Source organism: Trichosurus vulpecula, chromosome 2, assembly GCF_011100635.1.
Source record: "Trichosurus vulpecula isolate mTriVul1 chromosome 2, mTriVul1.pri, whole genome shotgun sequence".
Classification (NCBI taxonomy): domain Eukaryota; kingdom Metazoa; phylum Chordata; class Mammalia; order Diprotodontia; family Phalangeridae; genus Trichosurus; species Trichosurus vulpecula.
The window spans coordinates 57,694,024-57,766,112 of NC_050574.1; the positions used below are offsets into that span (position 1 = coordinate 57,694,024).

Here is a 72,089-nt window from a genome sequence, read left to right on the forward strand (position 1 = left end):
CTTCTTTCCTCCCCATTTTCCAGCTATAATTTTCACAAGCCTATCTGAAATGAAAATCTTTTCCTTTTCATGTTTGTCTTTTTTTTTTTCTTTCTCTAAATCAACTGGTAATAATCGAAGCCTTAGGAAAATGTTGTCTGTTACTCAGGGGCCATTTAGGGTCTTAAGTCTTCTCTGAGCATCTTAAAAATCTAAGTTTCAAATGTTTCTGAAGGTTGATAGCTGTGATTGGCAGCAATACCTATCAACGAATCATTGGACATTTCCATAACAAATCTCATGTATGAGGAATCTCAATCCAGGTTGGCTGGAATGGAAAGAGGCATTGTGAAATAAAACTGGAAAGATAGATAGGAGCCAGACTATGGAGGACTTTAAATGTCCTTGTTCCTTGGGCAATGATTTCTTCTTCCTTTTCTATTTTAGCTACTGTTTCCTGTGGGAATACCATATCTAATAGTGTTTCAAATATAAGCTCATTGGAGTCCAGAGACTGTTCTATTTCTCTCTTTGAATTCCCTGCACCTAGTGGAATGCCCACAACCTCCTAGACCCCTTATTGAATTGGATTGCTGAGTGGTCCTCCCATCTTTTCCCATTATGCTCATCCATTTGGTGGTGGGAACAAGACAGTGCATTCTCTGCAGCTCACTGCAACATTCCTCTTGATTTCCTTATTTGCTGGGATGAAGGTCATTCCAAGGTAGGTTTTTTTGGGGGGGTGGGGTACCTCCAGTTTTCCTGAAACATTTTTCTTTCTGACCTGTGCTTCTTGGTGGATAGAACACATTAAATGGCTGTACATTCTGCATGAGATGTATTTGTTTTAACATATCTTATCATATACATGCCCGTGCCAAATTGATTAGTAATGTGGAGGTGTAACTATGTCACCACCCCTCTCCCATTCAGTTAACACCAGAGGTGTGCCTTGAGGATCAAATATAAAATCTTGTTTAGGTTTTAAATTCCTCTATAGTGTGGCTGCTTCCTACCTTTCCAGTCTTCTTACACCTTACTCCCCTCCATGTACTCTGTGATCCAATGACAATAGTTTCCCTGCTCTTTCTCACACAGGACCCTATCTTTAACTGAGGGTATTTTCATTGGCTATTCTCCATGCCTGAAACTCTCTCTTTTCTTTTCTGTCTCTGGGCTTCCCTCAAGTTTCAACTGAAGTCCCCTCCTTTTGCAAGAAGCTTTTGACAATCTTTCTTAATCTTAGTGTCTTGGCTCTGAGATTTTCTTCAATTTATATTGACTATGTAGCTTGTACAGAGTAGTTTGCAGGCTGTGTCCCCCCATTAGACTGGGAGCCCCTTAAGACCAAGGACTGTCTTTTATTTTTGCCTTTCTGTATTCCCAGAGTTTAGCCCAGAGTCTGGTGAATAGTAGGTTCTTAATAAATGCTTTTGATTTGACTTGTTAATGAAGATCAGGTGCTACAGTCAAGAGTCCTGAGCTGTAGTGTCCTTTAATATGACCCTGTAAGTCCTCAAGTGTGGCTCTTTGATTGAATCCAAACTTCACAGGACAAATCTGCTTAATAAAAGGATTTGTTCTATAAAACTTGGACTCAGTCAAAAGGTGGCACCCAAGGACCTAGAAGGCCACATGTGGCCTTGAAGCTGCAGGTTCCCCACCCCTGCTCTAAATTCTCTTCTAGCTCTAGACTTCAGTCACTCTTCTGGACACAGTTGTGTACTTCTAAGACAGAGCTGCCAACCAATTCCATTTCTAACTGTTGTTTAGAATTATACTTGGGGCTCTCTATTGCAGTCATGGTAGGTGTTAGTATAGTTTAAGGAGTGTGAAGCTAGGGATAGCCAGGGATGCCATTCTTCTCTTGTCCCCCTGGAGAGGTGCTGCTGAATTTGCACACCCCTGGAGTGTTCAGCATTGCCCTCTAGTTGGATCCCTGCCCCTTGCTTGTTAAACGTTGGCTCCTGCTCCTCCTTGAGGAAGTTTCTTCGACTAACAGCTGACCCTAAACTAACAAACTTGGCATTACCTGGGTAAATTTGTCCTACTTCCTTCTATCTCCATGTACTTGACCATTACTTACAGGATTGAGTTGTCACATCTATCCCAGTGGAGAGACTAAGGGGGGCAAAGGAAAAAGAAGAGGAAACATCCATCCTAAATAATTTTTTAGGTCAACCACATGGATACAATCAAGGATACACTGAGATGTCCCTCCTGAGGCACCTTCCCTTCCTGGAGGGGGGTGCTGGCTTACAAATTGGGGGTACTCATTGAGGTCAAACAGAGTGCACTGTCTTTTGATTAAGATGGGCCAGAAAATATCTCCTCAGGTTAAGTAAGAGTAGAATAACTTTATTGCAATGTTCACATGTGAGAAGAAGGAAAAATCAAAATAGCAAACAGTCCCAGACATTGGTGTGGTGCTTCTTGCCCATGAGACAACATGCCTCATTCCACATCTTCTAATTTGAGGGTCCAAACTTTATTATTTGAAAAATCTGTAGATAGTTGGGGCAAGGAAATGATGAGGTTCCGATTTTTTGATATTTCAGTATAATTCAGGAACTCTGGGAATCCTAACATTGTCACCTACAAAAGAAGAAAGAAAGAAAGGAGGAAAGAGAGGAAGAAAGAAAGCGGTCATGACAATTATAGGTAACCAACTCAAAGACCAGGAAATAGGGTGAGGAAGGATATTAAAAATTATCTGGTCCATTTTTCCTGTCAGGACAAAAAAGGGGATTTGAAGCTCCGAGGTGAAGCAATTTGTCCAAGACTACACAGTAAGTTGATGGTTGATCCAAGAATGGAAACCATTGGCACATAAAAGACTGTGCTAATTAAAGAGAATTTACAGTGCTTTACTTACATTTTATCATTTGGTCCTTTGAGAAGGGGTTATTATCCTCATTTTACAGAGGAGAAAACTGAGGCTGAAAGAGGGCTAGTGACTTGCCCAGGGTCACGCAGCTAGCAAGTATCCAAAGCAGATTTTGAAATTCAGGTCTTTCTGACTTTCTTTCTAGGTCTCTATCTATTTCACCACCTATGGACCTTGACAGTGATATACTGGAAAGGGCAACAGATTTGTAGCCTAAGGACTTGGCTCCATTACTTTCTAGTTGGGTGATCTTGGCCAAGTGAGGAGGACTCCTCTTGATCTATAAAATGGGAGTAAAAATGCTTTTTCATAATTTGCAATGATGATTGTGGAATATCCCTCACTGGCTAAGCAAGAAGAAAGTTCTTTTATGGGACATCATTTATTTTGCATACATTTCATATATACATATTGCAGTATAGACGTTGTCTCCCCTACACAATGTAAATTCCTTGAAGGCAGGAATTCTTTTAAAAACTAGACTTTTATTTTGTTTTATATTGCCTACATTTCCCCTGTATCCCTTTTCCTCTCACAGAATCATTCCTTATAACTAATAAATTTTTTTAAAGGTGAGAAAGAGCAAGAACAATGCCACCAAACCACTCGGAATGTCAAAAAAAGAGCTCTGTAAAGAAGAGGGGTTGGGTGCTTTCTTGTTTCTAGAAAAAAAAGCTCTCAAAGAACAAAATTGTGAGCAATGCTGACAGCCCTCCAACTAAATGACTAAATGGCTCAGATAAAGTGGTAGAAGAGGCCCTTCCATCAGAGGAAGCTGAGACAATAAGGCAAACAGGAGAAACACCCAGGAAAGGGGCTCCGGAGCAGGAGTGTCACACTCAAATAAAAGAGTTCCTGCATGCTGCATATTAACTTAGGAAACCACAAATTAACATCATCCGTGTTGCACTGTATTTTAAAATTTATTTTGCTGCCCATCAATTGGGGAATGGCTGAACAAGCTGTGGTATATGAAGGTAATGGAATACTATTGTGCCATAAGAAATGGGGATGATACGGACTTTGTAATAACCTGGAAAAACTTACACGACATAATGCTGAGTGAGCGGAGCAGAGCCAGGAGAACACTGTACGCAGCCACAGATATATGGATTCCGTGAGGACCAACCCTGACAGACTTCACTCTTCTCAGCAACACAAGGTACAAAGACAACTCCAAGGGACTCACAATGGAGAATGCTATCTACATCTAGAGAAAGAACTGTGAAGTTTGAATGCAGATTGAGGCACACTACATGCTCGCCTTTTTTCTTCTCTTTTGTTTTTGTTTTTGGGGTTTTTTTTGGTTCTGTTTCTTCTTTCTTATGATTCATTCCGTTGGTCGTAATTCTTCTCCACAACTTGACTAGTGTATAAATTAATTCAATGTGAAGTTATACATGGTAGTTATATGAGATTCCATGCCGTCTTGGGGAGGAAGGGGGGAGGGAGGGGAGAAAATCTGGAACTCAAAATTATGTAGAACCGTGTGTTGTAAACTAAAAATAAAAAAAATATTTATTTTGTTAAACACCATCCAATTATATTTTAATCTGGTTTGGCCAGTACTTGGGAGTTTTCCTGGCAGCCCCATGACTTAGACATTTGTGCTCCGGAGGATTTTTGGACTTTATTAATGCTTTCATGGCAGGAAGTATCTTTCCACAAACCAGTGCAGAGTGAAAGATTCTTACCTTTGTGTCTTCTGTTGGCACAGGAGAGGTCAGCTCTAGCACTCCATCCTGTGGCCAGGAGTTGAAGAAGGCATACACAGCAGAATCCTTTGTGGTATACCTGCAGAAGACAAGTTGCCACACACTAAGATAGCTAGAAAGGGGCCTTAGAATCACATTAGAAAAGGGAGGCCCACAGAGTATAAGGGACTCCTCCAGATCACACGGGTCATAAATTTCAGGTGAGATCTCAACCCAGGGAGTCTTCTTACTCCAGAGGTACTGCTTTGTCATTTGTTCCATAGTGATGAAGAGGGGCACTATTTCACTAAACAACCCAAGCATTTGAGGAAGAAAAGCCTGCTGAAAGCATGGCACAAGATCTACTTGGAACAAAAACATTTGTAGATTAATTGAGAAGAATAAGTAGGTGTGAGGTGGAAAAAAAAGACTTGCAGTCAGAAGATGTGGGCTCAAACCCCAGCTCTGCCACTTCCTGGATGGCTTTTACTCCTCTGAGCCTCAGCTTCTTCATTTGAAAAATGGGGACAATTCTGTTTTTTACTACCCATCATATAGAAGGACAACATATCTAAAGTACTATGTAAATGTCAAAGATCATTGTCATCTTTCTAACTCTAGTCCCACTTCATCCTCCATGGCCTTTGACTTGAAGACCTATCTACTCATGGGAAAAGATTAGCTAAAAGTAAACAAGAGTCCTGGACCAAGAGCAGAAAACTAGTGCATATTATCTAGTCTAGTGGCCTCAATTATGAAATGAAGAGGAACCTCTGGCCCTGAGGTCCCATGGCAACCCTCAGAGAGGGCTGAGAAAAGCTCTGTAGAGAGCATCAAGGTTTCACAATTTCCCTCTGAGCCAAAGACCTGATGATGCTCTCCGATGGCTCAATGTGACTGGAAGCTATAAAGGCCATGGAACTTTTAGACTGGGGACCTTGGAGATTGTTTAATCCAGCTCTCCTCCTCCTTCTCTTTATAGAGTTAGTGGCAAAACTAAACACAAAAACTCACATATTTTGACTTCCAGTCCTGTGTACTCTCCCCCAATCATCCTGCTTTGAAGCCATTTTTTCCCCTGTCATCTCTAAGACTAGAGTCACTAGCTAAGGCTATCATTTACCTGGAACAAATTCTATCAAGGTTTGCATTAGATCAGGGGCTCTAAACCTGTGGTTCAGGATCTATTGCAAAAGGTGTGTGAACTTGGATAGGAACAAACTGCATGCTTATTACACTATAATTGGTATCTTACGTAATCTTTAATATTTTAATTTATACATTTAAAACTGTTATTTTTAGAAGGGGTCCATAGGGTTCACTGGTTGGCCAAAGGAGTCCATAGGAGAAAGAAGGCTAAGAAACCCTGAGGCAGACCAAGATGCCAGGATTTGCTGAATCCTTTATGAGTCTATGAAGAGAAGAGTTCAACCTGAGGGAAATCAGAAAGCTTCTGAAGATTGCTGGGCTCAGCATGGAGGGGAACTCAGGGAGGCTCAGCCTCAGTTTCCTCCTCTATGGGGTATATACTGAGCCACATTTAGATAGAAGAGAGATGCTCACCTGGAATGGGACAAGACCTAGTGACCCCCAAATGCAGAGGGAGACAACTTACCTTATGGTGGTAGTGATGTTCTCCATTTGCACCCTCCATGGCTTAGAAGCATAGATTCCCTCCCCATTGATTTTCAGCCAGCTCCCCACAGAACGGAGCCTTTCTTGGAAGATGATAGGAATGACCCCATCTTTGGATGGCGCAATGTTGAGCAGATAGTTGCCTCCAAAACTCACAACTTCGACTAATTCCTGAAAAGAAGAAAGAAAGAAAGAATGAAGTGCCCTCACCTATTAAACAGCAGTGATGGCTGTATTGCTCAGAAATTCACAAATGTTCAAAAAAAAAACCCCATCAAACAACCCTGGGCACATTCTCTGTTTCTTAGGCCCTTAGAAGTCATGGAGGTCAGAATCATAACCAAGAGGGCTGTTTAGAATAAAAAATTTCAGATCTGGAAGGGTCCTTAAAACCTACCACCCCAGATCTAGAAGGGTCTTTAGAACATAGGAATTCAGAACTACGAGTGACCTCAGAATTTCTGATTAGGACAAAACAGCAATCAGACCAATCATCAAGTATTTTTTTTCTTTCTTTTTTATTATTAAGTGTTACTTTTTAAAAAAATTAATATTTTTAGTTTTCAACATTGATTTCCACAAGATTTTGAGTTACAAATTTTCTCCCCATTTGTCCCCTCCCCTCCCCACCCTAAGATGGCAAAATTCTGATTGCCCTTTTCCCCAGTCTGACTTTCCTTCTGTCACCCAATCCCCCCCATCCCCTTTTCCCTTACTTTCTTGTAGGGCAAGATAGATTTCTATACCCCGTTGCTTGTATATCCTATTTCCCAGTTGCATGTAAAAACAACTTTTTAAAAAAAAATCTGTTTTTGGAACTTTGAGTTCCAAATTCTCTTCCTTCTTCCCTCCCCACCCATCCTCCTTGAGAAGGCAAGCAATTCAACGTAGGCCACACATGTATCATTATGCAAAACACTTCCATAATAGTCATGTTGTAAAAGACTAACTACATTTCCCTCCATCCTGTGTTGTCCTGCTTTATTCAATTTTCTTCCTTGACCCTGTCCCTTTTCAAAAGTGTTTGCTTTTGATTACCTCCTCCCCCAATCTGCCCTCCCTTCTATCATCCTCCCCACCTTATCCTCTTCTCCCTATTTTCCTGTAGGGTAAGATACCCAATTGAGTGTATATGTTATTCCCTCCTTAAGCCAAATCCAATGAGAGGAAGATTCATTCATTCCCTTTCACCTAGCCCCTCTTCCCTTCCATTACAACAGCTTTTTCTTGCCACTTTTATGTGAGATAATTTACCCCATTCTATCTCTCCCTTTTTACTTCTCCCAGTATATTCCTCTCTCACCTCTTAATTTTATTTTTTAGATATTGTCCTTTCATATTCAACTCTCCCTGTGCCCTCTGTCTTTATATACAGGGTGTCCATAAAGTCCATGTGCAATTTAAAGTTACAACTATTTTGTGTTGTCTTTTTTTTGGCAGGGCAATTGGGGTTAAGTGACTTGCTTAAGGTCACACAGCTAGTACATGTGCCAAATGTCTGAGGCTGGATTTGAACTCGGGTCCTCTTGACTCCAGGGCCAGTTCTGTACTCACTGCACCACCTAGCTGCCCCTGAGTTACAACTATTTTAAATTGCACACGGACTTTATGGACACCTTGTGTGTACACACACACATACACACATACACATATTCCCTTCAACTACCTTAATACTGAGAAAGGTCTCATGAATTCCAAAAAAATCATCTTTCCATGTAGGAATGTAAACAAAACAGTTCAACTTTAGTAAGTCCCTTATGATTTTTCTTTGCTTCACCAAGTATTTTTTTAAGCTTCTGTTATATGCTGAGTACTGTGATAGGCACTGGCAATAGAAGTAAATAAAAAGAGTGAAATAGTAGATTGATATATACATCATAACTACAAAGGAATGAATACAAATATCTGCAGAGTAGCTTGGAAGGGAGAGATCAGGAAAGGCTTCACGCAGAAAATGATGCCGGGTCTGGGAAGAAGATGCTTAGAGCCCCGAATGTCAGAGCTGGGAAGAAGATCCATAGCACAGTAACTGGGAGTTAGAAGGGACCTCAGACATGAGTTGGTCCAATCCCCTTAGAGTACAGATGGGAATATATGCTTTAGGAAGAGTTTGTATAGAAGCCCAGAACCCAAGTCTCTCAACTTCTTCCTTCTTTCCTCTTTGGTTCAAGAGACTAAAGCCAAAGCATCTCTTACTGAAATGATTTGTTCATGAGACATGATTGACATGTCTCACTGATATCCCCAGGAATATTTATAAATGGTGGTACACATCTCCCACTTGCGTTTCGGGAGAGTCTTTGGCTTATACTTGTCATGACAGGTGAAGTAGTCCCTGTGCTTACAAGGATTATCTTTGCCCCATCACTCATTGACCACAATCTGATCCTAAATAATGAAGAATAGAAGAGTTGAGTCACCATGAATGGAGCCCCATGGATTCCTGTGGCTATAGAATCTAGCTATAAAAGCAAATCTACTGGGTTTTCTTAGCTAACGTTGCGATTCAAGAATGTATGATGCTAAGTAAAGTTAAACAAGTCCTCTTCCTTCCCTGGTCCTTATGTGATAAGGATACATGGCCCTTTACCACCCTAGCTATGTTCCTATTCCTACATCTTATCTTTGTTCTTCTTAAGCTGTAGTGCCCAGAATTGAACATGATCCTGCAGGTAAGGTCTGAAGAGGACCATGCAGCAGGACTATCATCTCCCTATTCCTGGAAGCTCAGGCCCTCTTAATGCAGCCCAAGGTTCCAGGGGCTTTTTTGTTTTTTTCTTTTTGTTCTCCTCACATCACACATCTGACTTTGTGTGAAGCCTACAGTCCACTGAAATCCCCAAGTCCTTTTCATAACGATTATCTGTTCATCCCTCTTCTCTCCCACTCCCCATCTTACACCTGTGAAGAGGACATTTTGTACCTAACTGAAGATTTAATATTTATCCCTATTTATTTCATTTTGTAAGATTCAGCCCAGGGCTCTAGTCTTATCAAGATCCTTTTGGATCTAGTCATCTGGTCACATTAGCTATCCTTCCTAGCTTTCTTCTGGACCCATCTTGTATTATAGTTGTGTGCCTGTGATTTATTCCCCCTCCTAGGCTGTCTTGGTGAATATAGTAGGCATTGCATAAAACACCACTGGCTGAAATGAAATGAAATTTACATGACTAGGCACATTCAGTGATCTTGCCCCAGATCTAAAGGGCTGTTCTGGATGACTCCATGCTAGGGAATAATTCTTTTCAACATCTGCCAAGGACAATGTGAACGTGCAGGAACTTGAATTCCTTACTCTTCTCCCAGTCCCACCAAATATCCCCACAGCGCATACTTCATCCTCCATTCTTGGAAAACTTCTTTATTTCCCCTTCCAGAATTCTCTTCTCTCCTGACAAATCATGGAGGGAAAGGAAGGCTACAGTTGGTTCCAGGCCCTGGCTCACTCAACCTTCTACAGTCACAACTAGTCCGTCACCAGTCACCTACCTTTACAGGGCTGTCATTGTACAGCCAGGCGAGGAACTAGGTGGAATTCCAATATGTGTCAGGGGCTTCCCATTCTCCATCAGACCAGATCAGGTCAGGTTTGTACCTGAAAGACACATGGAAGTATAACATGCTGGAGAAATCTTTACAATCTAGAGCATCAGTGGGGTTTAGGGGACCTAGCAGTGGACCAGCAGTCAAGAGACCCAGGGTCCAGGCCCAGCTCAAGCACTTATGACTGTTTGAGCCTTACTACCCTCATCTGTAACACTGGGACTTGATTACTCTCCTTCCTTCACAGGGATGAAAGCATGGATGTAAAATTTGTAGAGGGGCAGCATGGAGCAGTGGTCGGAGAGGTACCTTGGAATCAGGAGGACCTAGGTTCAAGTCCTGCCCCTGGACCATAATGGCAATGTGGCCCTGGTAACCTGCTTCATTTGAGTGCCCTCAGACATTCTCTAAGATGCGGTCTGTCTTAAAAAAGTAAGCTCTTCACTGGGAGATCCCGACCCCAAAGAAATGACATACTTGGCAAGAAAAAAGGTGGTGGTAGTGGGGGAAGCTTTGAAACTGTAGAATGCTATTCCCTGAACCCATCCCCAGGGCAGTGTTAGCAGGCTTACTCTAGCCCTTCATTCCACAGAAATTATTGGTCCCTTGGAGGTATAGAAAGACCTTGACCTCACCCCTTAGTGAGGCTGCAGTCAGAGCTCAGTGGATTGACTATCCCCTAAGAGGATACTTTTGAAGCAGCAAAAACCAACTGCCTGCACCTTCTATTTCTCTAGTGCTTTAAGATTATAAAGCCCAATGAGATGGGAATTGTAATAGAAATGCACCAATCCAGTTTTGGAGAGGATGAAACCTGAACACCAGAGAGGTTCTTACCTGTCCGCAAGATCATGGAGTTCTGGCAGGACCTTGGCTTTGACAAAATTCTGGGTTGTGAAGTTGTTTTTCTGGTCAGTCAAATAGTAGGGATTAAACCACTCTATGAGTAAATGGTACAGTCCCATAACGGATATTCCTGAAAAGATTAAACAGGAAATAGAATCAGTTTGATGAGGGCACAGTCTCTGGGAACCCCTTGAACCCTTGAACTCTCCTTGAATCTTGCCACTCGACCTGGCCTTGGCCTGAGGCTATAACCATTAAGCCCAAATGCCTACCTTGCCCAGTCCTCTATTGTCCAGCTGTTTCCCACCCTTAATCCTGTTTCCCATCCTTAATCCTGATCAAAATATCTATACCCTAGCTCCACTACCCCAGCCCTTGATGGGTTGTCATTTCCATATAGCCTTCAGCTATTTCCCCCACCCTGGAGTCTGACCTCATCCTTAAGTCCCTCCCTTGACCCCTCTTCTGGTCACCCCAGACCACCCCTCAATCCCTCCCACAACCTTTGTGTATATAATCTCCATTTTGCCTCCATGAGGTGGGTCAGATCCAATCTAGCTCAGATGGGTCTGGCCCTTTTTCCTTACAGGTGTCGCAAGGGGTGGGATCTCTCGGGGCAGGCTTATTTGGCTAACTCTTAATAAACTTTATCCCTTCCCTTGGCTGAGAAGGCTTGAGTCGAATTCTTTCGGCAGGACCCGGCGTGTCGGTACTTTGGGGTGTCGAGCACCTCTCACCCCAAACCCTCATCATTTATGGTTCCCTGACCGGGAAGCACTGCTAATCTCAAGTTCTTCTCCAGCCAAGACTGAAGGTATGTGAGCCTCCCCCTCTCCCAATCCCCCTCCTCGCTCTCCAAACATTTTGGATGTGCTTCTCGGGCCTGACCTCAGCAGGTCCCAGTGGGTTGGACAGCTTGGTCCAGTGGTCTCAGTGAGTCGGACAGTCAAGCTGTCCTGGTCAACCTGACGTTATCAGATGGTTCTCGGTGGGTCGGACAGCTTGGTCCAGTGGTCTCAGTGAGTCGGACAGTCACGCTGTCCTGGTCAACCTGACGCTATCAGGTGGTTCTCAGTCCAGTCGGACAGCTCGGTCCAGTGGTCTCAGTGGGTTGGACAGCCACGTTGTCCTGGTCAACTCAACCTGACGCTGTCAGGTGGTTCTTGGTCCAGTGGTCATGTCGAAGGACATGGACGGATGCCCCATCCGGAAGCATGTGCCAGATCCTTTCAATTGTTTCGGCGCTGGGAATTTGGGAAAGTTTCAGGTACCTTCTGTATATTTTGTTTTCTTGTTTTATTTTGTTTGTCTCCCGACAATTACTCCTAACTTCTCCTTTACTAAGGAGGAAGGAATTTCCAGCCGAAGGGACCCCACGCCCTGCCTCTACTGCAGGCCCTGCAACATCTATCACCATGGGCCCTATCCCCAAGGCAATCCCTACTCAGGTTCCAGCCTCGGGCCCTGCCCCCACGGCAATATCTCCTCCCCTAGCCCCTCTCTCTGAGGTAGCACCCACTTGGGTCTCTGGGGTATCTTCCCCTCTGACCTCTACCCCTCCTCAGGTACTAGCTGATCTCCCTTGCCAGACAGATGCCCTGGCCTTGCAGTCTAATCTACCTCAGCCCCAAGCTCCAGGTCCCACAGCGCCTTCAAGGCTTTTTCCCCTGAGGGAAATGCCTGCCTCCCCTGCTGGGACAAGGAGATTGCATGTTCCATTCTCCATTTCAGATCTCATCCAAATTAAAGAAAAACTGGGGAGATACTCAGAAGATCCCACTAAGTTTACTGAGGGTTTTAGGGATCTGTCCCTGCAATTTGAACTTTCTTGGTGTGATTTGCATATCCTCTTCTCTACCTGTTGTACCACTGAGGAGAAGAGGAGAATATGGGAACACGCTCAAAAAAAAAGACAGTTTGGCTAGCAATAACCCCATAAACTATCCCCCAGGAACAGCTGCTGTTCCCACTAGTGACCCAGGATGGAATTATCAAAGGAGTGAGGATAGAGAAAAGAGAGACCATAGGGTAATTTGCCTGTTAGAAGGCCTAAGAACTGCATTTCAAAAGCAAATAAATTTTCAAAAAATTAGGAAGATTACTCAGGGAGAAAAAGAAAACCTTGCCTTTTTCCAAGCCCGGCTAGTAGAAGCTATTAAGAAGTATACAAATTTGGATCCTGGTTCTGCTGAAGGGGTGGCAATACTTAACATGTATTTCATTAATCAGTCTGCCCCAGATATTAGGAGGAAACTGCAGAAATTGGCAACGGGACCCCAAACACCTCAGGCCCAATTACTGGAGACAGCATTCGGAGTGTTCAATAATAGAGACTTAGTCCAGGCAGAGGAAAAAGCCAGAGACAGAGAACATGCCCAATTCTTGGCGGCTGCCATGACCAGGAGATTGCCGGAGGGTGCTTCTGGCAACTTTGGCAAAGGGGAAACCTGCTTTCGATGTCACAAGGAGGGTCACTGGTCTAAGGAGTGTCCCTCTAGGGCGCCCCCCTGGAAGAAGCCTCTAGGATCCACGCCTCCAGGACCATGCCCAGCATGTCCCCGAGGCTGGAAAAGTGGTAGAGCCTCCTCCCAGCACCCTGTCCTCCAGTCTTCTCAAGACTCGGAAGGAGGGGAAAGCCTGGGGCTTGGCTGTGCTCCCACTTTCTCCACCTCTCTCGAGGAGCCCTGGGCAAAATCGAGGCAGAAGGTAAGGTTACCCACTTTATCACGGCTATGTTCTCTTGTTTTAACTAATTGCTCTGGCCCCACATGCCCCTCGACCCATCAGGTCATGGGCATCAAGGATCTGTTGGATGAACACTCCTTCTCTGGCCCTGCCCCCATTTGGGGAAGGGATCTGATGGTGAAATTGGGAAGCCAATTTTCTATAGTTAAACCTCATAACTCCCTTTTCCCCCTGTTTCCCAGACCTCTCCATGTTCCCCCAGAGGCGTGGGAGAGGGTTGAGCCAATTGTTTGGGATCAGGGAATTCCTGGGCAAGCTACTTCTGCCACCCCAGCCATAGTTCCCCTCCATTGCCTTCATTATCCAATTAAGCCCAAGGCTTGGGAGGGACTGCAACCATTAATTGGCACTCAAGGCCCTGACTCACTCCCTCTAGAGTGGGGCCCCTACCCAGCACAAGCTTTGGGGACTTTGAAAACTAAACTGACCACCACTCCAGCATTAGCCTTACCTAATCTAGAAAAACCTTTCACTCACTCTGCTGAAGGAAGGAGAGGACAGGCTTTGGGAATTCTAATCCAGTCCTTAGGATCTGACCCCTGTTTTCCAAAACAATTAGATTCTCTGGCTGCTACAGCCATTCCAATTGAGGAAGCTTCTAAGCCTCTAGCAGACCAGCCCCTAGAAGCTCTGCCTTGCCAGAGCACCCTGGAAGCAGAGGGCCTCCAGTGCCTGGCTAACCACAGGCTCACCAAACATCAAACCTTGCTCTTATATATCCCCGACCTAATTTGGATGTGCTACACACTCCTGAACCCCGAAGCAGAACAAGTGGTTAGGGGAGCTAGGTATGAAATAGTCATCTTTAATTCCCACCAGGGATATTGTCCTTTCTCTGTACTCCTGTACTGTCTGTTTTGTTGTTTGCTTAACTTCCTTGCCAGGTTTGTCTCCTCCAGTCTCCAAGCCATCAACTTCCAGATGACTGTGCACCCCTTGAACTGGACCCATCAAGCCAGCTCTACGCCCCTTGTCAGCAGGAAGCAATTCCAGAAGCTGAGACCTTCGTCCCTGACCCCAAAAGAATTTGGGTCCCATTTGTTTGAGGGGGGAATGATGAGGGCACAGTCTCTGGGAACCCCTTGAACCCTTGAACTCTCCTTGAATCTTGCCACTCGACCTGGCCTTGGCCTGAGGCTATAACCATTAAGCCCAAATGCCTACCTTGCCCAGTCCTCTATTGTCCAGCTGTTTCCCACCCTTAATCCTGTTTCCCATCCTTAATCCTGATCAAAATATCTATACCCTAGCTCTGTTACCCTAGCCCTTTATAGTCTGTCATTTCCATATAGCCTTCAGCTATTTCCCCCACCCTGGAGTCTGACCTCATCCTTAAGTCCCTCCTAGACCCCTCTTCTGGTCACCCAGACCACCCCTCAATCCCTCCCACAACCTTTGTGTATATAATCTCCATCTTGCCTCCATGAAGGTGGTCAGATCCAATCTAGCTCGGATTGATCTGGCCCGCTTTCCTTACAGGCGTCGCAAGGGGTGGGATGTCTTGGGGGCAGGCCTATGTGGCTAACTCTTAATAAACTTTATCTTTTTCCTTGGCTGAGAAGGCTTGAGTCGAATTCTTTCGGCAGGACCTGGCGTGTCGGTACTTTGGGGTGTCGAGCACCTCTCACCCCAAACCCTCATCAAGTTCACATGGAATTTTTAAAATAGTTACTTTAAAAACACTAATAGCAACACCTTCACATATGCATTATGTAATATGAAGTTGACAAACTGAGAATTAGAATCCAAATTCATTTTTTTTGCAGTGCAGAGATATTTGCTTTAATGAGTTTCATAGGAGGGGTTCAATTCATCAGCAACAAATATTTATTATAGGATTTACTTCAAGGGCTGCCTTGAATTATGAAGAAATGGCTTAGAGGATATCATTGGAAAAATAGAGTTGAAAACTAGATTGGGTGACCATGTGTCAAGTCCCAGGAATAATCAGTTAACAGACCATATGCTCTACTGCTATCCTGTTAAAGGTCAAGAGGAAGTCCCCTAGCACATTGGGTAGATGCCCTATGACAAAGGTCAACTGCAGAGGATCATTGGAGGGATGCCATTCGAGAATACTGTGTACAGCAATATTTACCTGAGAGGTATAAGCACCTGCACTATGGAGATGCATAGTAAATTGGGATGGCAAATTGAACATATCACATGGTTTGTTTTTTTCCAGTTTGTACAACCATGTATAGTTTTTCCTTAAGGATTGTTAACTCCTCCCCTCATCCCAATGTTTCCTTCTTCCCAGTTGACTTCCTCACTTCAGTGTTTTCTAGGCTTTAAGAAAATGCTTCTATTTCTTCATTTACAAATGATTTCGAGGAAGGGAGATACTACCCTAGAGAATGTTATGTAACTGGTTCTTGCCCTTCAGAAGTTTACAGAGGTCAGGTGTTTAGAATCTCCCTTTCAGGGGAGGGTCTGGTCTGTGGAATGAAAACTATTTTCATAATGATTCTAAGGTGTTTTAATGTCTAATACAGTAGCCATAGATAGAAATAACCAACATAAACAAAAACTATTTGTGGGGGGGGCGGGTCTTCAAAAAATTTTAAGATTGTAAAGGAGTTCTGAGATCAAAACACTTGAGAACCACTGATGTATTGACCCAAATCTAAGTTGAGTCTCTAATGCTATGGGGGCTGGGCAGCGAGCTACTCAAACTCAGAAGGAAGCTCCAGTGTTTGCATTCACCTGCTCCACCCTCTTCAGCTCTAATTCCTGATCTTACTGACAGGAGCCACTCTCTACGGAGGATCATGTGCCCAAGGCTAATAGTGAGGCTGCCCTGCCTAGACTTGATTTATCTTCTTTCCCAGATCTCACCTCAGACTCTTACTAGCTGAGCCCTTAGGCAAGCCAGGGACTTTCTCAGTTTCACTTTCCCAACTTGTAAAATGAGGCTTCTATTAAATAGCTTCCATCCTTGGAGGATTGACGTCTGGAGAGCACTTTGCAACCCCTAAACTATAGAATAAATGGAAGGTACTGTCATTATCCTGTGTGACCCTGGGCAAACCATTAACCTCCCTAGGCCTTTGTTTTCTCTTCTGTAAAAGAGATAATAATAACACCTACCTCCCAAGGCTGCTGTTAGGATTACATAAAATTATATTTGTAAAGCTCTTTCAAACCTTAAAGCGCTATAAATACTAGCCATAATAATAACAACAACCAGTGTTGTTTTTCTAATGTTATTTACTAAGGGCTGCTATTTGGATTCCATACCTAATGAGTTCCCTTGCAACAAGAGCTGTTGATCTTTCAGGTCTATTGGGATTTTGTGTTGTCTATAAGTATGCACACATTCCATGTGCCAATGGTAAGTAGAGTCATCTTTGCAGACGTTTTTGCACATTTCTTTGTGTTTCCACCACAGAGTGGGATCCCCACCTGCCACAGTAATCAGGCCAGGGTTGGGTAAGCAGACAATTTTTAGGGCACCTTTTCTAGCCCCTTCCTCACACTAGGAGGTAAGCAATGCGATCCTTAAAAGGCTGCTCAGACACTGAGGGGGCTGCGGAATCCCACTGCTGCTTCCAGTGAGAAGCGACCCTATTGCCTGGGTCGTCTGTGTGCAGGATTATGACTACAGCTCCCAGTGTATCCGCACCTGCTGCTTAGTCACTTGCCTGTCGCCATAGGACTTTGAGATAGGTATAATGGTAAAATGGTGCGGGTGATATCTTTTGATTCGTGGGTAAATTGGATTTAAGTGAGGCAGAGTTGCATGAAGTTGTTGGTCTTACTCTCTCTTCCAGAGTCATCACAGTCCAGTGGCAGGACACAGTCAAGACAACTGGTGATTTACAGGGTAGGGGGTCCCTTGCTCATACAAAAGCTGACTGAAATGTTCCAGGTTGTATGGCAAGAGAAGGTTATCCCCCAGGAGTTCATGGATGCCTCCATTGTATATCTCTATAAAGGTAAAGGAAATAGATTGTCCTGTGACAATCACAGCGGGGTCTCTCTCTTAGTCATAGCTGGCAAGATTCTTGCCAGAGTCCTCCTTAATAGGCTGATCCTTCACCTGGAAGATGGTCATCTACCTGAGAGCCAGTATGGCTTCGGGAAAGACTGAAGAACAGTTAATATAGTGTTTCCTGCCCAACAACTCCAGGAGAAATGCCAGGAGCAGAACAAAGGTCTGTGTACAACTTTTGTAGATCTGACCAAGGCCTTTGATACTGTTAGTCATGAGGGCTTGTGGAAAACTATGTTAAAATTTGGTTGCCCAGAGAAGTTCATCAGCATTGTACATCAATTTCATGATGACATACTTGCCCAGGTTCTGGATAATGGGCAATGCTCTCGTGCCTTCCCAGTCACCAATGGAGTGAAACAAGGCTGTGTGCTTGCTCCCATGCTTTTTAGCATGATGTTATCAGCCAGGCTGTCAAATGCTTTCAACGAGGATAAACATGGCATCAAGGTCAGCTACCACACTGATGGTAAATTCTTCAACTTGAAAAGGCTAGGACCAAAGTAGAGGGAATGTTGGTGCATGATTTTCTATTTGCAGCTGATTGTGCACTCAATGTAGCCTCTGAAGCTGAGATGCAACGAAGTATGGATCAATTCTCTGCTGCTTGTGCTAATTTCGGCCCAACAATTAACACCAAGAAAACACAGGTGCTGCATCAGCCACCACCACACCATCCGTATGTGGAACCATCAGTTACAGCAAATGGAGAAGTTTTGAATGCTGTGGATAAGTTCACTTACCTTGCTAGTGTACTTTGCAGGGATGTACACATTGATAATGAGGTTGACGCACGAATTGCCAAAGCTAGCTCAGTGTTTGGGAGGCCCCGAAGGAAAGTATGAAAGAGAAAAGGTATTAGACTGACTACCAAGCTGAAGGTCTACAGAGCTGTGGTGCTGACCTCATTGTTGTATGTCTGTGAAACCTGGACATTCTACCAATGCCAGGCCAGGAAACAGAATTTCTTCCATTTGAATTGTCTTAGGAAGATTCTGAAAATCATCTGGCAGGATGAGGTACCAGACACTGGGGTCCTTACTCGAACTAAACTGCCAACCATTTAAACTCTGCTTCAGAGAGCACAACTCCAATGGGCTGTTCAAATGCAAAACTTAAGCTTGCCAAAAAGACTATTTTGTGGAGAACTCACACAGGGCAAACATTCACATGGTGGTCAGAAGAAGTGATACAAGGACACTCTCAAGGTCTCTCTTAAGAACTTTGGAATTGATTGTGTGACATGGGAGACATTGGTACAGGACTGCTCAGCATGGCATTCCCACATCAGAGGTGTTGTGCTCTATGAGCAAAGCAGAATTGAAACATCTCAAAGGAAATGCAGGATGTGCAAGTTTGGAGTATCTACTCCCCAAATGTTCACATGGACTATTTGTGCCCCACCTGTGGTAAAAAGCATTCCAAGCTCCAATTGGCCTGATCAGACACAGCCGGACACGTTGAATCTTGACTCAAGCATACTGATGTCATTTTGGTCCTCTTTGAGAACGAAGGACAAGAACCAACCAACTATTGTTATTATTGTATGGGAGTTGGAAGAGGGGGATGCCAGGAAGAATTCAGCCAAAGCTAAAAGCCTGAAAGGGAAAAAAGCAGAAACACTGAGATATAAAGGGGGGACCATGTGACTTATCTCCTGCCAGAGAGGTGGTGGACCCAGGGTGCACATTCAGACAGATTTTTTTTTTATGTAGCCAATGTGGGGGATTTACTTTTTCTTGATTGTATATTAATTACAAGGGTTTTGTTTTTCTTTTGTTTTGTTTTTCTTATTTTTTAACCAATGGGAGAGGAGGTAGGAGGGAGAAAAAACAGATGTTTGTTCACTAAAAAAAATTTTTAATTTAATTAAAAAAAAGAACATGAAAAGGGGGAAAGATTTCAAATGCAAAGGGCAAGTCAAGGCCACAAGTATCAATTAAATGAAAACTATATGGCAGACATTGTGTTGAGGGCTGATAATTCGAAGACAAGCAAAAATAAGGCCCCTGGTCTGAAGGAACTCTCAATCTACTAGAGGAGACAACACACAAACAATAATGTACAAACAAGATCTATTCAGAAGAAATTGGATGATCAACAAATGGAAGGTTTTGGAGAAGAGGAGGAGATTGAGGCACAGGTAGGCCTCTTGAAGATGGGATTTGAATGGAATCTTGTAGGAAGGCAGGAGGAAGAGGTGAGGAGGGAGAGCATTTTAGGCATGAGAGATAGCCAATGAAAAATCCTGCAATCAGGAGGAGCGTCATTTGTGAGGAGCATAAGGAAGGCCGTCGTTGGAACATACTTGGAGGGAAATCAAGTGTGAAGAGATTGGGAAATGCCAAACAGAAGATTTTATATTTGATCCCTGAATAAAGTAGGAAACCACCACATTATTATCAACTAGGGGGTGGTGACATGGTTAGATCTGTGTTTTAGAAATATCACTGTTAGTTGAGTGGAAGGTGGTTTGTAATGGGGAGAGACTTGAGGCAGGAAAACAGACCAGCAGGCTATTTCAAGGAGGAAAGAAGGAAGGAAATAAGGAATTATAGAGTGCCTATTATGTGCCAAGCATCACGCTAAGCACTTTTACAAATGTTATCTCATTTTTCTGCACCTATCCAGGGGAAGTATCCAGGGAAAGAGGGTGATTGACAGTATCTGGCTGCAGGGAGGTCAAGAAGGATGAGGAATAGATTCAGCAGTTAAGAGGTAGCTTTGGAAAGAGTAGTTGTACTCCGGTGAGGTTGGAAACCAGATTGTAGAGGGTTTGGAAGAGAGAGAGAAGAAAGGAAGTATAGATAATAAATGTAATGGCTTTCTCTAAGAGAACACAATAACATACAAGAACCCTGTAAAGTGGATGCTGTAAATATCCCCATTTTACAGTTAAGGAAATTGAGGAAAACAGACTGTAAGTGCTTTGTCCAAGGTCACATAACTAGTTTTTGAAGTAAACTTGAACTCGAGTTTTCCTGACTCAGGTAATAATCTAGGGGTAAGTTCCCTAACCTTTAGTGTTAAATTGAAGTCCTCTCCTTGGCCTTTACTACATAAAATGGCCCCCCTACCTTTCCAACTAATAACCTAATACCAGGAACACTGATCCAGTGACATTAGCCTCTTTGCACAAGACTAGATTTCTCAACTCCAACATTATGACTGGCTTTCTCTCAGGCATGGAAATCACTCCTTCTTTATTTCCTGGCTTCTTTCAAGACTCAGTTAAAATTCCATCTTCTAGAAGGAGCCTTTTCCAACCCTTCTTAATTCTAGTACCTTCCCTCTATTGATTATCTCCAATTTGTCCTGTGTATAGCTGGTCTGTATATGGCTGTTTGCATGTTGTCTTCCCACTAGACTGTGAGCTTCTTAAGAACAGGGATTATATTTTTGCCTTTTTTATATTCCCACCCTTTAGCACAATGCCAAGTATATAGTAGGCACTCAATATATGTGTAGCTAGGTGATGCATTAGATAGAGCACCAGGCCTAGAGTCAGGAAGACTCATCTTTCTGAGTTCAAATCTAGCCTCTGGCATTCACTATCTGTGTGACCCTGAGCAAGTGACTTATTCTATCTGCCTCATTTTCTTATTTGTTAATATAAGCTAGAGAAGGAAATGGCAAACCACTCCAGTGTCTCTGCCAAGAAAACCCCAAATGAGGTCAGGAAGAGGCAGACATAACTGAAATGACTGAACAACAACTCAATAAATGTTTATTGACTGAATGACATTTTAAGTTCGAAATATCTAATTCTAGAGGTTTCCCTCCATTGATTGTCTCCAATTTCTCCTTCATCTATGTTGTTTGCACTTAGTTGTTTCTGTGTTGTGCTCTCCATTTGGCTGTCCGCTCCTGGAGGGCAGGGATGGTCTTTTGCCTCTGTATGTATCCTCAGCTCTTAGCTTATTGCCTGGCACATAATAGGCACTTGATAAATGCACGCTAGTTTGACTTAACTTTACAAGACTGAAGGGTCTACACCAGGTGGTGGCTGTGTAAGTAGACATAAAGTGATTTATTCAGGAGATTTTGTGAAGGTAGAAATGATAAGTCTTTACCACAGATGGGATATATGGGGCCAGTGATACATTGAGGAAGATTGTCCTTAGAGACTGGGCAGGTGGTGGTGTCTTTCACAGTAGAAGAGAAGCTGGGTGGGTTTTTGGAGATAGATAAGGAGATCTCTTTGGGACATTTTGAGTTAGAAATGTCTTTGGGGCATTCAGCTGAGATGTCTAATCAGCAGCTGTTCATGTCAACATGGAGGTCAGGAGAGTGGTTTGGCTTGGATAAATTCTTCTGAATCATTTACATAGAGACGATATCTACAAAGAGACCAAGAGACCTGACAGGGTCACCAAGAGAGACAGAATAGGAAGAGAAGAGAAGGGGACCAAGGGCAGAACTTGGGACATAGCCACACTTAAAGGGGATAAGCTGGACAACTGTCCAGCAAAGGAGACTGAGAAGAACTTTTAGATAGTTAAGAGGAGAAGCAGGAGGGTGCAGTGTCATGAGAACTAGAGAGAGGAGAGGATTTCCAGGAGGTGATTGACAATGTCCAAGATTGCAGAGATGTCAAGAAGGATAAGGAATGAGAACAGGCCACTAGATTTGTCATTTAAGAGATCATTGGTAACTTTGGAGAGAGCAGTTTCATTTTACTCATGTGGTTGCTTTAAAAGAGAATGAAGGGAAAGGAAGTGGAGACAGTGATTGTAGACGGCTTTCTGTAGAAGTGTGGTCATGAAAAGGAGGAGAGGTAGAGGAAGGTTGGCAACATCAAGAGAATTTTTTTGTCCGTCTATTGGTTTCTTAAGGATCCAGCAGACCTGGATGTTCTTGTAGGCAGCAGGAAGCAACCAGGAGGGGGGTGAGAAAAGAGATTTTTAGTTATAAAACATTAGATAAAACAATAGAAAGTGGTCAGATGCTCCCTCCCTCTCACAAACAATTATTAAATGATTATCATGATCCAGGAATTGTGGAAAGACTACGGATATGAAGAAAGTAAAAAGCAGACCTTTCCCTGGAGGAGATTGCATTTATTGGAGGAGACAACCAACAGACAACTAAACATACAAGCTAGGCAGAGTGTTGATAGAAGTGATCTGAGAGAGAAAATAGTAGTAATGGAGACTGCGGCTGGGGAATGAGGATGCTAGAGAGGGTAGAGTACTGTAGAAAATGGAATGGGATGGAATGGGATCCAAAAAGTGAGAGTGGTTTGCCTGGCAGAGTACTGTGCCAACTTGCCGGTGGCTAAGGACATTGCCTCACCCAGTCTAGCAGCAGGAGAGTCCAGCCAGCCCAGCCCCTAAGTGATCTGTTCCAGAGGGGACTAACCTGGACTCTCTAGTAACGAGCACATCAGGGCCCTGCAGGTCTGGCTCTAAGAGGTACCTTGGGCTTGGGAAACTATGAATGGGCCTCATGTCCATTATAGTTTACATTGGACCCCAGTCTTCTCCCTCTGCCCCATCTTCTTGCACTATTGTTTTTAGGGGGGAGACTACTCCTTGGTGTTGGGGAAAATGTTTTGTTGATGCTGCTCTTAATATGTTATTTTAGTAAATACCTTTGCTAAAGTACTAGGCCAGTGTGAACACAGAATTTCAAAGGGAAACACACTGATGGGAACCCTTGAGCTGCTATTAGGGATATAGCCACCAACTGGGTTACCCTAGAATCCTGAAAATTGTGGCAGCTGCGGCTCTGGGAGTACAACCTGACAGTGGCAATGTGAAATTGGCAAATGAGGGAGAAGGTGTGTGTTACACAATTGTTTAGCAAACATATAATGAGCACCTATGTGAGACAGACCTTGCTGAAGAGTGAAACTTCATTGGGGAAAATCCTAATGTGGAAGAGATAAAAGGGTCAAGTCCCCATCCCTATGCACTAGGATCTGGGAATTCAGTGTCAATTGCGTCACCTGTAAAACTGAGCTAATGATGGCACTAACCTCATAAAGCTGTTTTTGGAATCATTTGAAATAGGTTATATAAAGTGCTATGGATACATTAAAGCATCAAAGAAATGTTAGCTATTATCATTGTGCTGTGTGACCCTGGGTGAGTCACTTTTCTGGCCTTCATTTTCTTTATCTCTCAGATGATGGGGTTTTTGTTTGTTTTGTGAGGGGAACTATTCAAAAGATTTCAAAAGTCCCTTCCTGCTCTAAATCTTTGCTTTCAGCAGGAACCATTGCCCATATGCCCACATCACCTGAGACACCCTTCTCACCAGGAAACCACCAGAACCACTGTTTTCTAACCTGGCCTGGGCTGCTGCTGCTGCCCATTCCTGCATCCCTCCCATACTCTGCCCCTTTACCCCCGGTTCCCAGAATTTTTAGGCCTCCAGAATTTATTGGCTCTTCTCTTCAGGTTTCCCTAAGATCAGGGCACATTGTAAACTCTCCCCTCCACCCCTAGCTTGGGGGGAATTGAAGGAGACTAGATATCTGGCAGTCAAATATATTTAAGAGGCCCAGGGAGACTTGAGCCAAAGTTTGAGGGAGAATCAAGTCTAGGGAGAAGGCAATCCCAACTGGCAGATTTTGTATTTGATTCTGGAGCTAATAGGGAGACCCTGAATAGGGAGGATCACATGGTTAGATAATGTGGTTTGTTTTTTGCTCTTGAAGAGGACCTTGACATCAGGAAGATGATTACATGACTTGCAATTGAATTAGATTTGAATGAGGGAGGGCTGTGCAAAGTCACAGGCCTCACTTTCTCCTTCAGAGCCATCTGGGTCCAGTGGCCAGATAGATAGATGAGGACAACTGGAGATGGCCCAGGATGCAGTGGGAGACCTTGACCTTTTTAAGCTAAGGTCTTTCTGATTTCTCACTCTGAGTGAGTCAATGCCCATTCAGTGATTAGGTTGGTTTTTAAGAAGCGAGTCAAGGGATGGCCCCTTTAATAATAATAATAATAATAAAAATCAAACTGGGAGGGGAAGACCCTCAGAGTTGCTGGCCAAAAGAGAAACAATAACTATTTACATTCAACTCTGAGCCTTGAGGGCCCCCAAAATAACCATTAAGTAGTGCTTAGCTATTATTGGCCAAGCAATGAGAGCCAGAGTGAATTCAGATTAAAGCATGGTCTTTAAGAAAGAAATCTAGCCAGTAAACCCTAAGCTAACTGGGTAAGCTTCGGCTGTCAAAATTCACCTTCCTTTGGGCACATTCCCCAGGTAAAGGCATGATACCCCATTTGGGGAGAGGAGAGGGAGAAGAGGGGAAGGAAGAGGAGGAAAGGGGAAGGGAGAAGGCCTGGGGTCATACAGCTAGTAATGTGTCTGAGACTTGATTTGAACTCAGGTCTTCCTGACTCCAGGTCTAGCCCTCCATCTACTGTGCCACCTAGTCATGATCAAAGAGTTGATTAAATTCCATTTATACCTATGGAACAAAGTCACATGAAGTCTCTCCCATTCACTTATAGGTTGCCCCTTGCCCTGCCACACATTGCCCTGCCACATCATACCATTCAGGGGTATGTTTGCCTATTTCTTTATTAATCTGGAAAATTATATTATTTCTCTCATTAATAAACCAGCTGCTCAGATCCCTCACTCCAGTTTTATTGATTATTTTACAAATTAGAGAAACTTTCCCCATAAGCATTGCATACCTGTTGGCTCTGGACACTTTCCCTGGCTGTCACTTAGGCTTGGAATGCTCCCCCTCCTCATCTCTGCCTCTGGCTTGCCTCCTTGGCTTTTTTCAAGTCTCGAATAAAAATCTCACTTTCTACAGGAAGCCTTTCTCAATTCTTAACTCTACTGATTATTTCCTATTTCTTCTGTCTATAGTTTATTTGTATAAATTGGTTTTGCATGTTGTTTCCTCTGTTAGGCTGAGAGCCCCTTGATGGCAGGGACTGTCTTTTGCCTTTACTTTGTACTCCCAGCTTTTAGCTTGGTGCCTGGCATTGTGGAGATGCTTAATAAATGTTTATTTACTGACTGACTGATACATGTGTGTGTGTGTATGTATGTATATATATGCATATGTGTATGCTATACACATACACATATACATATATATACACACACACACACACACACACACAGATATATATATATATATATATATATATGTATATATATATATATATATATAAACAACTCCTAATCTCCTGGCATTAAGACAGTATTATAATCACTGACTATCCGATTTATTAACAGTGTAACCAATGATAGGGCTACTAGATGGCGCCATAGTGCATAGAGCACTGGACTTGGAGTCATCTTCCTGAGCTCAAATCTGGCCTCAAACACTTACTAGCTATGTGACACAGGGCAAGTCACTTAAACCTGTTTACTTTAGTTTCCTCCTCTATAAAATGAGCTGGAGAAGGAAACGGCAAACCACTTCTTTGCCAAGAAAACCCCAAATGGGGCCATGAAGTGTTAAATACGACTGAAATGACTGAACAGCAACCACCACCACCGATGATAACACGAAGACATAAAAATCAATTTACAACGTTTGAAGGGTGAGAAGATCATGGATAGAATTGCCTCTAACCATCGCTATCACTGTAGACCACTTCTTACTTCTGGAAACACAGGTCCACTATTGCAGTTTACTCAAGATATCAAGCAAAATGTCTCTTCAGGAATTCTCTCCATTCTCTTCACAAGATAAAGGTTCAAAGAGTTCCCTCAAGAGAGGGGGTCCTTCGATCTTTCTCTCCGGCATCTCCCGCTTCCCTTCAGACATGACAGTGAAACAGTCCCTTCAGCTTTTCTCTCAGTCCTAATAGTTGCTCTCCAGATTCATTCCTTATCCAATTCTCTTTGTAATGTTCCATTATAAAATAAGTTACCAGTTCTCTCAAGTTTTTTTCTCCTATTCTTTTTTCGTCTTCATCGTTTTTCTTAAACTATTATTCTCTTGCGTGTTTCTCAAAATACTGCCAGTTCTAACTGTGGTTGTTTAGTCATTGCCAGGTGTGTCCAATCCTCTGTGATCTCATGTGTGGTTATCTTCAAAGAGATACTGGAGTGGTTTGCCATTTCCTTCTCCAGCTTATTGTAGAAGTGAGAAAACACGCAAACAGTGTTAGGTGACTTGCCCAGAGTCACAGGGCTAGTAAGTGTCTGAGCCTGGATTTTAGCTCAGGGCTTCCTGACTCCAGGCTGGGTACTCCATCCATTGTACCCGTTCCAATGGCGATATCCTAAATATTCCTTTTGGTTCTTAATGGTAATTATTGCCCACCTGATGAATGGTCCATCTAAACTCTGCTTGAAGACCAGGAAGTGGGAGGGCATCCCACTGACACCTGAGGTACATCACTTTTAAGCAGCACTGTTTGTTAGGGAGTTCTTTTCTTGACATTAAGCCCAAATTTTTCCTCTTAGCAGCTTCTACCCATGGTTCCTGTTTCTGACATCTGGAGCCAGATACAACAAGTTTAATTCCTCTTTCCCATAAAAGGCCTTCAAACACCTGAACATAGCTCTCATACCTTCCTCCAGTCTTCTCTTCTCCAACTTTGTATACAGTAGTACTAACTCCTCTAGAGCCCAAATGGGTGACTTCAAATTTCTGAATCCCCAATAAGAGAAAAAGAAAAGTCCAGAAAAGTAGCAAGGCAAGTTTGAGAACCTTTTTGGACCTCATTGAAATAAAAGTGGTGCAGCAAGATAGAGAGATTGCTATGTTGCAGTATATACCTACTATGGACTGCACTGGGAGAAATGCTTATTTCCCCTTAAAAGCACTGGGGCTTCATTTGGAAATACCTAATGATTCCCAGATTTAACTGCACAGATGGTGGCATTCTTGTGGATCTGGAAAAGTAGCTGGAATCATGTAGCAACCCTTAAAGATTTGAACAGTTAAATCTTTGGATTTGATCAATTAATTGGGACAATTATTCATGACATGAGGTATCTGTGCTCTGACTGGTAACGGGTGGTGCTGCCACACCTTGTAATAATAAGGGTAAAACTGATAACTTCTCTCTACTGTTTCTGAATGCAACAAATGTAGAAGCCAGAATTGGTACATAAGTGGAATGGTGTCTGATTTGGACATTTATTCCATTGGATTAATGTTATTAGTCTGGCAGTAAGTTTAGTGTTCATGTTCTAAGTCCATGAGATGGTTTTCTGTTCATGTTATAAGTTCATTGGATTGTGATTTTTTGAAACCATTGTATTGAAGTACATTGGAATAATTATTTTGGAATAATATCTTGTGGGCACTACCATCCTCCCAGGCACCCAGGCTCACCACCTTGGCGTCATCCTCAACTCCAACTCTCACCCAACCCATGTATTAAAAGTTAAATTTTGTCCTTTCTACCTCCTTAGTTTTTTAATATTTCTTCTGCTCTCTATTTACCCAGTTAATACCCGAGTGCAGGCCATCATCACCTTTTGGCAAGACTATTGCAAAAACCTCCTATGTGGTCTCTCTCTTCTTCACTCTGCTCCATCCTTCATACATCCACCAAAGTGATTTTCCTAAAGCACAAGGATGACCATGTCACCATATCCAATTTCCTCCTACTCAAGAACCTCCAATGGCTCCCTATTACTTCCAGGGTTGAATATAAACTTCTCTTTCTGACATGTGAAACCCTTTACAAATGTCAAATGCTGGAGGGGATGTGGGAAAATTGGGACACTCATGCATGGTTGGTGGAGTTGTGAACTCAGTCATTCTGGAGAATAATTTAGAACTATGCCAAAGGGCTATAAAACTGGGCTTTCACTTTGATCCAGCAATACTACTTTCACGTCTGTTTCCCAAAGAGATAAAAGGAAAGAGAAAAGAACCTATATGTAGAAATATTTTTATAGTAGCTCTTTTTATGATGGCAAAGATTTGGAAACTGAGGGGATGCCTACCAATTGGGGAATGGCTGAACAGGTTGTGGCATATGATTATGATGGAATACTATTGTGCTATAGGAAATGATGAGCAAGCAGACTTCAGAAAAACCTGGGAAGATTTATATGAACTGATACAGAGTGAAATGAGCAGAACCAGAAGAACACTGTACACAGTAACAGCAATATTGTAATGATTAACTGTGAAAGACTTGGCTAGTCTAATTAAGATAATGATCGAAGGACCCATGGTGAAAAACACTTCACCTCCAGAGAGAGAACTGATGAACTCTGAGTATAGATTAAAGCATTCATTTTCCACTTCCTTTATATTTCTTACTTTTTATTTATTTCTTTTTTAAAAAACAACGTGGCTATGGAAATGTTTTACTTGATTTCACAGGTACAAATGAAATCATATTGTTGCCTTCTCAGTGGGTTAGGGGAGGGGGAGCAAGAGTGAAGGAGGAAATTTGGAAGTAAAAATTAAAAAAAATAAGGGCTAAAAATTAAATAAGTAGAGAAAGGAAATTTTTTAAAAAAGCTTTTCACAATCTAATTTCACTCTTACCTTTGGGTCTCTAGTGTTTGGCACAGTGTAGGGACACATAGTAGAAGCTTAATTAATGAAAAGCAGCTTGGTGGAGTGGATAGAGGACTGGACTTGAAGTCAGGACCTGGGATCAAATCTTGCCTCAAACTGTTGATCTTGGACAAGGCCTTTGTCTCGATTTTCTTAGCTGGAAAATGAGGGGTTTGGATGAAATGCCCTCTGAGGACCCTTCCAGTTCCAAATTTGTGATCCAGTAAACCACTTGATTGATTTATTGACATGTGATTGATACTATTAACGCATTGAGCTGTACGACCTTAGACAAGTCACTTGACCTCTCTGGGCTTCAGTTTCCCCATCTGTAGAAATGAAGGTATAGACTAGATGGTCTCTGCCACTCCTTCCACAGCTTCTCATCTCTGATCCTCATCATTATCTTTCTCTACACTGGTTTCTAAAACATTCCTGGCCTGAATGGCTGAGTCCATTCTAGAGGATGTATTTAGTTTTATTAAAAGTGTCTTGTTCATGGTCACAGAGGCAGAATCAGGAATTGAACCCAGGTCCTCTGACTGCCAAGCCCAGTGCTGTTTCCATTAGGGAAAACCCTCCCAGAGGTGAGAGAGGACTGAGCCTCAAAGACCAGCAGGGGTCACTTTGAGCCAAGGCCTGAAGCTCAAGCTCTGCCTGATGGAACATGTTCCTTTTACTGCTGCCTGGAAGCCTGTGAGATTGGGGGTCAAGACTGGGTAGCAGATGCCAGGAAACTTCTTGATGCCTCTCAGGACTTCAGCATGATCTGGGGAGGCAGGAGTGAAACATCCCAGGGTCAGAAGGAACCAGGAGCATCCAGGACCTGGAATCAGAGGGCTAGAACTGAAAGGGACCTCAGAGGCCATCTAGTACCGCCCCCCCCCTCTATTTAGATGAGGAACCTGAGGCACAGGGCAGGATGTAGGCCTGAGTGCTGAGCCCCAGGCAATGGAAGAGAAGGCACAGCTCCTACAGAACGGTAGTGAGGGTGGTGACAAATGGGGGATGCAAAGTGGTGCCTTTTCTATGACCAAACTGGGAGGCACAGGATCATGGGCCCATTTTACGGAAGGGAAAACTAAGGCCAAGAGAAGCTGTGAATTCTCCAGGGTCATAAGCTCATTGTTGTTGTTTGTACTTTGCTCTGGAAGAGGACCATGATATCAGACAGGTGATGCCATGACTTGAAAGTGAATTGCTTGAATTTATGTTACACTAAGCATTGCTCTTTCTACCCTTCCTGCATGCTCTTCTTTGTCTACTCGAAATATTTTTAAAGACAGTTTATGTTAAAATTGTTTTTGAATTTTTGCTTCAGTGTATTAAGAAATATCTAAATGACAGCCATATTTTAAAACTTTGAGGGTTTATGTTTTGTTTGGATTATTTTAGGGGCCAATATGTGCTTTGCTTGCATATGACAGTGGGAACTCTCCCTTTGCTGGGAACATGGGAAAGCTGTTGAAAAAAAAAATGACAAGCCGTATGTGCATGTCTCTGACATTTTGTATCATTCTTAAGTGAACATTTAATCACCGGACAATGACTAGGAGTATTAAAATTAAAAAAAAAAAAGCACCACCTAATCTTCCTTCCCTCCTATTCTCAATTCCATCCACCTTTGTTCTCTCACTTATCCAAATCTTAACCATTCTTCAGGGTCTAGGTCAAAATGCCACTGTTTTCATAAAACATTTCTAGACCCCTTCCAAGGTCACAGGGATTTCTCTCCTGTCACATCAGAGTGAGACAATGGCCATCTTCCAATTCCTCCGAGAGCTTAGATTGGCTCTCCTCTTTGTATTTACCATATTCCAACCAATCAGGCTAATAACAAGCATCGCTAATGTACCTACTATGTGCCTGGAGCTTTGCTGGTCACTGGGGATACAAAGGCAAAAGTGAAGCATTCCCTGTCCTCAAGAAGCTTATGTTCTAATGAGCAGACAATAGACAAACTATATACATATATATGTATATATACATATACATACACACACACACACACACACACACACACACACACACACACACATATATATAATAAACACAGGGGACCGGGGGAAAGGCTCAGAAAAAGCTTCATGTGGCGCTTGAGCTGAATTTTAAAGGAAACCAGGAACTCTGAGTGAAGGTGAGGCGGGAGGGCATTCTAGCAAGGGGGACAGCCAGTGCAAGGGTAGGCAGATGCTGGACCACCCGGTGTGGGAACAGTAATAATGTGTAAGGTTGGATAGATATGTTGGGGTCGGGGTGGGAAGGGCTTCAAAAGCTAAACAGAGGGATAAAATTCGATCCTAGAGGCAAGAGGGAGCCTTGGAGTTTATGGAGTAGGGGACTGACGTGGCTAGACTTGTGCTTTGTCAGCTGTGTGGAGGATGGGCTGGAGAGGGAAGTGCTTTGAGGCAGGGGGGTGGATTGGGAAGCTAGTGTGTGTTACAGTTCTTTGTATGCATGTTCCATTTCCCCATTACACTTTAGGCCAGGACAAGGAAGTTCTTCATTTTTATGTCCAGGGTCCAGGGTCCAGGCTGTGGCACGTAGTAGCAGGTCAGTCACCATTGTTGTTGAATAGAACTGTAGCAATGGGGGATCAGGTTGGGAAAGCCAATGGGCAGGATCCTGGAGGGAACTGATTGCCGGGTCAAGAGCAGTGGGGAATATCTGAGAGCTGGAAACTTCGCTCTGCCAGCACCAAGTGTGACATGGGGCCAGTTATTTCACTACTCTGACCTTCAGCTCTTCCTCTAGAAAATGAGGAGGTTGGACCTCTTAAGTCCTTTCCTGCTCTAAAATTCTATGATCCTGTGATTTTAAAAAATTACTATCTTTTATTATGATTTACTTATTTGATTTAATTTATTATGATTTCATTTCAAAATTATCTCTTTAGCCACACAAAGTAATTTGAGGGCAGGGAACAGGACACACACACATACCTCTGAAACCTCTCACAGCAACCAGCTTGACATTTACACATAATAGAATCAGGAAATGTAGGTGCTGGAAGAAGTCCAAGCTCTTCATTTTACAGAAGGGGAAACTGAGGCACAGAGTAAGGAAGGGATTTACCCAAGGTTAGCAGTTCAAACCCAGGGCTCCGACTCCAACTCTGGTTCTTCTCATTGTTTCAACACACATTAGTATTACCGGTGGCTTTCATTTAAGGTCAGCTCAACAGAATTCAGACTATCAGAGCTGAAAGTAGCTTTGGTGATGAATGCTCCCCTCCTCTAAACTTTCTTATTTCTGCTGAGGGCATTGCCTTTTATTCTTCCAGTCATCCAGGTTTGCAGCCTCTGACTTTCCTCTTCCCTCTCCCTCACCTCCTATATTCAATAAGCTGGCAAGTCCTGTGGAATGTACCTCCAGGTCTCTCCCATCTGTCTCCATTTCTTTGGTCATAAGATCACCAATCTGTTTCAGGTCCTTATCATCTCTCACCCGGATTATTATGGTAGCCTTCTGATTGGCCCCTCTGCCAATCTCATTCGTGTGTCTTGTCAATCTGTGCCCCCAGAGGCTGCAAGATGAAAAAAAACTCCTTACCCCTTCAAGACCCTTCACACTCTGGTTCCCACCTCCCCTCCCAGTCTTATTTAACACCATTCCCCTCTCTACACGTCTATATTCTGGTTAAATTTGTTCTCTGGGAACAATGGGTAGAAATTGCAAAGAGGCCATTGGAGAGTTGATGTCAGGAAAAACTTCCTACCAGAGCTACGAAAAAGTTTCGTGGTTTGTCTCCTTCCCCTCCTTGGAGCCCCTACTGTGTACTCATACATTCAGTCATTCAGTTTAGTTCTTCCAAGTATTTATGTAGCACATGCTCTGTTCCACGCCCTGGGGCAGGTGCCGGGCTACAAACACAAAACCAAATAATCCCTGTCTTCAAGGGGTTTACATCCTTCTGGGGGATTGTAATAACAATTTAGATTTGAAGATCTTTCCCACCCATTAATAGGCCACGTGACCTGCTTACATCACAGGAAGCCTAAGTTACATGTGGTGGAAGGAGCTTGCTGAGATCAAAAGGAAAGTGTGTCACAGGAAATGCTCAGAGGGAGAGCAGTTAGAGCAGAGGGAGAGAGCAAACGTGTGCTGTGCTGTGCTGTGAGTGATTGTAGGTGGCAAGGCCCCAGCAGGGGCCAAATGGCTTTGAGATGGAGTGGTTCTCTGTTGTGATGTTGTGTATTGAATTCTTTGCTGCTGCGATGGGTTGGACTTGTTGGTTATGGGATCTGGTCCTCTGGTGTCTGAATAAATGTTTTACTCGTTCTACTTCTATATGGAGAGTCTCTCATATTTTGCAATACAGAACCACATAGGCATTTTGACAATTATCTATATTGTGATTATTGCCTTGCTAATACAGGGATCCAGCAGGTATACACATAAGATCTCTCCCAGGAGGTCTTTCTGCACAGGCTGGATATGTAGTAGAAGTAATTCTTGTTTAGGTACTGCCTCTGAGGTCCTTTTAACTCAGAGATTGTTACCCTGAACCGCTGGCTGTATGCCAAGAGTTACATGACGCCGCATATTCTTATGAGTCATTCCCTGTTGCTGGGATGCCCTCCCTCTGCAATTCAGCCTTTGGGAATGATTTTTTCCCTTCAAGGCTGACCTCAGGTGCCAGCTTCTTAGAGAAGCCTTTTCCGCTGCTCCTTCAGGTAGCTGAGTTCTCTCGCTCCTCAAATTACATTAGATTACACTTATTTGTAAACCCGCTGAATGCCCCAGGAGAATGTAAGCCTCTGGAGGACAGGGACTGTGTGGTTTCGTGTTTGTATCCCCTGTACCTGCCCCTGGGCTTGGGACCAATCGTTCTCCATGAATACTTGCATAGCTAAACTGAATGACTGAATAAGTGAGAGTGCACAGTAGGAGTTCCTTCAGTGATTGGTGAAAGAATTAAACTGAATGAGTGTGTAAACAGCAGAGGCTTCATCGTATGAACTGAATGCTTGGTGAAAGAGTGTAAACGAGATGATGTAGAACACTGAAGAAAGAGTAGGTAGGAATGGTTGACGCATTTCACCAGAGGAAGGGTTAAGAAATAACTGAGCCCTATTCAGTAACACTTGCAAGGAAAGCAGCACAGGCAGCTAGGTGGTGCAGCACGCTATGCTTGGAATCAGGAATATTGGAGTTCAAAGTCAGCCTCAGTTGCTTATTAGCTGTGTGACCTTGGGCAAATGACTTAACTTCAGTTTGCCTCAGTTTCCTCATCTGTAAAAATGGGGATGATAATAGTAGCACCCACCTCCCATGGTTGTTGTGAGGATCAAATGAGATGCTATTTACTAAGTACTTAGCCTGGCACATAGTAGGCACTATAAATGCTACCTAGTATTGGTATTACTCCTAACCATTTCAATCACATTTATTGCTGTTTCAGATAAGAATAAAAGGAATCTTCTAATTTTAAAAACCACCATTTAAGAAAAAAAAATAAAAATCTTTTTATTAACAAAAAAACCCACTTTTTCTCTTTCCCTTCTCCATCTACTCCAGTGGGAAAAAAAGAAAAACAAAACTATTGTAACAAATATATAGTCAAGCAAAAAAAATTATTCCCACACTGGTCATGTCCAGAAAGATAGAGGTCTCAGTTTGGACCCAGAGTTCATCCTCTATCTGGAGGTGAATGAAACACACCTTTTTTTAAGTGACCCAGAGAACACAGAAACTACTTTTTTGTTGGGATCCATCCTCAAAGACAAATAGAAAAGTTCTCACTTATTTAGTCATCCCTCAGTACAAGGTCCTCAGGGGAGAGTCAGCCCCATAACAGCTCTCCCCCCTCAGACCTCACGTAAAGCTTTGATTTTTAACTCTCTTATACTTTTGTTTATCACAGATTTCTCTATTTGGGTAGTAGGTAGAGCCCTGGTCTGTGGAGTCCAGTTCGAATTCCAACTCAGATAATTACCAGCTCTGTGACCCTGGGCAAGTCACTTAACCCCTGTGGGTCTTAGCTCCCTCATCTGTCAAATGGAGATCATAACAGCACCTACCTCTCAGGGTGGTTGTGAGGATCGAGAGATCATGTATGTAAAAGTGCTAACCCTAAGGGGAGATATAATTATAATAATAACAATTATACTCCTCCTTCTCCTTAGTGAGCTCTGTGCAGGCAAGGTCCCTGTCTTACCTAGACATCATCCATCCCCCTGAGGGCATATGGGGTGTTCCAGGAAGGAGCAACACTTCTGGTGTGAGGACTTACCAAGCCCTCTTCAGGGTTGTTCATCCATCTTTGGTGTTCACCAAGAAGCGGTAGTATACCCAGTGGCCACAACCCAGGTAAAAAACTGTCTCAGCAGATGGGCTAAACCAATTGAGGGTAACCTACAGACCTCAAACCTGTCTGTCTATGAGTTAGGTGGGTTGTCTCCCCCAAACATGTGAGAATAATTTGTTCCAAGGGCCATGAAGGCAGCTAAGCAGGTGCTATGGAGCACTTAGAGCTTGGTCAAGCATCGAAAATAGCAAGGTTATCCACTGCATCCTGGGCCATGGCTGGTCCTCTTGACTTTTTAAAAAAATATTTCATTTTTTTCCTATTACAGATACAATTTTAGCATTCTTTGTTTCAAATTTTGAGGTCCAAATTCTTTCCCTCCCTCCCTCCTCTCCTCCCCTCATTGAGAAGCCAAGCAATTTCAGTCCTCTAGACTTTTGTCCTGCCACTAGACTTTGATGACTCAGGAAGATGACCAAACCACATCACTGGTTGAAAAGAAATAAATTTACATGACTAATCCTCGGCACATTCAGTGATCCTGCCCCAGGCCCAAAGGGCTGTTCTGGATGTCACCCAAGACTCCACGCCAGGGATCAATTCTTTTCAACATCTGCCAACAACAATGTGAATGGACAGGAGCTTGAATTCCTTACTCTTCCCCCAGTCCCACCAAATGTCCCCACAGCACATACTGTATCCTGCGTTCTCAGAAAGCTTCCCCATCCCCCCTTCCAGAATTCTCTCTCCTGACAAATCATGGAGGGGAAGGAAGACTACAGTTGGTTCCAGGCCCTGGCTCACTCAACCTTCTACAGTCACAACTAGTCCTTCACATGTCACCTACCTTTACAGGACTGTCACTGTGCAGCCAGGCAAGGAACTCAGTGGAATTCCAGTAAGTGTCAGGGGCTTCCCATTCTCCATCAGACCAGATCAGGTCAGGTTTGTACCTGAAAGACACATGGAAGGATAACATGCTGGAGGATGACATCTAGAGCATCAGTGGGGTTTAGGTGACCTAGCAGTGGACCAGCAGTCAGGAGACCCAGGATCCAGGCCCAGTCTAGGCACTTAGGACTACCCTCATCTGTAACACTGGAACTATACTACTCTCTTTCCCTCACAGGGTTAAAAGCATGGATGTAAGTACTTTGTAGAGGGGCAGCATGGAGCAGTGGTCAGAGAGCTACCTTGGAGTCTGGAGGACTTGAGTTCAAGTCCTGCTCCTGGACCACACTGGCTATGTGGACTTGGTAAGCTGCTTCATTTGAGTGCCCTCAGACACTCTCTAAGAAGATGCTGTCTGCCTTGGAAAAGTAAACTCTTCACTAGGAGATCCCTACCCCAAGGGAGTGACATACTTGTCAAGAAAAAAAGAGGGGGGCTTTGAAACCACAGAATGCTATTCCCTGAACCCATTCCCAGGGCAGTATTAGCTGACTTATTCTATCCCTTCACTCCATAGAAACTTTTTGTTCCTTGGAGGTATATGAAGACCTTGACTTTAAGCCTTAATAAGTCTTCACTCAGAGTCCAGTGGAATGACTGTCCTCTAAGATGGTATTTTTCAAGCAACAAATACAATTGCTTGCATCTCCTATTGCTCTAGCCTTTTAAGGTTATAAAGGCCTGTGAGATGGAAATAGTAAAACAAATGCAATAAAAGATGAAAGCTGAAGGTTAAAAAGGTTCTTACCTGTTCACAAGATCAACCATTTCTAGCAGGACATTGGCCTGAAAAAAATCCTGGGTTGTGTAGTTGCTTTCCTTGTCAATCAGATAGAAGGGATGAAATCACTCCAGGAGTGAGTGGTACAGTCCATAATGAAATATTCCTAAAAAGATGAGGCACTAAACAGAATTATCTCATACAGAATTTTTTTAAAAAGTTTTTAAAAATACAAATATCAGGATATTATATTATAGAGTGTAGGACCAACAAATAGGAATTAGAATCCAAGACAGATTTCAGTTTCTTTGCGTTGCAAAGATATTGACTTTAATGGGTTTTACAGGAGGAATTAAATTCATTAGCAACAGTTATTTATTATAGGATTTGCTTCAAGGGTTTCCTTGAATTACAAAGAAGATGTGGTTTAAAGGATATCACCACAGAAAAAAAACAAAAAAATAAAGTTAAAAACAACATGGAGTAATCATATGTTGTGTCCCAGAGAGAAATAATGGATAGACCATGTGCTTTACTGCTGTCCCCTTAAAGGTGAAGTAGAAAGTCCCTGGCATGTTGGGTGGCTACTCTTTGGCCAAGGTCAACTGTAGAGGATGTGCTGAGATTGGCATCATTGGAGGGATCCCATTACAGAATACAGATAACAGCAATATGTATCCTATAAATCTAAGTAACCCTGCACTCTGGAGTGTATGGTAAGATTTGACAGGGAGTGTACCAAGTCATGCATTTTTTCCCAGCCTGTGCCACTATCTAGCCTTCCTTCCTAAGGACTGTAACCTCCACTCCCATCCTAGTTTTTCATTTCTTCCCAGCTAACTTTCTCACTCTAGTGCTCTCTAGTCTTTAAGAAAATACTTCCATTGACTTCTAGTAAGACAGATAAGATGGGGTCTCCACCCTACAGAGAATCTTTTCTCCACATGGTCTTTGCTCTCCATTAGTTTAAATAGCTCAGTGTTTGGATTCCATCGTTCACTCATTTTCCATATAAGGAAAAATCTATAAGGTCAAATTTTTATCATCGTCATTTCATTTTCATAATAATATTAAGGCATTTTAATTTGTAATATACAGTAACTCTGTGTGTGTGTGTGTGTGTGTGTGTGTGTGTGTATTCCACCTAAACAAAAAATTCTTGTGGGGTTCTTCAATTTTTAAGAGTGTAAAGGAATTCTGAAACTAGAAGTTTGAAGACCACTGCTATATTAGACCAGACCTAAGTTATGAGTCACTCATGCTATCACGAGCAGTTACTCAGACTCAGAAGAAGGAAGCTGCAGTGCTTGAATTTCCCTGCTCCACCCTGAACTCAAAACCTAATCTTTAACTCTAGAGAAAAGGGGGAAGAGTGAAGTGTCCTGAACTGGGCAAGTATATTAGGGCAAAACCTCAGAAGGATTATATGCATGGAGGGGCATGTGGTAGACAATAACCCAGCCAGAATCCTCAGAAGCATAGTCTAGTCCAACTCATCTGTGAAAGGAATTCCCATTATTATGCATCCAACGAGTGGTCGTCTTGTCTTCGCTGGAAAACCTCTGAGGAGGGGTCAGCCACCCTGTGGAAGGTAGCCCATTCCAAAACTGCATTAGCAGTTTTAGCTGCCGTGTCATACTACTGATGGGCTTGTAGCTCACTAAATCCCCAGATCTTTTTCAGAACTATTATCTAACCATGCCTCCAAACACATCCCTGAAAGGTAAACCCAAGAAGCCCTTAGGTCAATGGATGTTCAATGACAATGAGATTATTTTTAATTATTTAATTATTTGGGAAAACAAAGGGGGCAAGAGGAGGAGATTTGCAAGTGATTGAATGCCAGCAAAGGGGAATCAAGAGCTGACAAATATCAAACGCTTACTTCTCTGGAAGGGAAGTTCCCAGTCCACCCACCAGATCCCGGTGGGGCCCTACATCCTTAGAATTCCTACTTCCAGGACATTTGCGTTCTAACTCATAGTAAACATGTATCCCCCGGTAGCCAGGGGGACAAGAATAGGATAAAATTGAGATATTTATAAAGTAGTATATAAATCTTAGACCTTGTAAAAGTGCCTACGTAAGATGTCAGGGGTGGAGGGGAGTAGGCTAGATTTGAACTTTGCTTCCGAGTTCCCTTGTCAGCCCCACTCGGCCCATCCCTAGGTGGTAAGCAGTAATGACTTGGTGGAGTAGCCCGGGCAAGATCTGGGTTCGAATTTGGTGGCCCTTGTGTATAACTCCCTACACGTCTCTAGGTCTCAGGTCAGCTTGGTCCCGGCGCGGTCTCACCCGGCACCGGACGCCTCCAAGAGGTCCTTGGGGTCGTAGAACTTGGCTCCGAACAGCAAGGCGAGGTCTGCGTAGGACAAGCCTGGCCCAAACTGCTCGCGTACAAACTCTGCGTACTCGGGATCATATTCCGCCTGCCAGCACCACCAGAACCGCTCACCGCCGTCCCAGGAGCACACGGAGTACATGCCCCAGTGCAGGAACACTCCAAACTTGGCCTCGTCGTACCACGAGGGCAGTGGCCGCGCGTCCAGGCTCTCCCGGTCCGGGGTGTAGCGCGCCAAGGCCGAGGACGCCGGCAGGAGCAGGGACAGCAGCAGCTGGACAGTTCCCGCCATCGCACAGTTCACAGTCCTACTCTAGCAGGTGAGGCCAAGCCTCTCATCCACCGGTGCAGCCCCGCCCCTGTCCAGGGAAAATGGGCAGGTTCACCCCCGTGCCGCCTAAGCGACCGCTAGCAGGCCCTCAGTGGTCCGAGAAGGGGCTGACTGGAGCGAGCCTCTAGGGATAAGAAGGATAATGGAGCCAGTGTTAATGGTGAGGCTGCAGGGGTTTTGTCCATTCACAGAAACTTGAGTTTGAATCTTGTTTCAGACTCTTACTAGCTGAATGACTTTCAGTTTCAGTAGCATCTATCCTTGGAGGATTGAAGTCAGGAAAGCACTTTGCAAGCCCTAAACTATGAAATAAATGGGAGCTATGGTCGTTATCCTAGGCATTATCCATATCATGATCCTGTGACCTTGGGGAAATGATTTAACCTCTCTGGGCCTCTGTTTCTTCTTCTGTAAAAGAGAGATAATAAATAATAGGACCTACCTCCCAAGGTTGTTGTTAGGATTACATAAAATAGTATTTATAAACTACTTCCAAACCTTAAAGAACTAGTGAATTCTCCTCCTCCTCCTCCCCTTCTCCTCCCCCTCTTCCTCCTTTTCCTCCTCTTCCTCCTCCCTCTCCTCCCCCTTCTCCCCCTCCTCCTCTTCCTCCTCCCCCACTTCCTCTTACTTTTCCTTCTCTCCCTCCTCCTTCTCTCCCTCCTCCTTAGAAGTGTAGCTGTGAAAGTGAAGAAGGTATAGGGTTACAGCGAGCAGGGATGGCAAGATCCAGTGAAGGGTTTTTTTTTCCTTAAGGACAGGGAAGACATGAATTTGCTTTTGGCATCAGGCAAGTAACCAGGAGATTGAGAGAGAAAAGGGATTTTTAATTGAAAAAATTTAAATTACTAAAAAGAAATAGAGGAAATTGTACAAAGGTCAAGTCATGTCCATAAGCATTTATTAAGTGCTTGCCTCTGCTAAGGGCTGGAGAAAAACAAAAACAATCCATGTTATCAAGGAACTCACAGTTAAATGGGGAGATGACGTACAAACAACTATGTACAAAGAAGATATAGACAGGATGAATTGGAGATGATCAATAAAGGGAGGTCACTAGCATTGGAGGGGAGTGCAAAGGTTGGGGAAGGGAAAGACCTCTAGGAAAAAGTGGAATTTGAGGGGAGTCTTGAAAGAAGCCAGGGAAGGCAGGAGGAATAGGTGAGGATGGAGAGCATTCCAGGCTTGCATGACAGCCAGTGAAAAATCATGCAGTCTGGAGACAGACAAAAGCTAGTGTTGCTGGATCCTAGAGTACTTGGAGGGGAGGGGAGGGGAGGCAAATCGAAGACTAGAAAGGTAAAGAAGGGTGACCGTCGGTGAAAGGCTTTAAAAACCAAGCAGAGGATACTGTATCTGACCTGGGGGCATCGAGTAGAGGAAAGTGACATGGTCAGATATTGATTTAGAAAGCTCACTATCACAGTGGAGTGGAGGGTGGATTGTAATAATGGGGAGAAGTTTGAGGCTGGGAGACCTAGCAACAGACGTATTGCAAGAGTCCAGGCATAAGATCCCTGTTACTTCCCGGATCAAATATAAAATTTTCTTTCTGGGCTTTGAGGCCCTTCATAACTTGATTTCTTCTTACATTTCCAGTCTTCTGATACTTCCTCCTCTCTTTCTCCGGGGATATAATGATACTGCCCTCCTTGCTGTTACACACACATGACACCACTCCATTTCCCACTCCAGGCATTTGTACTGGCTATTCCCTATGCCAGTGGCATGCTATCTCTTTGTCACCATCTCCTGGCTTCAATGCCTTCCTTCAAGGTCCAGGTAAAATCTTTTGTTTTACAAGAAGTCTTTTCCAATCCCCTCTTAATACTAATGCCTTCCCTCTGTTGACTGTCTCTAGTTTACCCTGTAAAGATCTTAATGGTTTGTAGTTGTTTGGATGTTGTCCCCTACATTAGATTGTGAGCTCCTTAAGAGAAGGTTCTGTCTTTCAGCTTTCGTGTATCCCCAGGGCTAACTAAGACACTTTCTGGGTTCTTTTGATCTTGTAGTGGCAACAGCATCACAGTGGTTAAGCAATAATAATAGGTAGCAATTATATAGGACTTTCAGGTTTGTAAAATGCTTTACAAAGATTGTTTCATTTGGTCCTTGCAACAACCCTGGGATGTAGGTGCTGTTATCATGCCCATTTTATAGATGAGAAAACTGAGGTAGACTGAGACTAAGTGATGTGACCAAGGTCAAGAAGCCAGTGAGGGTCTGAGACAGGATTCGACCTCAGTTCTTCTCTAAGTCTGGTGCCCTGCACACTGCACCATCTAACTGCCTCCAGTTATTATAATTGGTGTTGACGTCATTTTTGTTTTCAAGTTCACATTTTTCATCATTGACTGCTTTCTTAAATAGTTCAGGGTTAAGCTGTTTCTGTTGCAGACTATATTTTTTTCTCATGATTAGTCTTTTCTTCTTGAGTGATGGTTGGCCTGGATAAAGGCATATACAGTCTTGCACCTTCTTGATGCTAGTATTTCAAGAATTGGATATTCATTGGTAAGGGTGCCCCTCCCTTGATACAGTAGATCACCACTGCTCTTACAGCCTTATTCTATGTGGTTGAAAAAAAAAGCTACCCTATTAAATCTCTTGCCTTTCTTTTGTTGATTATTTTCTATTTACCCTGCATATAGCTTTCTTTGTACATATTTGTTTGTATTTTGTCTCTTCCATTAGATTGTGAGCTCCTTAAGGGCAGACTGCCTTTTACCTTTCTTTGTGTCCCCAGAGCTTAGCACAGTGACTGGCATATAATAGATGCTTAATAAATATTTATTAATTGACTGTATGTATCTAAACCAATCTCTAATATCCTAAGGTTAACTTAATATTAAATTTACAGGGTATATACTTTGTTAGCAGTATAATAAATGATAATGCAAAGACAAAAAACGACTTAGAATATTTGAAGTGTGAGGAAGATCATGGATAGAATCACCTATAACTGACGGGGTGCTTGTGCTTGGACCCTAATTCTAACATCACATTTCTCCTTAGCCTCTGCTTGGGTGCCTGTGCCTGAACCCCAATTCCAAAACCACATCCAGTTCTAAAATCACATCTCTCTCTAGCTTCAAAGCACTGGCCCTAGCAGTTTCTCTCCAGTTCAAGGGCAGCATGCCTTAACAAAACATTTATCTCTCCTCCTGATATTTCAGCTAGCTGCACCTATAGAATTTATTAGTTTGGATTCCTTGTGTATGTGCCAATTGGATGTGCACTGGGGCATAACAATATTTACTACTTACTGACCTTCCTGATATGTATCCTAGACATAGTCAAATGTATACTCCCTTAGATTCACTAACAAGACATTTGGTGGAAGCCACCTGGATATTTCCAGTCAGCATGACCGTTGGTTGACTTAGTGATGTTTCACAGTCAAAACCACACCCCTAGGTAGCCCCAACTTGGGCTATTTCCCAGTGAACTCTGGGTAAGATACCTGCGCAGTAGATACAAAAAATGCATGTTCCTTTAAGAACTGACCACCCCTTAACCAATCCTTAATCCCACCCCAAAACATCTAATTGATATGTTTCAGTCCCAAATCTCGTATAAAAACTTTCCTGCAGCTGTGTAAGGTTGTAGGTTCCCTAAGAACCCTTGCCTGCTATAAAGTGTAATATATCTTTGCCAACTTGACTTAAAGAATGATTGAGATGGTGAATTCATTCCAGATGACCCTGACCCTCTCCAGTACTTGGGTCCTTGAGGGGCACTCCCTCTCAATGACCTCATCCAGGAACTCCTGTCTTGGGGTTCCTGAACCTCGTCTCCCTCAACCCTCAACATAACCATCACTATCACTGTAGACCACTTCTTACTTCTGGAAACACAGGTCCACTATGCAGTTCGCTCAAGATATAAGGCAAAATGTCTCCTCAGGGATTCTCTTCATCCTGTTTACAAGCTAAAGGTTCAAAGAGTTCCATCAAGAGAGGAGGTCCCTCGATCTTTCTCTCTGGCATCTCCAGCTTCTCTTCAGACATGACAGTGAAACAGTCCCTTCAGCTTTTCTCAAGCCGTAAGTCTTAATATTGCTCTCCAGATTCATTCCTTATCCAATTCTCTTTGTAGTGTTCCATTATAAAATAAGTTACCAGTTCTCCCAAAAGTGGTTTTTACTCTTTTTCTATCTTCAAGCCATTTCCATGAACACTCTCTTCTTAATTTTTCAAAAAACTGCCTTTTCCAACTCCTAAATCCCAAATATTTCATTTGGTTCCTAAAGCTACAGGGCAGCTAGGTGGCACCATAGTGCACAGAGCGCTGGGGCTCAAAGTCAGGAAGACTCTTCTGAATTCAAATCTGGCTTCAACACTTACTAGCTGTGTGACCCTGGGCAAATAACTTAACCCTATTTGCCTCAGTTTCCTCATCTGTAAAATGAGCTGGAGAAGGAAATGGCAAACCACTCCAGTAGCTTTGCTAAGAAAACTCCAAATGGGGTCACGAAGGGTCAGACATGACTGAAATGATGGAACAACAAAAAACTACAGCCTACCTGATAAATGTTCCATCTAGCCTCTGCTTGAAGACCTGGAAGGAGTTAGGGATCTCTTTGTGTCCTGAGGTAGCTCATTTTTTTCTTTCTTTTTTTTTTGGAGGGTGGGGGAAGGGAGGCGATTAGGCTTGAGCAAGTTGCCCAGGGTGGCACAGCTAATAGAGGTAACCAACTCTTAGAAAGTTCTTTCCTTGACATTAAGCCTAAAATATCCCTCTCAGCAGCTTCTACCCAAGGCTCCTGTTTCTGCCCTGTGGGACCAGACAGAACAAGTTTAATTCCTCTTTCCCATGAAAGCCCCTCAAACACCTGAACATAGCTCTCACATCTCCTTTCAGTCTTCTCTTCTCCAGCTTTGTATATGCTGGTACTAACTCCTCTAGAGCCCAAATGGGTGACTTCAATTTCTGATTCCCCAATAGGAGAAAAAGAAAAGCACAGAATTTCAGCAAGTGACATGACAAATTGGAGGAAATTTTTGGACCTCGTTGAAGTAAAAGGGAACAGTGAGATAGACAGATTGCTGTGCAGCAGTATACATCTACTGTGGATTGTACTGGAAGAAATGCTTATTTTCTCCTAAAGGCACTGGGAGTTAGTTTTGAGATGTCTAATAATTGCCAAACTCAACCTAACGGTGGCATTCTCATAGATTTGGAAAAGTAGCTGGAATCATGTAGCAATCCTTTAAAAATAGAACAACTAAAACTTTGGATCTATATTGGATTCAATCAGTTAATTGGGGTCAATAAATCAGGCCTTGATATATCTGGGCTCTGAATGGTAACTGCCAGTACTACACCTTATAGTAATGACAGTAAAGTCGGTAACTTCTCTATCCTTTTTTTCTGAATGCAACAAATATAGAAGCCAGAATTGGTAGGTCAATAAAATGGTGCCTGTCTAGCTGGTCTGAAGATCCATTCAATTGGATGAATGCTTTTAGTCTGGCAACAAATTTTTGTGTTTAAATTTATGAGATGGTTTTCTATTAGTGTTATAAGTTAATTTTCCTCTTTAATTTGAATGCCCTGACTGACAAATCATGAATTAGGACTATTCTAGAGTTGAGAGTTTTGTCTGGAAGACAGAATGATCTTTTTAAAATATTTTAAATATTCAAATGAATATAATCTGGTTTGTCGTAGAGTTAAGCTGGTTTTGGAAAGCCAGTCAACAGACTTTGGGAAGTTGAGAATGCTATCTGAAAACATAGTTTGGATGCAAAATAAATCCATATAAATCATTAGCACTCCTGCATATTGTCAACAAAATCCAGCAGTAAGAGTTAGAAAGAAAATTCATTCAAAATAACTACAGAAACTATAACATATTTGGGAGGGTATTTGCCAAGGCACAACCAAGAACTACAATGAATCCAACTATAAAACACACTTAAAAAAAATTTTTTTGGAGGGGGGTAGGCAGGACAATTGGGGTTAAGTGACTTGCCCAAGGTCACACAGCTACTAAGTGTGTCAAGGTCAGATTTGAACTCAGGTCTTCCTGACTCCAGGGCCCATGCTCTACTCATGGCACCACCTAGCTGCCCCTAAAAATTTCTTTTAAACATTGCACTCTTCTGGTTCTTAATTGTCTGAACAATATTCTTGGTCTCTTTTGTTGGATATTTGTCCAGATTACCTGCACCACTAACTGTGTATGTGTCCTTGGACCTCTTCTCTCCTATTCTGTCTCTCTTATTAATCTCATCTTGGACTCAACTAATATCTCTATGCAGATGATTCTCAGATCCTTTTATCTAGCCCCAAACACTTCCTCTATTTCCAAGTTTACACCACTGTCCATCTGACCTCTGACACTTGATACCCTGAAGACATTTCAAACTCAAAGTATCAGTCAATCAATAAACATTTATTGAATTGTTCAGTCACAACCGACTCTTCCTGACCACATTTGGGGTTTTCTTGGCAGAGATACTGGAGGGGTTTGACATTTCTTTTTCTAGTTCACTTTGTTCACCTGTAAAATGGAAACTGAGGCAGATGGTTAAATGACTTGCTCAAGGTCACACAACTAGTAAGTGTCTGAGGCTTGATTTGACCTGACCCTAGGTCTGGTACTCTATCCACTGCACCATCCTAGATACCCATTTATTGAATGCTGACTATATACTTGGCACTCTGCTGTAGTCTGGAGATACAAAGAAAGGCAAAATATAGTCCCTATTCTCAAGAAACTCACAGTCTAATGCAGGAGATAACATGCAAATAGCTATATACAGACAATCTATACACAGGATGAATTGGAGATAATCAACTAAGGGAAGGGCTTCTTTTAGAAGATGGGATTTTAGCTGAGTCTTAAAAGAAGCCAAGAGATAAAGGAGAGACTTCCATACCTGAGAGAAAGCCAGTCATAATGCTTGGAGTTAGAAATCTAGTCTTGTGCAAGGAGGCTAATGTCACTGGATCATAGTGTTCTTGGTGTTATGCATGGTATTAGACGGAAAGACAGGAGGGCCATTTTATTAAGTTTCTTTTTTGAAAAAAATTATTTTTATTTATGAAATAAAACAAGCATTTCCATATCATAGTATAATAAAAAAGATGATTGTGCATGAAACTGCAAATCTATTATGTACAACTTGCTATTCCTTTTAAATATATAATAAAATTATCATATACATTTCGTTTTTTGCTCTTCCCCCTTCCCCTCGAGATGACTATTGTTAGATGCAAGTGTGTGTATAATATCTATATATACATACATATATATATGTAAAATCATTCTATACATCTATTTATCAGTTCTTTCTCTGGATGCAGATAGAGCCTTCCTTCATATGTCCTGTGTAATTAATTTGTATATTTATAATGGTCAAAATGACTTAGTTGCTCAAAGTTGTTCTTAAAACAATATTGCTGTTATTGTATACAATGTTCTCTCGGTCCTGCTCATTTCGATCTTCATTATCTCATGTAAGTCTGTCCATGTTTTTCTAAATTCAATGAGCTCATCATCTCTTATAGCACCATACTATTTCATCACAATCATATACTACAACTTGTTCAGCAATTCCCCAATTGATGGGCATCCTTGCAGTTTCCAGTTCTTTGCCACCACAAAGAGAGCTGCTATAAATATTTTAGAACACATCCTTTTTCCTAATCATCTTTGAAACAGACCAAGTAGTGTTATTGCTGAGTCAAAGGGTATAAGCAGTTTAATATTCTTTGAGCATAATTCTGGATTGCTCTCTGAAATGGTTGGATTAGTTCATAATTCCACCAACAATGAATCATTGTCCCAATTTTTTCGCATCCTCTTCAAAATTTGTTGCTTTCCCTTTCAATCATTTTAGCCAATCACCTCAGAACAGCAGAGATAAATGAAGGGTAAAGCAGTTGTCCTCCTAAGACAATTTGAGAAGGCCCCAGGAAAGACCACCCCCCCAACTCTGCAGAATCAACAAGCAACAAGCCCTGGGGGCAGTTAGGTTGAGAGGCAGCATTTGCCTTAGAAACTTTCGTCTCACAGACAGTGTGGGGGTCTGATGGCTAAGGAGGAGAAGACTGAAGGACCTTCCACTGTGCCAAGCACAGCTGTACTGACCAGATGCATCATCAGCTATGACTTCAGGGAGAGGGAGCTAGCCCACACCTGGTGAGTACGATAACAGAGGGGTGGGGATCCTGTTGGCTGTGGGCATTTACAGGAGACCAGAGTTCCTAGTTTTAGTTCTGGAGCAAAGAGGACAGATGTAGCTTGCAGCCATGGGAGGGACATGGAGCAAGATCATTTGAGGGACAGTGTGGCTGGGGGCCCTAGCTATGGCTTAGAAATGGAGAGGAGAGCCCAAGGTTGGGCCTGGAGACATCATATTCAGAGGAAGATAATGGAACTAAAAAGCCACTCCCTTTTCAATGAGAAACATAAAAAGGTTCCAAGCACAAAAAGAGTTCTTGGAAGACCTTAAAAAGGACTTTAAAAATAAAATAACCAAGATCAAGGAAAAGTTAGAAAAAAATAAGAGCAATCCAAGAAAATCAAGAATTATGGAAAGAGAGTCAACCAACTTGAAATAGAGAATCAAAAATTTAAGGAAGAAAAATAATTGCTTAAAAACTAGAATTGGGCAAAGGAAAACTAATGATGTTCTAAGACACCAAGAAATAAAACAAAAATCAAAAGAATGAAAATATAGAAGAGAAAGTGAAACATCAAATCAGAAAAACAACTGATTTGGAGAACAGATTGAGGAGAAATAATATAAGAATAGTAGGACTACCTGAAAATTACAATAAAAAAGGAATCTTGATATAATGTTACAAGAAATTATCAAGAAAAAATATCCTGAAGTTCTAGAATAAAAAGGCAAAATAGAAATAGAAAAATCCACTGATCACCACCTGAAAGAGATCCTAAGAGGAAAGCTTACAGGAACATCACAGCCAAATTTCAAAGCTCCCAGATTAAGGAGAAAATAAATATTGGAAGCAACAAGAAAAAAAATTTAAATATCATGTAATTACAATGAGGATTGTACTATATTTTGTAAAACAAAAGAGCTGGGGTTACTACCAAGAGTAACTTACCCAGCAAAGTCAAGTATAATCCTGAATTTTAAAAAGAAGTGGGCATTGAATGAACTCAAAGACTTTCAGATATTTGCGATAAAACAGCAGAACTTAAGGGAAAATTTGACATATAACATCCAGGAGAAATATAAGGTAAACATTAAAGACCTATCATAAGGGACTTAATAAGATCAATTGTTACACACACACACACACACACACACACACAGACACGCACAGACACACAGACACACACGCACACACAGAAAAAAACCACATATACATGAAAATGTTATCAGTACTTTTATAACTGTCATTATTTGGGTAGTTTGAAAGAAGGGCTTGGGCTGAGCTAAGTATGATGGGGTGATTCTAAAAAAATAAAACTGTGTAGGGAGAGATAAGAAACAGTGATTATCTCATACAAATAAGACGTGAAAGGAAAAATTAATACGGAAGAAACTAGTAGCAGAGAGGGTGGGTAGTGCTGGAACCTTACTCTCATTAGAAATGGGATGAAGAGGAAACAACATATATATCTAGAAGGGTATCAAAGTCTTCTAAATTCAGAAAGAAATAAGAGGGCAAGGGGATAGGGTGGGATGGGGGGGAGATTCTTAGAGGGGTGGGTAGGTTAAGGAATAGAAGGGCAAAGTGGCATGTAGAAGTAGAGGAGTGAGGAGGGATAGGGTAAATTGGGTGAGAAGGATAGTGAGAAGAATAGGAAGGAGGAAAATACAGAATAAGTAATTATAGCCTAGAATGTGAATGAGATGAATTTACCCATAAAACAGAAATGGATAGCAGATTAAAAATTTGAATTCAACAATATGTTGCTTTCAGGAAACAGAATAAAAATGAGAGTTACAAAGATAAAATAAAAGGCAGGAGTGGAATTTAATATGTAAAAAAAGCAGGGATAGTAATCATGATCTCAGACAAAGTTAAAGTTAAAATAGATTTAATCAAAAGTGAAAAATAGGGAAATTATACCATGTGTCAGCAATATTATTCAATTTTGTTTTATACCTTTTAAAATACCTAGATAGTATAAAATAACTGTGCATATACCTGCCAAAACAGACACAGGAACTACATGAACATAAACATAAACACTTTTTATACAAATCAAATCATCTAAATAATTGAAGTAATGTATATTGTTCATGGGCATGTAAAGCCAGTATAATAAGAAATGACAATTTTACTTAACCAATCTATTTATTTAATGCCATCCCAATTAAATTACTAAAAAAAATCTTACTGAGTTAGAAAAAATAATAACAAAGTTCATTTGGAAGAACAAAAGGTCAGGAACTTCCAAGAAATCGGGAAAAAAAGATGTAAAGGAAGCAGATTCAGTAGTATCAGACCTTAAATTATTTTGTAAGGTGAGAGGATTGTTGAAGTATAAAATGGATAATTTTGATTAGTTTAAGTTAAAAATTTCTTGTATAAATAGAACCTATGCAGCCAAGAATAGTAGGAATGCAGAATATTGGGGGAAAAAAAGCTTTCGTAGACAATCTCTCAGATAGGATGTGATTGGGTTGGAATATTTGCTGTGGTATATAAAATGATATGCTGGTTAATTTAGAAAAACATGGAAAGACCTGGACTTAGGAAGGAAGATGCTATCCACCTTCAAAGAAAGATGACAAGTGGAAATAAGCATAGTATGGTTACACACACACATACACACACATACGTGTGTATGTGTATGTATGAGTCAATATATGTGTATGTTTATAGATATCTATGTATATATACATATATCCATGATTAATTGTAGCCTTCTTTGGGGTAGGGTGGGGGGGAGGGAGGGGAAAAGCATAAAGCAGAGAACAAAAGAAAGCCTACAGGGAAGAACAGCTATGCTTTCTTGAACTGGAAATTTGCTGTTTTACATTGAATCCTCTGATGTTTTGCTGTGTACCTGGTAATGTTTTTTTTTTTCTTTTCTAATTTTTACATTTAAGTTTAAAATTTTAAAAAAGGTTAATTAAAAAAAGAGAGTAAAAAAAATAAATTATCCATTTTACACCTCACTCTTCTCTCTACCTCTTGTTTATTCATAAATTGTTCACTTATCCATAAGTCTAATAAGTAATATGTTCCATGTTCTTCAAGTTTTCTTGGAATATTTCTCTTCATATCTAGATCATGTATCCATTTTGACCTTATCTTAGTAAATGGTGTAGACGTTGGTCTCTGCCCAATTTCTGCCAGACTACTTTCCAGTTTCCCCAACAATTTTTACTAAATAACGAATTCTTATCCCAAAATCTTAAGTCTTTACATTAATCAAATACAAGGTTACTATATTTATTTGCTGCTGCTCTGTTCCATTCATCTACCTTTTTTATTTCTTAGCCAGTACCAGATATTTTTGATAATTACAACTTTATAATATAGTTTAAGATCTGGTACTGCTAAACTTCTTTCCTTTACATTTTAAAAAATTATTTCTTTTGATATTCTTGATTTTTTGTTCTTCCAAATGAATTTTGTTATTATTTTTTCTAATTCAACAAAATAATTTTGGTAGTTTAATTGGGATGGCATTGAATATATAAATTAATTTAGGCAAAATTGTCATTTTTATTATATTGGCCCTATCTGTCCATGAACAATGAATATTTTTCCAATTGTTTAAATCTGATTTTATTTTTATAAAAAGTTTTTTTAAAAAATATCATTTTGCTTATATAGTTCCTGGGTTTGTTCTTTAACCCACTTATTTTTTAAGATTAGGTTGTTTAATCTTCAATTAGTTTTTAATCTATACTTCCTTGGTCCCTTACGAAATATAATTTTTATTGCGTTGTCATCTGAAAAGGATATTTTTAATGTTTCTCCTTTTAACTATAAAATTTTTGCATACTAATATATTGTTGTAATCTTTTAGCTAGTACTTTATTTAGATTTTTTGCATACATATTCATTAATGAAATTGGTTTATAATTTTCTTTCTCTGTTTTTACCCTTCCTGGTTTAGATATCAGTATTATATTTCTTTCATAAGAGGAGCTTGTTAGGTTTCCTTCTTTGCCTATAATTTCAAATAATTTATTTGACATTGGAATTAGTTGATCTTTAAATGTTTGATAGAATTCATTTATAAATCCATTTGGTTCTGGTGCTTTTTTCTTTGGAAGTTCATTTATGGTCTTCTCAATTTCTTTTTCTAAAATAGTTCTACTTAGATGTTCTATTTGCTCTTCTGCTAATCTAGGCAATTTACATTTGTAATATGTACTAATATGTGATCAATCTTTGTAAAGGTACCATGAACCACTGAGAAAAAGGGATATTCCTTTCTATTTCCATTCATTTCTCTATAGCTAACTATCATATCTAGCTTATCTAAAATTCTATTCACTTCCTTGACTTCTTTCTTATTTATTTTTTGTTTAGATTTATCTAGTTCTGAGAGGGGAAGATTAAAGTCTCCCACTATTATAGTACTTGTAATTCATTTAACTTTTCTTTTAAAAATGTAGATGCTGAAGGGCAGCTAGGTGGCACAGTGAGTAGAGCATCAGCCCTGGAGTCAGGAGGACCTGAGTTCAAATCTGGCCTCAGATACTTGACACACTTACTAGCTGTGTGACCTTGGGCAAGTTACCTAACCCCAATTGCCCTGCCTTTCCCCCCTCCAAAAAATATTTTAAAAAATGTAGATGCTATAAAGGGCTATAAAACTGTGCATACCCTTTGACCCAGCAATACCACGTCTAGGTCTGTATCCCAAAGAGATCATAAAAATGGGAAAAGGACCCATATATGCAAAAATATTTATAGCAGCTCTTTTTGTGCTGGCCAAGAGTTGGAAATTGAGGGAATACCCATCAATTAGGGAATGGCTGAACAAGTTGTAGTACTATTGTTCCATAAGAATTTAGGCAGATTTCAGAAAAACCTGGAAACACATGAACTGATGCTGAGTGAAGTGGGCAGAAACAGGAGAACATTGTACACAGTAACAGCAACATTATGCAATGACCAACTTTGATAGACTTAGTTCTTCCCAGCAATGCAATGATCTAAGACAAGCCCACACAGCCTGTGGCTTGTGGGCCAAGCAGCCCACCAAAGGATTTCACACCGCCCACGAAAAATACATCCTCTACATTTTTTGTGGGCTGCCTGAAATACTTTGGTATCCTGTAAGTGGCCCATGGGCCATAGGTTGTGCAGACCTGATCTTAGACAATTCCAAAAGATGGAAAATGCTATTCACATCCAGAGAAAGAACTATGGAGTCTAAATACAGACTGAAGCACACTATTTTCTCTTTTAGTAGTTGTTTTTTCTTTCTTGTGGTTTTCCCCTTTGAGTCTAATTCTTCTTTACAACAGGACTAATGTGGAAATATGTTTAATATGATTGTGCATGTATAGTCTATGTCAGATCGCATGCCATCTTGGGGAGTGGGGAGGAGAAGGAGGGGAAGAAAATTTAGGACTCAAAATCTTATAAAAACAAGTGTTGAAAACTAAAAATAAATAAAATTTTTAAAGGTAGATGCTATAGTATTTGGTATCTATAGGTTCAATACTGATATTGTTTTATTGTCTGTGGTATCTTTTATCAAAATACAGTTACCCTGTTTATATCTTTTAATTGAATCTATTTTAGCCATAACTTTGTCTGAGATCATAATTGCCACCCCTACCTTTTTTGTATCAGTTGAAGCATAATAAACTCTACTCCAACCCTCCATTTTAAAAAACTCTGTGTGTATCTCACATTCTTAAATATGTTTCTTGTAAACAACAGATTGTTGGATTCTGATTTTTAATCCATTTTGCCATCTGTTTTTATTTTATGGGTGAGTTCATCCCATTCACATTCAAAATTATAATTACTATTTGTGAATTTCCCTCTGTTATTTTTACTCACTATTGTCCTTGTCACACTTTTTTTTACTCTATCTTTCTTACCTTATCTTCTCCCCTTACCCTTTTATTCCTTTTTTCTACTCACTCCTCTGAGTCTCACTCTCATCCTTTCCACCCACTCTCCTAAATCTTAATCTTCACACCCTTCTAAAAGTCCTTCCTGCACTCTGAACCCCCGTTCTCTCATGTTTGCTTCCATGCATTTCATACCTAATCTCTTTCACTGATCACTTCAAGTCTAGAAGACTTCTATAACCCTCCAGATACACATCCATTGTTCCTTCTTCAACCCAGAGTAAGGTTCTAACATTACCAACTCTCCACCCCTACCTGCTTCCTCTGTATCAGTTCTTCTTTTCATGTTCCATTTTTATGAGATAATTACTCCTTTTTACCTTTTCCTATCCAATTTTGTTGTTTAGAATTGCCCCATCATATATAACTCAGCCTTAACCTTTCTTTCAAACTACCCTTGTAATGATGACAGTTTTAGGAATACTGATGACATTTTCATATGTGAAAAATAAAGTTTGACCTTAGTGAGTCCTTTACAATTAGACTTTAATGTTTTTGTTATATTTCTTCTTTTGTTATACAAGTTGATTTTGTTAAAATGATTACATGCTATAACAATGAACACGTTCACCATTCATTTTCAAAGAGGGCCAATGACATCATGGGTGATGTCTTGATTTGCTTGTGAATTGAAGTGAGGCAGAATTGCACAGTCATCAGCCTTACTCTCTTTTTCAGAGTCATTGAAGTCCAGTGGCAGGATAAAAGTCAGGACAACTAGCATGGCCCAGGATGCAGTGGATGACCTTGAGCTGGTACCTCAGAGTTATTTCTTTAATTATTGCTGATTTAGGGCAATTTTTTCATATGGATACAGATAGCTTGGATTTCTTACTCTGAAAACTGACTATTGCTATCCTTTGACCATTTATCAATTGGAGAATGAGTCTTATTCTTGATAATTTGACCCAGTTCCCTATATATTTGAGAAATGAGACCATCAGAAAAAACTTGCTGCAAAGGTATTTACCTCCAGTTTCCTGCTTTTCTTCTAAGTTTAGCTGCATTGATTTTATTTCCACAAAACACCTTTAAATTTTATGAAATCAATATTGTCCCTTTTACCTCCTGTGAACCTATCTTTAGTTTGTTCATGAATTCTTCCCCTGTTCATAGATCTGACTTCTTCCATGCTCCATTAATTTGCTTTTGATATCACCCTTTATGTCTAAATCATGTACTCATTTTGAGCTTAACTTGATATATGGTATGAGATGTTGGTCTGTGCCTAATTTCTGCCAGATTATTTTCCAGTTTTCCCAGTAATTTTTGTCAGATAGTGAGTTCTTGCCTCAATAGCTGGGATCTTTGGGTTTATCAAACATTGGGTTTCTGTACTCATTTGCTTCCATATATTTTACACCTAATCTGTTTCACTAATCAATCTATCTATTTCTCACCCAGTACCAAATTGTTTAGAGTTACATTTTTTCATTGATTTCCTTGCTATTCTTGACCTTTTGCTCATCCGGATGAATCTTGTTACTAATTTTTTCTAGCTCTATAATGTAATTCTTTGGTAGTTTCACATAGCACTAAATAAAATTAATTTAGGTAGTATTGTCATTTTCCTTTTCACTTTCTTGAAATATGTCAAGCCATTTTTTTTTGTTGTTGTTCATGGATTTCAAATAGTCCAATGATTCTCTCCTTAATCTATTTTTTAGGTAGGTTTTTTGTATTAAAATTCACATTTTTTTCAGTATTTTGACTTTGTTTCATTATTCCTTCATATCTCATGGAGTGATTAGCTTCCATTTAGCCAATTTTAATTTGGGGAAGCTATTTTCTTCAGTAAGGTTTTATATTCCTTATATCATCTGACCAATTCTAACTTCTAAGGAATTATTATGATTGTCATTGTCATTAGGCAGGGAGAAGTCTGTGCACTGCCCTCCTGGTAGGACCTCTGCAAGTTGCTGACACAGGTTTGGGTCAGGATGTGTTGGATTGTGTATAGTTGAACTTCCACAGCCTGCTGCTGGACTCAGTCACTTTTAGCATGATGAGAGGGCCTGTACATTCAGAGCAACTGGACTGCTGGATCCCTTTTGGGCTTGATTTCCTGACCTGGTTATTCCACTGCAGATTTATGTGAGGGGCTAAATGCTAGAACTGAGTCTCTGATTTACTTTTGTGCTCCAAGACACATGACTAAGTTTCTAGAATGTGTTCCTTGTTCAATACAGTTAGGACCCCATTTCCCTGAGACTACTCTTCTCCTCCCTGCAACTATGACCTGGGACTGGGTAATGGGTTTCCCAACTACCAGATGGCACCTGTTCTTGCTCTAGTTCAGGGGTGCCCTGGGTTTTCTTTCTGCTCCTGTGCTTCATTCTCAGGGCTCTGACTCAGCTCCCTTTTCATCCCTGGGGTGTAGAATGCTTTCCCTCCCCAGTGCCACTGTGGCCATGTTCTCCTGGCCAGCTCCTGCTTGTGTCAGCAGAAGGTGCTCCTTTCTTACGTACTCCCTTTCAAATACTCATTTCTACTTCTGACACCAGTCATATTGGCTGGACTAAAGGACACATACACTCAATTAAAAATGAAAATAACTTCACTTAAAATGATTGTAATTAGGAGAGACAGTTTCTAGTCCAATCAAAGGAAGCCAACAGTTCTTCAGGCATTATGTAATAGCTAAATTAACAGGGTAAAACAATTACCATCCAGAGGCACTGAGGTGGTAGAGTAGATAGAGTGCTGGGCCTAGAGTAAATAAAACCTCGTTCTTGTTTTTGGTTTTTTCCTTCCTTCCTATCCCCAGAGCTTGGCACAATGCCTGGCAAACAGTAGGTTGTTAATAAATGCTTTTTGATTTGATTAGTTGATGAAGATCAGGTGCTAGTCAGGAGACCTGCGTTGTGGCATCTTTCGCTGCTACATGTGTGTGAGCCTGGACAAGTTATTGATCTGCAGAGAAATAGCAGAGTTGGAAGAGATAATCTCTGAACTCCTTTCTACCTTTATGTTTTAGAGACACTATGTAACCCTGTGGGATACATTTGTGTAAAATTAACTATTATAATTTGTAAGGCATGTGTAGAATTTCCAAGCTGGGAGGGACCTTAGAGTTTACCTAATCCAGGGGTGGGGAACCAATAGCTTCAAGGCCACATGTGGCCTTCTAGATCCTTGGGTGTAGCCTTTTGACTGAGTCCAAGTTTTATACAACAAATCCTTTTATTAAGGTGATTTGTTCTTTGAAGTTTGGATTCAGTTAAAGGGCTGCACTTGAGGAATGAGAGGGCCACATGTGGCCTTGAGGCTGCAGGTTCCCTACCCCTGATCTAACCCTGCTATTTTTCAGAGATTAGAGATGGGGAGGAATTTAAGGGTTGCATGATATTATTTGGACCTCATCCCACCTTCTGTCAGATAGGCAGGGCAGAATTCCAGGGCTGTTTGGAGTCCCAGATATGAACCTTCTTAGTTGTGTGACCTTGGAGAAGTCGCTTGGAAGGTTAAGTAAGTTTCCTTGTACCGGGACTCTAAAAACTGGATGAGATCTTGTTCTACTGAAATCCCTTCCAACTCTCAAAGCTCTAACTTCTTTCCTGAACCTCAGTTTCCTCACTTTTAAAATGGGGATAAGCACATTTCTTCAGTGTTGTTGGGGAGAGATTGTTTTGTACACCCCAAAAGAATTTATAGGAATGTAGATAATCACCACCACTGTTTTATAGACCAGGACCCAAGAGGCTCAAGGGTCTTGTGTGACACCATGGAGCAGCATCAGAGGCAGACCTGGTGCCTTTTTTGTCTGAGACTCTTTCTACTACATGATCACTTAGGAACAACTGATAGAAACATTCCAACCATCATTCCCACTTTACGGAGGTGGAAAGTGAGGCTCAGAGCAGTAAACTGACTTGCCCAAGGTTCCCAAGTGAGTTGGTGGCAGAGGCAGCACTAGGACCCCAGCACTTCTGCCCTGCAATGGGTCATTTTTCACTGTCCAGCATCAGGATTCTGACTTTATTATTCAATTTGGGAGACACCCAGAAGATCTCTTGTACCAAGTGATTTCTGAAAGGCGGGCAAGGCCCACCTGGCAGAATGAATAGCACAACATCCTTTTTTAAATGGAATGTTTTTCTTTTTTACAGGTATCAAAACATTCACATATAAGAGGCACAGGACAGACACATGAAATTGGTGCATTTGTTCCTTAATTGCACATTTTGAAAGGGAATTTAATAGCAAATGACAGTGCCATTCGTGGCTTTTCAGATTAGGATGCAAATAAAAAAGCAAATCTTCCACCATATGTATGTCACCAAGCCTCCTTTCCCATTCTCCTCCCTATCCCAAAGCAGCAGGAATCCCTCTAGGTTTCTTCCACAGTGAACTGTCAGGACCATGAAGCCTGCTTTAGTTCCCTGAATGAATAGACTTGGCTTTTAACAGAGTTAGGACTGGCACTATAGAAAGGGACAGTCCCTGGCACCCACAATGTCACTCTCCTGGATAAAGTTGCATACATCTAAGATGGAACTGTCATCCAACTCCATCCTCTAATGCAGCCATTGTTGGTGGCTGGCGTAGGTCTAAGAAGTGGAAAGCCAGGAATACCAGGGATACCATCCTCCTTGTGTCACCCCAGAGAGGTGCTGCTAAATTCACAAACCTTTGGAGTTGAGAAAGTTTCTTCAACCAGCAGCTGACATCAAATCAATAAATTTGGCATTACCTGGCCAAACCTATTCTACTTCCTTCTGTCTTCTAGTGCCTGACCTCTACTTATAGGATTGAGGCACCTGACGGAGGGAGCAGAGTAAAAAGAGGTGGAGACATCCAACTAAATAGTTTCTGAGGTTAACTATATGGGTAAGGTCAGGGATACACTGAGATCTTCCTTCTAAAAGGCCTTTCTTTCATGGAGGGAGGTGCAGGCTTATAAACCAGATGTACCCACTGAGGTCAAACAGGGTGCATTGTCCTTTGATTAAGATGGGTCAGAAAATTCCTCTATCTGGCCCTACAAGGAAGTAAGGGGGAAGGGCATAAGGGGGAGAGTGGGGTGATAGAAGGGAGGGCAGACTGGGGAAAGGAGCCACCCGAATACATGCCATCTTGGGGTGCGGGGGAGGGTGGAGATGGAGAGAAAATTTGTAACTCAAAATCTCATGGAAATGAATGTTGAAAACTAAAATAAATAAATTATAAATTTAAAAAAAAATAAAATTCCTCTTTGGGCTAAGTAAAGATGGAGTTAATTTATTGCAATGTTCTTGTCTTTGAAGCAAAAATCAAAATGGAAAAGAGTCATAGACATTGGTGTTGTGCTCACTCCACTTTCTGTAGTTTGAGGGTCCAGATCTTCATGTTTGCAATACTTGGAGAAAATTCAGGCAGGGCAATGATAAGGCCCTTACCCATTGGGCCTTCTGACCACTTCAACAGCCCAGAGTGTCCCAATATTGTCACCTAGAAAGAACAAAAGAACAAGACATGACCATTATACGTAAGCAGCTCTAAGACTCTGAATCACAGTGGGGAAGGATATTAAACATGATCTGGTCCATTTTCTTGAGGATTGAGCTTCAGAGAGAGCAAGTCACCTGCTCAAAGCTACACAGTAAGTTCATGGCTGATCCAAGAATCAAAACCATCTGCACATAAGATTGTGTAAAGAGCTAATAGAACTGATGGAGGGCTTGACATGTTATCTCGCTGAATCCTCAGAACAATCCTTGAGAAGGGGCTACTATCCCCATTTTACAGACAAGGCAACTGATGCTGAAAGAGGCTTAATGACTCATCCAGAGTCACGCAGCAAGTAAGAAGAGGAGAAAAACATCAAACAATCCATCCAGCCAAAAAAAAATCTGCAAAGGAGTGGGGCAAGGTGATTTCTCCTATATGGGAAGAGAAAAATTGTGAACAGCGCTTCCAGCTCTAGAACAGACTAAATGACTCCTGGGATATGCTGAGTGTTTACATGGTGGAAGAGGCTCTTCCAACCCAGGAAACTAAAAATCCTAATGGGAAGTAGAAAAACCCAGTGAAGGGGCTCCAGAGCAGGGGTGCCAGACTCAAACTGTGGGCTTCATAATGACACAGAAACCCACAAATGAACATTATCTACATTGTAGTTTTTCACTGACTGTGGGCAGCTCCATGCGTGGGATATCTCTGCTTCAGAGGATTTTTGGAGTTGGCTAATGTTTCCACAGTGGGAGGGAATTTTCTGGAATAATGGGCAGCGTGGAAGGCTGCTTACCTTCGTGCTGTGTGTTGAGACAGGGAAGTTCAGCTGTACCACTCCATTCTGTGGCCAGGAGGTGAAGAAGGCATACACATTAGACTCCTTTGTTGTGTACCTGTAGAAAACAAGCCACCAGACTTATCCAAATGGAAGCTTTGCCTTTAACTGAAATATTCATAAAGCACTTCACCTATCAGAGTCCATTTCCATAGATAGGTCCATTATTTGGACTCAGAGTCATTTACCTAGAACTTGAGAAATCTCTTTGAATTTAGCAGTTTGTAGCACCCTCTTTCTGCTTTTCCTTCCAAATAGGGCCCTTCCATCTCAACCAATTTACCCAGCAATTCACTAGATGCTAAGGTAAGTACTCATCAAGACTTTGCAGTCACTTAATGGACAGGACATCTTGGGATTCTAGAGGGAGCTGGAAATGGACCCAGAGGCATTTTACCCATGAGAAAAGGGAGGCCTAGAGAGTGTAGGGGACTTTACCCCAGGTCATAAGCTTCTCAACCCAAGGGGTCTTCTGATCCAAAGCTAGTATTCTGTCCTCTGCACCACACTGATGAGTAGGACTGTCATTTCACCAAATAATCACAACCATTTGGGGTGCGGGGCAGAGAGACTGCAGAAAGCAGCCTAGGCAAAAGACCTATGGATCAAAAGCATTTGTAGATTAACCGAGAACGATAAACAGATATGAGATGGAAATGAAAAAGAGAGTAGACTGGGAGTCAGAAGACTTGGGTTTGAGCCCCAGCTCTGCCACTTCCTTTGGGACCTTGGGAAAAATCATTTCACTTCTGAGCCCGCATTTCCTCATTTTAAAAATTAGAGGGTTGAGAATAGCTCTCCAGAATAGCTCAAGGGTTCCCAGTTTCCCTTTGAGACAAAGATTGATGATGTTCTCTGGTCACCTGGTGTGCCTGGAAGCTATGAGGATCATGCCAGTTTTAGACCAGGGACCCCGAGATTCCTCTAGCCCTTCTTTTTTAAATTGAATTTTTACAGAGTTAGTGGCAAAGTTGAGCCTCAAAATCCCAGATCTTTTGGCTTCCAGTCTAGTGTGCTCTCCCCATACATCACTCTGTCTTGAGCCATTTTTTGCCTGTTGTCTTTGAGATCACAGCCTCCAGCTAGGGCTGTTGCTCACCTAGAACACATTCTATCAAGGCATATATTAGAGGAAGAGCTCTGAACCTGGGGTTCATGTACCCCCATAGATTGACTGCTCTATTGGTAATTAAGGTGGGACTTTTTGGACTGTTTTCTCTTTTTGAATGCTAAAGTAATCAAGTGCCTTTGATTAAGTCTTACTAGGTGCTAAGCCCCAGGCTCACACCCTTTTGCTGATTAGGTGTGAATTCTTCAGGCCTTGAACAGGGTATAAAAACTCAAAGGTTAGCACCTTAATTACCAATACAACTGCAAGGAATGTGTCAGTTTGGATAGGAAAAATGCATGCTTGTTACAATAGAATTGGTTTTCTTTGTAATCTGTGGTATTTTATTTCGTACATCAAGCTTCTGAAGATTGCTGGGCTCAACGTGGAGGGGAACCCAGGGAGGCTCTGCTGGTCACATGGTATGTAGTAAGCCAAGTCTGGATAAAAGAGAGATCCTCACCTGGGATGGGACAATAGACTTAGTGACCCCGAAATTCAGAGGAAGGAGGCTTACCATACAGTGGTGTTGTTCTTTTCCATTTGCTTCCTCCATGGCTTGGAAGCATAGATCCCCTCCCCATTGATGCTCAGCCAGCTCCCCACAGAACGGAGCTTTTCTTCAAAGATGGGAGGAATGATCCCATCTCTTGTTGGCCCAACATTGAGCAGATAGTTGCCTCCAAAAGTCACAACTTCAATTAGTTCCTGGAAAGAAGAAATAAAGAAACAGTGAAGTTCCCTCACCTGTTAACAGCGATGCTGGAAACATTGCTCAGTCTCATAAATGTTAAAAACAACAACCACGACCAAAGAGCCTTGGGCACATTCTCTGTTTTCTTAGGCCCTTAGATCATGGAGGTCGGACTCACATAGCCACAAAGCCCCTTTGAATTCAGATCTAGAAAGATTCTTAGAACACAGAACTTTTGAGTTGGAAGGGACCTCAAGCAAACCCATTAAATATTTTTCAAACTCCTACTATACGCCAAGTACTGTGATAGGCACTGGCAATACAAGAAGGAAAAAGAATGGGGCAGCTAGATGGCACATTGGATAGAGCACAGGCCCTGGAGCCAGGAGGCTCTGAGTTCAAATCCAGCCTCAGACACTTACTAGCTGTGTGACCCTGGGTGAGTCACTTAACCCAGAGTGCCTCCCCCCCCCCAACAAAAGAAAAAGAATGACACAATCCCTACTTGAAAGTAGGTTCCATTACAATGGGGAAGATATAACATAATGATGTATACATCATAAATCCAAAATGAATGAATACAAAGATATACAGAATAATCTGGAAGAGAAGGCACAGGGGTCAGGAAAGGTTCCAGGGAGAAGATGGTATCAGAGCTGGGAAGAAGGCTCTTAGAATGTCAGAGCAGAAAAAGTTGGGAAGACTTGTGGAACAAAGAATGTCAGAAGAGGAAGAGAACTTAGAACTCAATATCAGAACTAGATAGAAATTTCTTTCAGTATAGAGGGTGAGCTAGTCCAATCTCCTGATGGTACAGATAAGGAGGCATACCTAAGGAAGAGATCATATAGCTAAGACCTGAACCCCAGTCTCCTGACTCCTACTACAGTTTTCCTACTATATCCTCCCTTCTCCACCATGGTCCAAGAGACCAAAGCTAAAGCAGCTCTTACCGAAATGATTTCTATATCAGTCATAACATCCTTGCTCTCCATTGTTCGCCGATACCCCCAGGCGTGTTTATCCAGGGTGGTGCACATCTCCCACTTGTGTTTTGGAAGAACTTCTGGCTTGTACTTATCATGACAGGTAAGGTAACCTCCATGATGACAGGGATCGTCCTTGCCCCATCGATCATTAACCACAATTTGATCCTAAAAGGTAGAATTGAGTCACCAAGGATGAAACCGCATGGATTCCTTTGTGTATAGCTACAAAAAGAAAATGACTAGGTTTTCTTAGCTAACTTTGCAATTCAACCAAGTAAAGCTAAACAAGCCTCGTTCCTTCCCTGGTCCTCCCATGGCAAGGAGGCACAGCCCTTCACCCTCCTAGCTGTGTTCCTCTTGACACTCTCCAGCTTATCCTTGTTCTTTTTGAACTGTCGTGGCCATAACTCAACATGATCCTCCAGGTGAGGTATGAAGGGGACTAAACAGCAGGACTCTCACCTCCTTATTCCTGGAAGCTCAGCCCCTCTTAATGCAGCCCACAAGCCCTTAGCTTTTGTTTTTTGCTCTCACATCACACTGCTGACTCTGTGAATCCTACAGTCCACTGAATCCCCCAGGTCCTTTTCAGAACAATTATTGTCTGTTAATTCCTTCCCTTCCCCACCTTGGGCCCCCATCTTACACTGGTAAAGATGACATTTTGTACCCAAGCCAGGACTTGATATTCATCCTGATTTATTTCATTTTGTAAGATTCAGCCCAGGGCTCCAGTCTTATCAAGATCCTTTTGGATCTCATTATCCAGTAACATCCAGTTAGCAATCCTTCCTAGCTTTTTCCCAGGATTGTTGAGACACATCCTATGCATGGATCATACATACTGGCTTGTGTTATAGTTGTGTGCCTGTGATTTATTCCCCCTCCTAGGCTGTCTTGGTGAATATAGTAGGCATTGCATAAAACACCACTGGCTGAAATGAAATGAAATTTACATTACTAGGCATTGGCACATTCAGTGATCCTGCAACAGACCTAAAGGGCTCCTTTGGATGTCACCCAAGACTCCATGCGAGGGAACAATTCTTTTTTCAAAACATTAATTAATTAATATTTAGTTTTGAACATTCACTTCCATAAGATTTTGAAATCTAAATTTTCCCCTCCCCCCGGAACAATTCTTTTTAACATCTGCCAAGGACAATGCGAATGTATAAGACCCTGAATTCCTAACTCTTTCCCCAGTCCCACCAAATATCCTCACAGTAGCATGCTGAATCCTCTGTTCTTGGAAAGCTTTCTTATTTCCCCTTCCAGAATTCTCTTCTCTCCTGACAAATCATGGAGGGGAAGGAAGGATACAGTTGGTTCCAGGCCCTGGCTCCCTCAACTTTCTACAGTCACAACTAGTCCTTCACCTGTCACCTACCTTTACGGGGCTGTCGTTGTACAGCCAGGCAAGGAACTCGGTGGAATTCCAGTAAGTGTCAGGGGCTTCCCATTCTCCATCAGACCAGATCAGGTCAGGTTTGTATCTGAAAGACACATGGAAGGGTAACATACTGGAGGAGACTTTACAATGTAGAGCATCAATGGGGTCTAGGTGGCCTAGCAGTGGACCAGCAGTCAAGAGACCCAGGGTCCAAGCCTGGCTAAAGCACTTATGAAGAACCATGTAACCTCAGGCAAGGAATTACACTGTTTGAGCCTTAATACCCTCATCTGTAACACTGGAACTACACTACTCTCCTTCCCTCACAGGGTTGAAAGTGTGGGTGTCAAGTACTTTGTAGAGGGGCAGCATGGAGCAGTGGTCAGAGAGCCATCTTGGAGTCAGGAGGATTTGGGTTCAAATCCTGCCCCTGGACCATACTGCTATGTGGACCTGATAAGCTGCTTCATTTGAATGTCCTCAAACACTCTCAAAGAAGATGCTGTCTGCCTTGGAAAGAAAGCTCTTCAAAGGGAGATCCCTATAACAAGGGAGTGACATACTTGGCAAAAATAAAAAGGCTTTGAAGCCACAGAATGTTACTCTCTGAACCCATCCCCAGGGCAGTGTTAGCAGCCTTACCCTAGTCCTTCACTCCATAGAAATTATTGGTCCCCTGGAGTTACAGGAAGACCTTGACCTGACCCCTTAGTGAGGCTGCAGCCAGAGCTCAGTGGGATGACTTGTCTCTTAAGAGGATATTTTACAAACAACAAAAACAACTGTTTGCACCTCCCATTTCTTTAGCGCTTTAAGGTTATAAAGCCCAATGAGATGGGAAGAGTAATAGAAATGCCCCAACCCAATTTTAGAGAGGATGAAAACTGAACAGCAGAGAGGTTCTTACTTGTTCACAAGATCAACCATTTCTGGCAGGACCTTGGCCTCGACAAAATTCTGGGTTGTAAAGTTGTTTTCCTTGTCAAGCAGATACAAGGGATGAAACCATTCCAGGAGTGAGTGGTACAATCCATAACGGATATTCCTAAAAAGATGAAAGGAAAATAAAATTATCTCACGTGGAGTTTTTTAAAGGCTATTTTAAAAACACAAATAGTAGTAGGACCTTCAAATATGCATTATGTAGGATGAAGTTGACAAACTGGGAATTAGAATCCAAAACAAATTTCTTTTTTTTTTTTTTTTGCAGTGCAGAGATATTTGCTTTAATGAGTTGCACATGAGGGATTCAATTCATCAGCAACAAATATTTATTATAGGACTTACTTCAAGGGCTGCCTTGAATTACGAAGGAGAAATGACTTAAAGTATACCACTAAAGAAATGGTGAGTTAAAAACAAGATTGGGGCATCATGCAATATGTCTCAGGGATAACCAATGGACAGAGCACCTGCTCTCCTGCTCTATTCTTAAGGGTCAAGAATAAGGCCCTGAGCCCACTGGATGGACACCCTGTGGTGTGCTGAGATCTGTATCATTGGAGGGATGCCATTAGATAATACTATTAGAAGCAATATTTACCCAGAGCTATAAGCACCCTGCATTATGGAGATGGCTAAGAAATTGGGACAGCAAACTGGGACGTGGTTTTTTTTTTCCAATCTACACAAACATTTATACTGCCTTCCTCAGGATTTTAACCCCCTACTTGCATATCCCTAACTTTCCTTTCTTCCCAGCTAATTCTCTCCCTTTAGTGCTTTCTAGGCTATAAGAAAATGCTTTCATTCCTTCATTTACAAATGACTTCCAATAAGATAGATAAGATGGGGTCTCTTCCCTTTCTGTAAATAGTTCCTGCCCTCCAGTAGTTTAAATAGCTCAGACATTTGGACTCCCACACCCCACTCTCTTTCTGGGATATCCATAAAGTCAAAACTATTTTCATTAATACTAAGGTATTTTAATTTCTAACACAGCAACTATGGATAGACATATCCGACGTAAACAAAAACTCTTTGAGGCAGTCCTCAATAATTTTTAAGAGTGTAAATGGGTCCTGAGACCAAAAGGTTTGAGAACCACTGATGTATTAGACCCAAATCTATGTTGAGAGTGTCTAATGCTGTGGGGGATGGGGGTGGGTGGGGTGGTGCAGCTAGTTACTCAAACTCAGAAGCACTTGGATTCACCTGCCCTACCCTCCTCAACTCAAATTCTAATTCTTCTTTAGTTCAGGACCAAGGTTATGTGTGAAGTAGTGCTCCAGTATGAGTGAGAATATCGGGGCAAAACCTAGGGAGGAATAAATGAATGGAGGGGCATGTGATAGGCAATCACCCAATCAGAATCACAAAACTGGAGACTCAGAAGGGATTGTCAGCACCATCTAGTCCAATCCATCCATGATAGGAATCCTCACTATTACACAGCCAACCAGTGGTCATCTAGCCTCAGCTAGATCACCTGAGAAGGGGTCACCCACCCTGTGGAAGGCAGCCCATTCCAACTAAGACTGCATTAGCAGTTCTGGCTGCCATATACTGCTGATGCATAGTGAGCTTGCATGAGCTCACTATTATCTAGCCATGCCCCCAAGCACATCCCTAGGACCACAGAAGCCCCCAGGTCAATGGATTCTTTCCTAGGCTGACCAAGATACTGTGGCCCATTTTGGGCAATTTCCTTTCACCAGATTTGTAGCCTGGTCATCCTTGGCTTTGGACAAATTGCTAAAGCTCAAATTGCTAAAGCAGAGCCAGGATAGAACAATGCTTAGTGACAGTGAGACCATTCTACAGATTATTTCTAGTTACTTGACAAGGCAAAGGGAGCAAGCTGAGGAAATTTGCAAGCAATTGAATGCCAGAAAAGGGGAATTAAGTGCTCACAAACAACAAAGACACTTACTTCTCTCGGAGGTAAGGTCCCAATTCACCCACCAGATCTCGGTGGGGCCCTACATCCTTAGAATTCCAGTTCCAAGATGTAGCACTGGGCCAGAGTGTGTAGCCCTCATGATGCTTGGTGGTCAAGACCACATACCTATGGAAATCAAAGTCAGATTGTCAATGCTTTCTTCCTGCTGCAATTCTTTTGCATTTATTTCTGTGTACATACTACCTCAGTGAAGTGAAAGCTCCTTGAGGGCAGGGGGCTGTTGCATTTTTGTCTTTGTGTCCTCAGGGGTTGGCACCAATGCCTGGCAAAATTTAGGTGCTTAATAAATGCTTATTGAAGGAAATTAAATCTGAACAAAGGAAGAGGTCACCAGTAAAACAGCTGTCTGTTCTCTTGCCTTATGAATTAAAAAACATGATTCTGAGAGGTGGACTGTAGGCTTCACCAGATTTGCCAATGGGTCCAGGACAGAAAAAGGGTTAAGAACTCCTTTTCTAAACCTATGAGAATAACACAGATGACATTGTATTTAAAGCTTGAAAAGCTTATTTTACATACATTTTCTCATTTGAGTCTCACGATAACCCTGTGAGGTGAGTGCTATCAGATTTTATCTCATTTATTCAAATCTATGTTCCTATGTAAATCGCATTTCAGATTTACATCCTGGACAAAACAAAAACAAAAGAAGCCAAAATACAGTCAATGGAAAATATTACAAACTTCCATTATACAAAACTGGTCAGTTTCGCCAGGTGGTCACTGAAGTCACTCTAGCTAGTCTGACTAGTGCTAGGCAGCTAACCCACTGTTTTGGGATGCTCAAAGTGATTTTACTTGATTTCAGGAGGAGCTGCCTGAATTGCACATTACCTCTGTATGACAGTATCCATAATGCTGAGAACAGTCCAGCACCTTCTAGGAGCTGAATATGTTTGTCGATTCAAGGCAACAAAGCATTTATTAAGTGTCTGCTACATGACTGTCACTGATATAAGAGCTGGGGTTACAAGGAAGGGCAAAACCCAGTCCCTGTGGTAAGGAGCTTACAATTTAATGAAGGATACAACATTCAAACACCTACATACAAAATATGGAGAACTCTAATGGACCTCAGAGACCACGAGGAAACTGATGTTCAGGGAGGAAGTTAAATGACTTGGCCAAGGTGACACAGGTTAAGTCAAAATCATTTTACAGATGAGGAAAGAGGCTCAGGGAGGTCAAAGTGTGTCAGGCGCTGGTCTGGTCACTGTGGATACACATACAATCATTGAAACAGCCTCTACTCCCAAGGAGTTCCCTTTCCCTCTCAGAAGCTTCTTGCTACCAGGGGATACAAAGTATTGGATAGAGTTCTTGACTTGGGAGTCAGAAATAAGTTAAATTCCAATCTAGTTACTGTATGACCCTGGCTAAGTCTCAATAAACATTTATTGAGCGCCAACTATGTTCAAGACGCCGTTGCAAATGCTGGGGATTCAAAGTGAGCAAGTTACTTAAATTACGTTAGCCTATTTCCTCATTTGTAAAAGGGAGATAATAGGATAAAAGCGGTAAAATTTGTAAAGATCTAAGTCTGAGCTACGTTATAAGTACATTACAAAAGAAGTCAGGGCTGGAGACTCAATTTAAATAAACCCTGATCGGGAGCTCCCTCCCCAAACCCAGTCTGCCTTTCTCTGTAACTCTCCCGGTGGGAGGCGGTACGGCTTAGTGGAGCAGCCCAGGCAAGTACTGGGTTTGAATTCGGCGATCCAGACTCCAAACCGCCCCCCCCCCCCCACTTCCCCCAATAACTCTCTAGGTCTATTTCCTCATCCGAATACTGAGATCAGGCTAGCCCCCAGCTGGTCTCACCTGGCTCCGGACGCCTCGAAGATTTCTACCCACTTTTTGGGGTCGTAGAATTTGGCCTCAAACTGGGGGCCGAAGTCGGCGTAAGAGAAGCCGGGTGGGTAGTTCTGGCGCATGAAAGCTTCGTAGTCTGGGTCTTTTTCGCCCTGCCAGAAATACCAGAACCATTCGCCCCAGGCCGGCACCGAGTACACGCCCCAGTGCACGAACACGCCGAATTTTGCCTCGTCGAACCAGGAGGGCAGAGGCCGCGCGTCCAGGCTGTCCCAGTCTGGGGTGTAGCGCGCCAAGGCCGAGGCTGCCAGCAGGAGCAAGGGCAGCGGCCCGAGGCGGACAGCTCCCGCCATGGCTGAATCCACCTACCCACTGTTGCAGGTGAGACCAAAGGAGCCGCTTTAGTATGCTCGCGGGCTCCGCCTCCTCTCCCAATGATTGGCCAAAGAGGGAAGCCTCGAGAATCAGCTTTGGGCTCGGTGGACCCAGGAGGGAAGACAGAGCAAGGCTTTGGTGATAAGGACATTACTGATAATGACGAGCATTCTTGCTAATAATGAGACTGCATACCTGAGTCTCAGTTCTGTATCAGACTCTTAACTAGCCGAGTGGCCCCTTTAGGCAAGCTATGTTACCATCGGTTTCCTCATTTCTAAAAGAGGTTGTCTCATTTTAGATGGCTCCTACCTTTCCAGGTTTTGGGAGCTATTGTCATCATCTTCTGTGACCCTGAGCAAATCATTTTGGACCTTTGGGGTTTTTTCCCCTCTGTAAAAGAGGCTATTAATAGGCCATTTCTCCCAGGGTTGTTGTTAACATCATATGATATTTGTAAAGCGCTTCCAGGCATTGGAGATTAGATGGAAGAGGGAGACTTCCAAGGGAGACTTCAGCTATAGTGAAGGTCTGCAAGGGCAAAAACCAGAGACACTAAGATGTCTTCATTCCTTCGTTCATTCATCGTGCTGACTGTTGTCTCTCTCTCTCTCTTTTTTTTTTCCCTCTGAGACGTGGGTCTGTTTATTTTTAGCATTTTCTTATTACAAATAGTGCTACTATGAATATTTTGGTATGTATGATTCCGTTTATAAACTTAAATATGGGGTTCCTGAATAGAGCAGAGGGTATAAAACTATTTGGTTCTTTTTCCCACAATTGCCAATTGTTTCCCAGAATTGGTTGGACCAATTCACAGCTCTAGAGGGGAGCTAGCTTACCTGTCTTCTGACAGCCCCTCCAACCTTGAAGTTTTCCATCTTTTACCATCTTCATAAATGAATGAATGTGAGGTGATAACTCAGAGTTCATATTTTGGATTTTTAGTGATTTCGAACAATTAAAATTTTTTTCATTTGTCTATTTGGGAATGGATCCTAAGATCGCAGGTCTGGAGTCCCCAAATTTAACAGATGAAGAAACTGTCCTGGGATGTTTAGTTAAACTTGCTTATGGTCATGCTGGCAGAAAGAGATGGGACTTGAACCCAAGTCCTCTGTTTCCAGAGCTAGGCATACCTCCTAGCCCCATATGTACCTGAACAAGAAGCCTCTAAAACTAGTCAGTTTTTGCTGAAAGGCATCCCTCTCTCTCCAGGAAGGGGAAGGTTGCTACCTTGTGAGGTTTCTCATTTCACTGTGGGATAGCTAGTTTTTCCTGATGTTGGAAGTTTCTTATTTGCCTTGAAGCAACATTCACCATTGCTCCTAGTTCTGACCTCTCATGTCCTCATTACATGCTTTCTTCTCCAGTCTGGACATGCCTGGGATGTTGTCTCTTTTGTACTTCTTTTTTTTAAAATTTTTTTAAAAATTTAATATATTTAGTTTTCAGCATTGATTTTCACAAGAGTTTGAATTACAAATTTTCTCCCCTTTTCTACCCACCCCCCCCACTCCAAGATGGTGTATATTCTGGTTGCCCTGTTCCCCAGTCAGCCCTCCCTTCTGTCACCCCACTCCCCTCCCATCCCCTTTTCCCTTCCTTTCTTGTAGGGCAAGATAAATTTCTATGCCCCATTGCCTGTGTATCTTATTTTCTAGTTGCATGCAAAAACTTTTTTTTTTGTTTTTGAACATCTGTTTTTAAACTTTTGAGTTCCAAATTCTCTCCCCTCTTCCCTTCCCACCCACCCTCCCTAAGAAGTCAAGCAATTCAACATAGGCCACATGTGTATCATTATGTATAACCCTTCCACAGTACTCATGTTGTGAAAGACTAACTATATTTTGCTCCTTCCCAACCTATCCCCCTTTATTGAATTTTCTCTCTTGACCCTGTCCCTTTTTGAAAGTGTTTGTATTTGATTACCTCCACCCCCATTTGCTCTCCCTTCTATCATCCCCCCCCCCCTTTTTTATCTTCTTCCTCCTTCTTTCCTGTGGGGTAAGATACCCAGTTGAGTATGTATGGTATTCCCTCCTCAGGCCAAATCTGATGAGAGCAAGATTCACTCATTCCCCCCTCACCTGCCTTCTCTTCTCTTCCTACAGAACTGCTTTTTCTTGCCACTTTTATGTGAGATAATTCACCCCATTCTATCTCTCCCTTTCTCCCTCTCTCAATATATTCCTCTCTCATCCCTTAATTTGATTTTATTTCTTTTAGATATCTTCCCTTCATCTTCAACTCACCTCTCTCTCCCTCTCTCCCTCTCTCTCTCTCTCTCTCTCTCTCTCTCTCTCTCTCTCTCCACATGCATATATACATACATACACACACATATATACATAAACATATATATATATATATATATATATATATATATATATACACATATATATATATGCATATTCCCTTCAGCTACCCTAATACTGAGGTCTCATGAATCATACACATCATCTTTCCATGTAGGAATGTAAACAAAACAGTTCAGCTTTAGTAAGTCCTTTGCAATTTCTTTTTCTTGTTCTTTTTCTTGATTACCTTTTCATGCTTCTCTTGATTCTTGTGTTTGAAAGTCAAATTTTCTATTCAGCTCTGGTCTTTTCACTGAGAAAGCTTGAAAGTCCTCTATTTTATTGAAAGTCTATATTTTGCCTTGGAGTATGATACTCAGTCTTGCTGGGTAGGTGATTCTTGGTTTTAATCCTAGCTCCATTGACCTCTGGAATATCATATTCCAAGCCCTTCGATCTCTTAATGTGGAAGCTGCTAGATCTTAGGTTATTCTGATTGTGTTTCCACAACACTCAAATTGTTTCTTTCTGGCTGCTGGCAATATTTTCTCCTTGATCTGGGAGCTCTGGAATTTGGCGACAATATTCCTAGGAGATTTCTTTTTGGGATCTATTTGAGGAGGCGATTGGTGGATTCTTTCAATTTCTATTTTGCCCTGTGACTCTAGAATATCAGGGCAGTTCTCCTTGATAGTTTTTGAAAGATGATATGTAGGCTCTTTTTTTGATCATGGCTTTCAGGTAGTCCAATAATTTTTAAATTATCTCTCCTGGATCTATTTTCCAGGTCAGCGGTTTTTCCAATGAGATATTTCACATTGT

The 72,089-nt window shown here is 41.9% G+C and overlaps 1 protein-coding gene and 1 pseudogene across 1 annotated transcript; both read right to left on the reverse strand.

Annotated features, from left to right (window-relative positions):
- Window positions 1-2,433: 2,433 nt before the first annotated feature.
- On the reverse strand, window positions 2,434-39,342 carry LOC118836447 (annotated as a pseudogene).
- A 19,373-nt stretch (window positions 39,343-58,715) lies between these two features.
- LOC118838990 (tissue alpha-L-fucosidase-like) lies at window positions 58,716-68,945 on the reverse strand. Its single transcript, XM_036746374.1, has 8 exons — window positions 68,602-68,945; window positions 66,751-66,885; window positions 64,786-64,923; window positions 63,876-63,981; window positions 62,450-62,650; window positions 61,320-61,510; window positions 59,653-59,752; window positions 58,716-58,856 (listed from the first exon to the last, which is right to left on the reverse strand). The coding sequence occupies exons 1-8, from the start codon at window positions 68,943-68,945 to the stop codon at window positions 58,716-58,718; spliced, it is 1,356 nt and encodes a 451-aa protein (XP_036602269.1).
- Between the last annotated feature and the right edge of the window lie 3,144 nt (window positions 68,946-72,089).

Excerpts from the sequence above, each read along its gene's own strand:
- LOC118838990 (XM_036746374.1), bottom strand. The coding sequence starts at position 68,945 with ATGGCGGGAGCTGTCCGCCTCGGGCCGCTGCCCTTGCTCCTGCTGGCA. Across the intron at positions 62,651-63,875 it reads ACAACGACAGCCCCGTAAAG|GATCAAATTGTGGTTAATGA; the intron begins GTAGGTGACAGG and ends TCTACCTTTTAG. Across the intron at positions 58,857-59,652 it reads TCTCAACACACAGCACGAAG|GTGACAATATTGGGACACTC; the intron begins GTAAGCAGCCTT and ends TGTTCTTTCTAG.